At 38.6% G+C, this 72,089-nt stretch overlaps 1 protein-coding gene across 1 annotated transcript; it reads right to left on the bottom strand.

Moving 5' to 3' along the window:
* Positions 1 to 29,192: 29,192 nt before the first annotated feature.
* On the bottom strand, positions 29,193 to 71,371 carry LOC134671714 (zwei Ig domain protein zig-8-like). The gene is made up of 7 exons (XM_063529547.1): positions 71,158 to 71,371; positions 50,472 to 50,656; positions 49,023 to 49,139; positions 46,569 to 46,662; positions 41,771 to 41,898; positions 31,781 to 31,949; positions 29,193 to 30,450 (listed from the first exon to the last, which is right to left on the bottom strand). Exons 1-7 carry the CDS (start codon positions 71,204 to 71,206, stop codon positions 30,350 to 30,352), a joined length of 843 nt encoding a protein of 280 aa, XP_063385617.1. The 5' UTR covers positions 71,207 to 71,371; the 3' UTR covers positions 29,193 to 30,349.
* Between the last annotated feature and the right edge of the window lie 718 nt (positions 71,372 to 72,089).

Here is a 72,089-nt window from a genome sequence, read left to right as displayed (position 1 = left end):
TTAAGTTTATTTTTGTAATTCTAAGTATGTTTTTGTTGTACTTTTCTCTCAGTGTATAAACGGATTAACTGGAACTCTATTTTCAAGTCCTTTTGCTTCTAATATTAGTTGTAAATTGTTGTTCAATACAATTTTCGTGGGTCGGCACTCGAGAGTCATCTAGTATCGAGTAGCGGTACTGTTAATTCCGCTACTCGATGCTAGATGTCGACTATGAAAATTGAAAATACTAATATTTTTGGTACTACCAAAACTGATGTATGGAGTGAGCACTCTTGTCTTACTATATTTCTCTATGGTAAAGATAAAGGATGACTCACGCTAGACCGGGCCGGAGCTTCCGGCGCTTCGTTTTCTATGGAAAGTAGGCGACGGACCTATACCAACCTCCGTGCTGCGCGCGTGCTGGCCGGTAAGAATGCCGCGGCCAGCGCGCGTCTTTTGTTTTTGTAAATATTTTTTCACTGTGAGTTTCTCTTTGCGATTGGTAGCGTCTAATGTTTTGTGTTTTGCACATCGTTTGTATTTAAATGTGTAAATTGCCTTTTGTTTTGTATATATTCTGTGTACTTTATGTGTTGTGTAAATACTGTGTAAAAATAAACTGTACACATTAAACTTATCGCGTATTTTTCGTCATCGGCGGCCCGACATCCTACAGGTACCAAGTGATCACCGATCAGCTCAGCCGTCATAAGTAAAATGACATGTCAGACGCCTCGGCCCGGTCTAGCCCGGTGATATTTCGTACAAACTCGTAGGTTCCGAAAAACTAATTAGTACGAGCCGGGGTTTGAACCCGCGACCTCCGGATTGAAAGTCGCACACTCTTACCGCTAGGCCACCAGCGCTTCAATTAATAATATCAAACCGCCGATGATAAATTAAAAGTATTAAAACTACATTTTAATCTTTAAAGCTTTAGCAGTTCTTTTTGCTCAGGCAATATAATTTAAGCGAGAATTCATTTTCCTCGTCACTAAGCGAGCTGGATTTCCTCAGGATTACGCGTCTTTCTATTCTTCCAATTCACAGAGAGTCCTTTTTAATTTAATTATCTTATACACTATACAGTGTTGCAGTAGGTATGACTTGAGTTGTGTGAGAAGTCCTAAAGGCGCTGCGGTTATCATCGATTTTTACCAAGTTTTAAATCGTATCTCCGACATTTGCTCTATAGATAGATTTATAAGACAAACGGCTATAGGTTTTTCAATATTTTATCTTCATTCTTGTGTACCGGATTGAAAAAAAGGAATACTTATTTTTTTATGATTTTTTAAACATTGTCTATAAAACACTTTTTTTGTATATCGTTGACCGGCCACCTCTGGGCAGCGTAGGCTCTTTCTTACATTGCCACAACAGAAAACTCCCACTCTTTTTTACACAAACTCATTATGCGATGACAAAAAATATAACGAAAAATCTTCGCCTACTTCTAAAACTTTCTAACAATAACGAACAAAAACATCCTTATTTACTGTTCAAGAGTTAGAAAATTCGCCGTTTCCTCCAAATAAAAACGAGATCTTTTGAATTTACCCCGGTGTAATACCCCTTTTTTGTCCGTCTCAAACCGGGCGGTTAATCTGCTTTGAAATTCTCAACTGAGTACAATTCTTCATTGTTGATTGCTTCCGTTCCTTTGTTTTCTTAAAGACGGACGCATTAATCAAAACAGGGGCGAATAATATTCGGACTGTGAAACTAGGATGCTTTAATTGACTTGAGAGTCAGGTTGGTTTCAAGCCAATGGCGAAATTATAATTTTCACAACACCAACTCGGAATGGCTTACTTTGCACTTCAAAAACTGATAGCAAGGTTGCATTTTATTCACATGTGAGGCAAAGTAATCAAATGCAAATTTTGAGTTGTTTTCTTATGTTTGCTGGTAGAATTGACTATTAAATGATGATTTTGGATGATAAATATTTAATAACATTCATTTGTATTTGATTTGATTTGATAGGTATTTTACATTTAATATTTGCTTCGGGTTGGTGTGGTGAAATATAATTTTCACCATATCAGCAGCTTGTAATGGCTCTCTTTAAACTCTGCATTTTATCTCCAAGAGTGGCAAAGTAATTTGATGAAAAATAAGATTCGCTACCTCGTGTTAGGGTAATACTTGTGGTGTGGGTACCAGACATCGATATCATTACATATAAATACTTACATACGTGGAACACATCCATTAATCAGGAACAAATATTTGAGATATACGAGGATATGAACCCAGGACCTCCTGCTTAGGCAGGGCCACTACCAGGGTAGGAGACCGTAAAACAATTCTTATTACAAGCTTTTATTTAGTTTCACCTGACCGTTGTCTGTCTGTCTGTCTGCGTGTAATCAAATCTTGCAAGTTAAGTTTGATCCACTTCCCGATTTCCCATTGAGCTGAAATTTTGCATGCATGTATAAATCGGATGACAATGCAATATTGTGGTACCATCGGGCTGATCTGATGATGGAGACAGGAGGTGGCCATAGGAACTCTGTGATGAAACAACGTAACCTAATTGTGTTTGCGGTTTTTAGAATTGTCTCGAGGAGTATTACGCTACGTCTTACGTAGGCGAACAACGCGCGAACGCGGCGCGGCGCGGCGCGGCGAAAGCGGCCGCCGCCGCGCCGCGCCGCGCCGCGCCGCCTGATATTCGCGTGCAAATCGCGCCGCACCGCGTTCGCAACGAGATCGCTTACGTAGGACACTTCTATGGGCATCAAAGGATTGATTTCGCCGCGCCGCGCCGCGCCGCGTTCGCGCGTTGTTCGCCTACGTAAGACGTAGCGTTAGTTGTCTGTCGTAAGAAAAGTACAGTCAGCGATAAAAGCTTGTACCAAAAATGTAATTTTTGCCATAAACTTATTTTCTTTCTTTACATCTAACACATGACTGTCAAAACTGGGGTAACTGCTCCGAATGCTGCCCATCGCTGGGCACTTCAATTATGGCGGGAAATTGATTAATTACCCTGCGGTGAGCTTATCCTGAAGATTAAATAGCCGCAGATTGTACTTACCTTATAAAATTATAGATTGTTGCAACGATATTATCGAAAAAAATCGGACAAGTGCGAGTCGGGCTCGCCCACCGCGGGTTCTGTACTTTTTAGTATTTGTTGTTAATAGTGGCAATAGAAATTCATCATCTGTGAAAATTAGCTATCACGGTTCATGAGATACAGCCTGGTGACTGACAGATAGATAGACGTACAGACGGACGGAGCCTAAGTAATAGGATCCCGTTTTACCCTTTGGTTACGGAACCCTAAAAATAAACATAACGTAACAAAGCAATCTGTAGGCGAAAGCTTGCGTTTACCTACGCATATTAATTATAAATGCAAAAAGTACTTTTTGTATTTATAATTAATTTTGTACCGAGACTGACTGAAATAGCAAGACACGTTCGAAGATTACCATGGAAATACGACGGAAAATAATTATGCGCCACATCTGTACTTAGAGTTACGCCAAGAAAAGTCTGTAGCGATTTTGATAGCCCACGCAGTGACAATGTTATTTTAAACTTCAAACTACTATGAATTTTTATTTTAATAAAACTAAAGCGTTTATTTACCAATACCAACAAAATGATAATAAAAACAACATTAAAATAAATCAAAAATTTAATATATCTTAAATTAACTTATAGGTAAAAAATGCTCCCCTACTGGAATCAGTTATGTAACGCTGCCATACATTACCCAAAAAATTTTTATTAAGCTATGAGCTTCATCACATCTGATATTTGAGTAATTCTAAGCATTTCTAGCCTGGTGTGGGGGGGAGGGTGGGGTACAAAGACGGCCACCACCCGTCATTTAAAAAAAAAATCTATTCTGATCCTGGTGGGTACTAGGGCAAGTTTGGTATCATTTTCGTATAAATCAAAGACGTAGAATTTATTGCTGATATTTGTTTTTTTCAGTTTCATAGTAATTTTACAAGAAAAACGTAAAAAGGTGAAAAATTTGGATGGAGATTTTTGCTACGCGGAGCCGAAATTAAAAAAGATAGAAAGTTGAAATTTGCACACTAGATTACATTTATAAAGTGTACAAGATATAAGAAGCGATTTTGAGAAATTCAACCCCTTAAGGGGGTTAAAAAGGGGATGAAAGTTTGTATGGGGTTAAAGTTTTATTTTAAGCTAGGAATTTGAAACTTCGTAAAACGATATATTATTAAAATACAAGAAAACTGATTTCAGCGTTTTTGAAAATGCATCCCCTAAGGTGGTGAAAAAAGGGTTGAAAGTTTGTATGGATATCAAAAAATTTTTCGAACGCGGGACTTGAATCTTTGTATTTGGGGATATTATTAAAAGACAGGAAAAGTAATTTCAGCGTTTTGTAAAATTCATCCCCTAACAGGGTTAAAAAGGGGTTGAAAGTTTGAATCCATTACAAATCCGAGTAGACACACATTTCTTATTGCCTCCCAGGCTTGAAATGCTTAGAATTACTCAAGAAACATATGTGATGAAGCTCATAGCTTAATAAAAACTTTTTGGATCAAATTTATAACTGCTGCCACTACCCAGGTCACCTTCACCACTATGAAATTATGACGTATAAGTAAATAACACTTGCACTGTGTGGGCTATCAAAATCGCTGCAGACTTTTCTTGGTCTAACTTTACCTAGTTTCCTAATGCTTGTTCTTTCTGCATTGTCACATCTATGCAGCACAAATGACGGACAATGCCCGTCGCGTTTAATTGTTCGGAATGTTCATCGAATTGATGTATTGCCTTTAATGAATAGCCCCCAGTTTGTTTGAAATTTGTTGCCTAATGAAGGCAGGTATATCGAATTGCTTATATTATGTAAGGTCAGATGGGGCGCCTTGGACCTCTAAGGACTAGTGTATCCACTTGATGGACTCATCGGAAGATCAGCGCTGGAAGTCGCAAGCACATGCTGTGATGAGGGGCCCGATTCGGATTCTGAAATAGACATTTATTAGATATCTATTAGACATCACCAAGATACGATAACGATATGTTTAATATCTAACCTGTCAAATTTGACATTTGCGCGATTCTGGAGATACTCTTGAACGATTTCCACAGGATATGACTTAGAGATCCAATTCAAATCTAATAGATATCTTACTCTAACGTAAAAGTGACGTTGGTTGCCCGAATTGCGCTGCAAAAGAAAACTAGTATCTAGAATGGATCTAGTACGTGTCGTCTCTTGTGAATATCTTGAAGTTCGAATACGGCAGGAGGTCATTTCGTGACACTTTATTCTCACGTAGTTCTTTTTGTTTTTGACGTGATAACGTCTTATAAATCGATGAACACCGCATGCACGAAAAAGTGTCACGTTGTGGACAGATCTCCATGGTAGCGTTACGGCCAAAGTATGCAATTTTTCATCAATGTTTTCTTATGACGTTTTGATGACGTTATCAAGCAAAATTATCGTCTGTAAAGCGAACTTTACAGACAGCCATTTATACAGCCATTTTTCTTTTTATCTAAGTATGTCTATTGTCTGTGTGTAATAAAAACATTCTATTCTATTCTTTATGACTGTGTTTCGTGTCTTAAAGTATTGTTTATTTGATAATGACTGGTGTTAAAGTTAAATAGTAGACACGGTTTGTTCAGTTTATAACAACAGTGGGCATTTCTATTTAAAGTTGTACAAAAAAAAATTGTTTTAGAATGGGAATTTTTATATTATTTCTACTCAGAATCACGAGCTTTTTCCATTTTTACTAAGAAAAAAATGTGTCCCCAAAATTTTTGGTCCATTTGGTTACGGTTTTCAATACAAACTCTATGACCGTAACAAAACGGACAACAAAAAATTTTATGAAATTTTGGGGACACTTTTTTTCTCGTATTAGGATCGAAAGAGCTCGTAATTCTGAGTGGAAATAATATAAACTAAAATGCAAGTTGAGGGTACAACTTTAAATAGAAATGTACTAACAACTAACAGACACACACACACACTTTCAGACACACACAGTAACTAACAGTAGTCAGTGGAAAAGCGTTCCCTGACCGGACACGGAAGTATCGTGGCGTAGATCCTGATATCATCGGGGTGTGCTGTAATGCCTGTAACACGATTCTTAAGGCGCAGAAATCGCATGAATATTGGATTGATAATAAATATGTTTTATAGGACAATTTTACACATACATAGTCATACTGGTAGTACCCGCGTGAAAACCGATTGTACGTATGGTAAATTAGCAAACTTAGAGGTATTACATACTACACACCGTGTTTTTATTGAATTCCGTTTACTTCGGGGTATGGTTATATTTAATTCGTTTTTGTGGCATTAGAAATAAGGTAAACAATCTTGACGTGTCTTTTAATTGGAAAACACTTTTTAAAAATATGTCACGGCAAATATGTAAAAATTATGAATCTAATACGATCTTTATATTCTTCGGTTTTAATTTTTTTTATTAAAAAAGTTATTAAATGTTTCATATAGCGTTGTTGTATCGCGTGCAATACATGTACCTAAATCAACTAAAAAAATTAAAACTGATATATATCAATGACATTTTCAAACATGTAATTTTGTATACAGATGTAGTGTATTGAATAATTTTACGGTTTAGACTCACTTGTATTAAGTCATTCGTGCGACATTTTTCGGAGAGCCTAGGTCTCCTTTCTCAAGCACTAACAGTGCGAGCAGCATTCACGACGGCCGTTCAATGTTAGTATGTCTCACAACAGTTTAAATTCGATTAGATGTACTATAGTGCATAATTATTTTCCTTCGTATTTTCACGGAAACACACGACTGTGTTTTGCTATTTCAGTCAGTCTCGGTACAAAAACTACTGAGCTTGACTGTAGTGGCATGACAAATACGAACGATTCCGAGAAAATACGAAGGACAACAATTATGCACTACATCCGTACGACGCCGAGCTTACTCTCGCTTACTCATAACCGAATGTGTAAGAGCGAGACAAAATCTATCAATCGAATTAGTAAAACTGAAATGTATTTGATGTGTTTAGAATCGCCACGGCCGCCACCGGTATCTAGACATCTACTGTCGTATTCGAACTTCAAGATATTCACAAGAGACGACACGTACTAGATCCATTCTAGATACGTTATAGTTTAGATATCAACTAGTTCTCTTTTGCAGTGCAATTCGGGCAACCAATGTCACTTTAACGTTAGAGTAAGATATCTATTAGATGTGAATTAGATCTCTAAGTCATATCCCGTGGAAATCGTTCAAGAGTATCTCCAGAATCGCGCAAATGTCAAATTTGACAAGTGAGATCTTAAATATATCGTTATCGTATCTTGGTGATGTCTAATAGATGTCTATTTCATAATCCGAATTGGGCCCCTAGACTCATTCATTTATTCCAGCGCTTAACCTAAATACGAGACGTTTAAAGCCTGGCGTATATCAGACTATCTGAATAGCCAACGCGTTTTGCATTTCTTCTTGTTAACGATAACTGGCGGGAAATTAATTGTATTTTAAGTTCAAACTTCGATAAAATATCTCGAGTTATCAACCTCTTCTTGCCGTGTCTACTACCAATACCAATGCCAATAACTATGCCAATGGATTTCAGAACCCCTAAATTCGATAGCGCGACGAGCGTTAAGGCGACAGTCCATTTCCAACGACAGCTGCAATACTGTTCATTTTACTATGGAAATTGATAATGACAGCGACGCGTTCAGTACCGGTAGTGCAGCTGCGGTTAGAAATGGAATGTTCCCTTAGAGCCGCCATACACGGACTGCTCGAGCAGTAACCCAGTGATCAACATACACGGACTGCTTTTGCAGCTTGACCGCATGATGAAATTTCACCGCGCAGCCAACCGCCCGAAGCAGTTGCATCTGCTTGAGCGGTTCGTGTATTGCGAATGAATTATAGAGAAATATGTGTTTTTTTCCGACATAATAAAGTTTTTTTTATATATTATAGAGAAATGTGTTTTTTTCTGACGTAATAAAGTTGTTTTTTAATAATACAGTGATGGTGGCAAACAGGAATACGGCCCGCCCGATGGTAAGCGGTAACCGTAGCCCATGAATGCCTGTGACGTCAGCAACAGTGATGTTTTATAATTGTCGCACCTGTCACGTTGGTGAAACAGGGGCGTGGCCCTTAGCGTTTGCGTTATGTCTATTTTTGTATAGGATTTTGAACAGCGCGCCAAGCGGGACGTTTTAAAATTGTCTCTGAATGATTAATTTACTCGTAACTTTTGTTTACATAGTAAATAAATAAATATTATAGGACATTCTTACACAGATTGACTAAGTCCCACAATAAGCTCAGAAGGCTTGTGTTGCGGGTACTCAGACAACGATATATATAATATATAAATATGTACTTAAATACATAGAAAACAACCATGACTCAGGAACAAATATCTGTGTCATCACACAAATAAATGCCCTTACTGGGATTCGAACCCAGGACTATCGGCTTCACAGGCCGGGTCACTACCCACTAGGCCAGACCGGTCGTCAAATAGTAAGTTCCATAGAATGACACTTTACGTACTCTCACACATCTCTGGAACCGCATCCCAACCCTCTTGCAATACAGCCCGTCAAATAATGACATCAAATTGAGATTCAAAAAGTTCGAATGCAACTATTATGGTAACATTCCATTTCTAACCGCAGCTGCACTACCGGTAATGAACGCGTCGCTGTCATTGGCAATTTCCATAGTAAAGTGAACAGTAGTGCAGCTGTCGTTGGAAATGGAATGTCACCTTTAGCCTGCCAATTTTCCAATCAGTGGCTGAATGTACATATTAGGACCATTGAAATTAAGCCTCTCGATTGGATGCGCTTGCATTTCCTGAATGTAATAACATTTCAACGATCACGGCAAATAACTGTCGATCTGTGTAAAATTGTCCTATAATATTTATTTATTTTTTTCGCAAAATCCAGTTTACTTTAAGTAATTCATATAAACTGAACGACAGTACTGTAAATATGGGTCACACACAGCATTAAATTCACGTCTTGTGGTTAAAATATCCACAAAGTTAAAGGCTAATCCAATTTTTGTGGTTAAAATCTTAACCCAATAAAAGTAATAAAGTATTTACTTACAAGCTGTTAACTTCTCCCCAGAAATTCCAAATTTTATTTTAAATTCTGTATGATCCATAAAGTGACAACCAAAATTGATTTATTGCAAAAAATGAACAGAAATTAACATTTTTCTGATACTGCCGTACGGTAAGATTGCCGTGTGATAAGATTTTACATGATAATATTTTTGTTTGCCCTTGTAACTCTTGGAAGTGGAGAGAAAAACCCTAAGAACTATGAAACTAAATTAAATAATTCAATCAATCTATTCGTTAAATAAAATAATAAATAAATATAATTATAATAATAAATATTCGCAGGGCAGCTTGTGGCGAGCTGTTGGGGAGTAACGACCCCACGGACCCGAGTGCTCCCGAGAGTCGGTCAGGGTCTCCGTCTCCGGCGTGTCTTCATCGGTCGGAGTGGACCCCAAGGGGACCCGCAGGACTCTCAGCTCTGGCTTGCCTTAATTGGCCGTCCAGAGAGGAGTCGTTAGAGCTATATGCTCCAGGGGTGGAAGTGAAAGATGCATAAGACGCGAGTTGGCACAGTGGCTGGTAACAGCCACTGGGTAGAAAGCGGCGCACACCTCTCGACACCCCTGAGCCGCTCACACCGATGTTGCTCCTGGTCGTCTTCGCGACGGCAGTTTCAGGGGCCCATCTAGTCAGCGGCAAGTCACCACCTGCCTCGATAACGTGTTTTAGCATTGTTATGGCAGGTGTCCGGACTTCTCTACAATAGCCTAGTCTCATTGTCCATCCAAACTTCAATCCATAGACCGGTATACTATTCACTTTTTCGACAATAGTCCCAATGCCTGCTGCGACCGGTTCATGGGTGTTTATTGTTGCGCCTGTGAACGGGTTCCAGCAGGCGTTCTACATGACATTAAAGCTCTCCAAGGGGCCTCTACGTGTTGGATCTATATCCCCACGCAAGCCTATCAAAAGACCGGGATTTGTAGGCCCGTGAATTCCAAAATGGAGAAACAAATAATAAATATTCAATCAATTTGTACATAAAACCTTGTTAATTAATACAGCCACGTGTAAGTATTACGTATCTTTAACCTATACAATTAGATTACAATTAATTAATACAACAAGCACGCTTCTACTCAGTAAATAAACCGAAACGAAAAACGTTTCAATATGAGAGCAAATACAAAAGAAAGAAAAAGCTACCACAATTTATAAAATGTCCATTTTGGGCCCGCTCCTAAATAAGCATTGAACAAAGAAAACAATTAAATGGAAGCACCCTTATTGTGATTTATAATTAACTGGGAGTGTATCAGGATTGTACTACGCGTAACAATAGACCGTCTGTCTGTATGTCGCTAAGAATACATTTACTATTAATACACACGGCTGGAGGGAAGGACGAACTAAACTTACGATGAAAGGCGACGATTGTGTTTCGATACAAACGTACCTACATAAGATGTACATGTCGGCGGCCGATCGTAAGGTCAGGCAGATCGTAATGTTCCTATACTTCCTATGTAATGTTTTGACGATAGTCACATTAAAACAAATATATAGGTAGGATAGGTTCGTTAGGTTGCTTCATATGCCCGAAGGGCAAACTGCCCAGAAATAGGAGCCCCGGTAGCGGGGCTCCGTCGACTCAGAGAACGGGTCTAAGATTTTCACGTTTCACGATATGCCTAGGAATTTCTCGATATGCCTGATCTTACGATCGGCCGCCGACATACATAGTGTCCTTTGTCATGGTATTTTCTCGGAAACTTTTGTATTTGTCATACTACTTCAGTCAACCTAAAGTACTTTTTGTACTAAAATTGACTGAAAAAGCATAACACGTTCGTGCATTTCTGTGAAAATTTGATGACAATGCAATATTATGGTACCATCGAGCTGATCTGATGACGGAGACAGGAGGTGGCCATAGGGAAAACAACGCAACCTAATTGTGTGTCAGTTGGATTTGTCTCGACTCGATGAGTATACTAGTTGCCTGTTGAAAGAAAAATACACTCAGCGACTGAAAGTAGTGTAGTGCCTGCTTGGTACAAAAATGTTCTCAATGCCTACCCCGAACAACGAAGTACACAAATTTCGAGCATTTTTCTACTTTAGTCCTTTATTTTTCACATGTTTATGCAAGTAGCTGACGGTCTTTCCACTGCGATATAACCGGTTGACGATTTTTTTTATTCACAATAGCATCTATATTATCTTCTGACAAAGTATCAAACGGGAGGCGATGACAATTTATTTTTTATTTTTTTACATGTTTCGGTGGCTGCCATTCCTCAACCCACCAACGGAGCGGCAGCTGACGTCCATGAGGGATCATCATACGTTAGCCGTAACGAGTTATCGCCCGGGAAGCGATTGGTCATGGAAATCTGTTCGTGGCTCGCGGTCTAATATGTGAATTTCGATTTTCGCGGTTATAGCCCTGAATTCACCGACCGCATTTTCAATGTGTCCCGCATATAAATAGGCATCACATGGCGCCGTCCGTATACCATTCCGTCTCAAATATTCTGTTCTAATACATTACTACTAATTAAGAAATGCCCGGGATACTCGTAAAGTCTAAATAAAGTGGGATCTGCGTTAAACCGAATTATGTGAGCTGTTAAACTGAGATTAAAGGTTTATTACGGGTTAGTTAAGTTTAAAGTGGATGGTTTAATATGGTATTTAACGAGTCTTTCAAACTATGGCCCGATTCGGATTTTGAAATAGATATCTAATATCTTTTAGACATCACCAAGATACGATAACGATATGTTTAAGATCTAACTTGTCAAATTTGACATTTGCGCGATTACTGCGGAGATACTCTTGAACGATTTCCACAGGATATGACTTAGAGATCCAATTCACATCTAATAGATATCTTACTCTATCTAACGTAAAAGTGACATTGGTTGCCCGAATTGCGCTGCAAAAGAGAACTAATTGATATCTAAACTATAACGTATCTAGACTGTCGTCTCTTGTGAATATCTTGAAGTTCGAATACGGCAGTGTGTTATGTTTATGTTACTGATTTATGTATGTATGTAAACACTTTATTGTACAATATCTGGGAGACCGAGCTGTGCTCGGAAAACAAATATGCGCGTTTGCCCAGAGATAAGACCTAGCTAGATCGATTTATCGCCCCCGAAAACCCCCATATATATCAAATTTCATCGAAATCGTAAAGCCGACCACTGACTAACAGGCCGCCGGACGATATCGGCCTGTCAGTTAGAACAAAAATTTGACAGTTCCGAACAACTGACCGGCCGATATCGTCCGGCGGACTGTTAGTCAGTGGTCAGCTTTAGAGCCGTTTCCGAGAGGTGTAGTGATTTAACTCTTTATTTCCATCACTTTTTTATGTTAGTCTTATACAAGAACCTAAAACAAACAGCGGAGTTAAATTGGATTCGTGTAACAAGTTCTTAACACAAAAAACTCAACGCGGTTTCTAAGAGATTTATTATGTTTCTTGGAACTAAACTCCCTTTTTATTAAATTTGTCGAGATTTTTGTAAGGAAAAGTGACTCGGGTACGACCTACATTTAAGTACTAAAAGTACACTTTCTTTTGATTATAATCAACCTTATTCTTTCGGACATTTTATTTTTATGTGGTCGGCATTTTTAATAATCTAACTTTTTTTTTCATATCTAGTGAATCTCTAATTCATTTCCCGACTCGCGCCGGCCGTCGCTTTCGTGAAAATGAGTACCTACGTCAATTTTTGTATTAGTTGCCAAGCGGACCCATAAGCCGTGGCAAAATGCCGGGATAACGCGAGGAAGACACATTTTATGTGTACAATTTATCCAGCTTCAGATCCTTTGTATCGAAATATAGGTTAATTAAAACCCTTACACGCCCTGTATCCTAGATTGATCCTCACAAACTTCAAAATTTGCCTCATAACTCAAATTAGTTCGAAGGAACTAAACAAATAAACTAACACAAAACACTTGACCGGGCAAGTTTCGGCGTGTTTGGGAGTTGGTCAATATCGAAGTCGATTGGGTCCCGAGAGGATACATAGCTATGTAGGTATATTGTAATACATACCTATGTAGCTATATTGAAGGTACTTGTTGATTACACGAGTATTGAATATTTTAGTAGGTAGTTCACCACGTGCCACCAGTGCTACTTAGGCCCACTTCCATCATTCCACTAACCTGGTGTTAACCGGTTAAATCTGGAGTTGCCATGGTTACCAGTACAATTTGACACTAAGTTGACTGTTTAACCGCTTAACCCCGGGTTAGTGGGATGGTGCAAGTGGGCCTTAGTCGTCAAAGGATCGAAAACCGCGTGCGATGTATTGCAAAGATCTGTGGAGCCCATAATTGATAAATTTAAGTGGAACGTCACATATTATTACTATTTCGTATCTAGTGAATCTCTAATCCATTTCCCGAATGTAGCTGCTACACACGGCACGGCACAATATAGCTGCTGCGGCTATATTGTAGGTACCTACTTGTTGCTTACATGAGTATTGAATATTTTAGGGTATTAAATGATTAGTCCTTAATCGGGTCGTGTAATAGTAAAGTGTCATTCTATGGAACTTGCTAACTATGTAAACAAACCGCCATACTGAAATCATGATTTAGTGACAGTTTCAATATAGCGGTTTGTTTACATAGTTAGCAAGTTCTATAGACTGATACTTTAATAAGTATTGCTATCAGCTTTTGAAGTGCAAAGTAAGCCTTTCCGAGCTGGTGTGGTGAAAAAATATTATGGATACAGAAGCGGTCGCCCCTTTCCTCTTTAAATATTAAGTACTACCTACAATTTATCTTAATTCAAATTACAAAATTAATAATGAATTCCACAATAACATAGTTATTAACAGTTATTAAATTAATAAATCCGATACTTCACATTAATTAATTTTAAGCTACCAAACATTATAAATTTTAAACGGAGATTTGTTGAAAATTAAACGCCTAAAAAGCCATTTCCACAAATCAGTGGTTTTCGATAGTAAATCCAGCGTCAGAACATTTAAATCGAATTGAAATGTAACTCCCTATATAAAAGTAAGTCGTAATCATTTCGAGCGGCCCCATTTAAATTGAACATAGATAATCCGAAATGTCACGGAATAATGGTAGGAAGGGTCGTTAATCTTGGCAATAGTATCTTCATGGCGTTTCTTTTATAGCCCATCTAAATGGCTTCTGAATCTCATGTTACTCGAATTTCATTTAGTTTCGACGGCGTTTTCCTTAACGGGCTTCTAATCTAGCACGGAGTGAGGACTAATGGTTTACCTATAGTTTTAAACATTTTTTCGCCTAGGGTAAAAAACAAAGTATCACTAGACCTATATTGGTTTCATTCAGGGTCAGGATCAGGATCATATTGTAATCAAAACATCACACGTCATCAGAAAGAGCTCAAGCTCGCATTAGTGATGGCCTGATTAATACAGTTTTCTCTGTTCTAAAAACATTCAGTTTGCCCCACTTATAGAAATTAAATATCTAGTTTCATTGTTCTTGAAATTGTGGATTGTTTTCGAGACAATCGACGCGATTCGGGAAATGCATTAGATATTAACTAGATACGATATAGTAAAGATATGTGACGTCCTACGGAAAAGGTACCTTATGGTGGTTGACGCTTACGCTATTATTAAAGCCGCTCCAATATTATTGCGACGCTATGCGACGTAAGCGCCGGCCGCCATAAGGTACCTTTTTCCATGCAACATCACATATCCTAACTATTTCATATCTAATGAATCTCTAATTCATTTCCCGAATCGCGGCGCCATCAGCCGCCATAAGGTGCCTTTTGCAGTGGAACGACACATATCTTTACTATTTCATATCTAGTCAGTCTCTAATTCATTTCCCGAATCAAGCCGTAGCACTTTATGAATATGGAATATGGAATTTATTGCGTGAGAATACGGTAAACAATTGAATGAGTCTTTCAATGGCTGATATACAGAGGGAAAGTCCGGCATAGTAGGGGAGACCGAGGTGAGTTGTGACAGAGGAGTGTTGTGACATCGTCGATTTTTTGGAATAGTAATAGACGTTTGTTAGTTCAAGTTACGAGCTAACTAACGCACACTGTTGCGACCTAGTTTCTAGTTAATAGATTCCAAAAAATCGACGACGTCACAACTCTCCTCTGTCACAACTCATCTCGGTCTCCCCTACTATTGTCGGAAGAGTTGAATAAACTGTATTGTTAAATTGTTTATCTTTTTAATTTCTTTTTATAACGAGATTGACAGTGATACTGATATCGCTCGTGCGGTTACATTCCAATTGCCAAAGCATTAATAGCACATTAATGCTTTGGCAATTGGAATGTAACCTTAAGAGGCCAGCAAGAACGGCCGAGGTACTTAAAATATCTGAACATGCACTCCAACGCCCTGACAATTATAGAGGTGTGTTTAGATATTTGTGAGTATCTTGGCTGCTCCGATATATCTAATGGCGACTGTATATGGGAACCTTTAGGAACATTGGGGGCTTTTTAGGGTTCCGTACCCAAAGGGTAAAACGGGACCCTATTACTAAGACTTCGCTGTCCGTCCGTCCGTCCGTCCGTCCGTCCGTCCGTCCGTCCGTCCGTCCGTCTGTCACCAGGCTGTATCTCACGAACCGTGATAGCTAGACAGTTGAAATTTTCACAGATTATGTATTTCTGTTGCCGCTATAACAACAAATACTAAAAACAGAATAAAATGAAGATTTAAATGGGGCTCCCATACAACAAACGTGATTTTTGACCAAAGTTAAGCAACGTCGGGCGGGGTCAGTACTTGGATGGGTGACCGTCTTTTGTTGCTTTTTTTTGTTTTTTTTTTTGCATTGTGGTGCGGAACCCTTCGTGCGCGAGTCCGACTCGCACTTGCCCGGTTTTTTCTGTATGCCAGTGTTATCCTTTAAATAAAACAAAGTATATATTTTGACGTTCAATACGTATATTTATATCTTAAACAACTTACAGCTATTATTTACACAACCATATCAATCAGACTAAATATTTAAAACAAAATGTATTTTATATTATTAATTAAACAACATGATCTAAGAATAGAATAGAATAGAAACATATTTATTGTATATCTTTTTGTTACAAATTATGTCCGCTTAGCGGGTGTGGGTAAAATTACATATGTCTTAAAGATCTAGTAATTTAATCTATGTGTATATTTTACATATTAGGTTATGGAGGAATTCAGAATTCATTCATAACAAAGGAGCCCTAGGAGGAATATTACGCTTGCTGACGCGGTTACCCCTCCCTAGCTTATCTATATATGGCACTTCCCCGATTCTTGTGCTGAGCAACATTGGGTTGAATTGACCGTATCTTGTGTACGTTGGACCTGGAGTATCTAACCCTTGAATGCACAGTTTATCCAGTCTCCGTATCATATCATGGTGTAGGTCATGTACTCTTATGTGCCATGGGTCTTCATCAAGCATTTCCCATAGGGTAGATGTTGGAAGTGATCTAGGGAAGTTGCCAGCCGACTTTAATGCCATTCTGTACTGACGCTCAATTGATTGAAGGTTCGTCTTGCTAATTCTAGGAAGTAGTTGTACTATACCGTAATCGATAATAGGTAGTAGGCATGCTTGAATCACGGTTAATTTTGTTTCTATATTTACTTTAGAATACCATCCAATTATTGGAGAAAGCATTCCCCTCACACTTTTAGCTCTAGCAATTACCTTCTTAACATGTTCGTTCATACTAAGTCTCTTATCCAGTATCACGCCCAAATATCTTACGCTTTCCTTATATTCTAGTACTGACCCTTTAAGCTTCACAGTCGGTTTGTAGCCTTTTCTCGAAGTGCTTCTGGATTGTTTCCTTGTAAACATTATACACTCGGTTTTATCCACATTGCACTGTAGACCCCATCGTTCATAGTAGTCTATAATTTCTTCAGCCGCCCATGTAGCCTTGTCTTGATCTAAGCTTCATTTAGTTTTGTAATATTGATTAACTATCGAACAGCGTTTCATTTTGCTGAAAAATGTTGACAAGGTTAGCTCATATGTCAACCAGTGCTGAGGGCCTACCGTGAACCACGTTCGACATTTTGCCTCTCTGTCGCACTTGTACATGTACGTAAGTGTAACAGGGCGGTAACACGCCGAACGTAATTCGCGGTAGGCCCTCAGCACTCTAACGATAACGCGCGACACAAGCCATTTTACATTTGGCAACTTGCCGTTAACATGGGTTTAGCTTGCCATGATTTATGTGTGCCTTAACCATTTGTATAACAGATCTACATCTTTGTAGATCTTTGTAGATGTAAATATTCATCTATATAATGTATTTACTAGAAAAGATAGTAAATGTGAAAGACAGTAAATCAGATGTGAAATATTTCTCATACATGTAAATGTTTAATGTACAGATAACAAAGTTATTCTGCCCTCATAAGACTAAATGGCGGCATCTCAAAAACAAAATGATCTTGAAAATATAATTATCTAATAAAGATACAAAGATAGATGTATGCATTAAATTTTCCTTTGAGATACTGCTATTTAGTTTAGCAGTGGAGTATTAGCTTGGAACATTTGCATATACAGTTACAGTTATACAGTTAACCCTTATCTTGGCATCGTAACACCCGTGATACATGGAACTTAAAAAAATCTAGCAGGTTCACTTTATTACCTAACACAATAATTCTGCCATCAATATGTCGAGCTACCCTCCTTACTTATAGAAAAAAATAATTGACACGAGTGTCATTGTAAATTAATTAGTAATAATCAACATGGCGCCGCGGAAACAATAGATTTCGGTTCGTACTGGAAGTATTGCATTTATTTCTTATGTTAGTATATATTTTTCCATTATCTACATTTTGATATCTTTACTGTCTCTTAGTGCATACATATTTACAATGCCTTCAAATTTAAAAACATTTAATACACAGAACCTTACATGAAACTGTTATGTATTATATTTGATACACTGCCAAGAACTCAGAAATGCACATATCTAAAGGATCGTATTACATTTAATACATTGCCAAGTTATCGTCAAAATATTTTTACATAATTTTTATTTTTTTTTATTTTTGTGGTGTTACAAAACATGCTTCAATTATTTAATATTAGTTGTCGTATTATTTAGTTATTAAACTTTGATTTTTTTAAGTACTAGATGTTATTTAACTATATATTCGTACGGCGTAGCATTATTGCTACGCCGTAGCCCGTAGCACGGAAAAATATGTGTATGGCAAAAAATGGCTCCAAAGTAAAAAAAAAATTTTTTTTTTTACTTTTAATTATTTGTTTACTTTTCATATTTTTCTCAAGTTTTTGCTGACGACTTTTTTGAAACTTTACGGGATCTCATTTTCCGCCCATGTGATCAGGTATTCGTAGATATAATTTATTTTTACAGGTTTAATAGTCATCTGATGCTTTAGATTGCATTTAATTAGCAGTAAATGCTAATTTCTGTTGCATTACATGTTTTATTTTTATTAAAATCTTCATTTTTCTTCTAAAAAGTAGGTAACTATTTTGTCGAGTTATTGGCATTGTATCAAATATGATACATATGATTTTCCGAAACTGGAAAATCTTGGAATTTTCTTCTTATTTTTTAATAGTCTAGTATGCTCAATAGGTGACAAAAAACTAAAAAAATGTTTATATTTAAGATATTTTGAGCCTTGCCAAGATAAGGGTTAAAAAAAATCTGACTTCCATAACAAAACTTCAGTGATACAATGACATATCAAATAATATATTTTAAACAAGTCGACGATACCCCGTCGTAAAAATACGTGCGTACATCGTTTTAACCTCTAGCGCCCATACGTCAAACCTTGCCAAGCAAAATGAAATTTTATTGTGTCAACACAAAGTTCAAATTAGAATGGAACAGGACAGCTTTTTATAGGTCTCTGGGCGGCTAGAGGTTAACCCTTATCTTGGCATCGTAACACCCGTGATACATGGAACATAAAAAAATCTAGCAGGTTCACTTTATTACTTAACAAAATAATTCTGCTATAGATATGTCGATCTACCCTCCTTTATTATAGCAAAAAATAATACATACAAGTGTCATTGTAAATTAATTAATAATTATCAACATGGCGCCACGGAAACAACAGATCTTGTTTCGTGCTGTAAGTTTTGCACTTATTTCTTAGATTAGTATATATTTTTGCATAATCTACATTTTAATACACTTACTATCTGTTAGTGTATTAGGATTCACATAGTGGTCCCATTTAAAAACATTTAACACATAAATTATTTACATAAAACTATTACGTATCATATTTGATACATTGCCAAGAACTCATAAAAGTACATGTGTATTATATTTAATACATTGCCAAGTTGTCGTCAAAATAGCTGTAGATGATTTATTTTATTTTTAATTTTTTTATATTTGTGAGGGGTTGAAATATATGTTTCCAATATTCCATATTAGTCATCATAGTAATTAGTTAGTGAGCTTTGTTTTTTTTTAAGTAATGGATGTTATTTAACAGTATATTAGGACGCCGTAGCCTTTTTGCTACGCCGTAGCACGTAGCACGGAAAAATATATGAATTGCAAAAAATGGCCCCAAAGTAAAAAAACATATTTTTTTTTACTTTCACTCTATTTGTTTACTTTTCATATTTTACTTAACTTTTTGCTGACGACTTTTTTGCAACTTTACGGGATCAAATTTTCCGCCCATGTGATCAGGTATTCGTAGATATAATTCATTTTTACAGGTGCAATAGTCATCTGATGCTATAGATTGCGTTTAATTAGCAATAAATGTTAATTTTTGTTGCATTACATGTTTTATTCTTACTATAATCGACATTTTTCTTTTAAAAAGTAGGTAACTATTTTGTCGAGGGATTGGCATTGTATCAAATATGATACATATGATTTTCCGAAACTGGAAAATCCTGGATTTTTTTCCTTATTTTTTAATAGTCTAGTATGCTCAAAAGGTGTCGAAAAACTAAAAAAATGTTTATATTTAAGATATTTTGAGTCTTGCCAAGATAAGGGTTAATCAGATTTTGCTGATTGTGCAAAATGCTTGCTACAAAACACAAGCTCGTATGCACTTACTAAAAGCTGGTAAAATTACCTTTTTCACACAATGAAACGCTTTGTTTAACTCGATCTACTTATTATTCTATTCACTAAATACAATAGAAATATTTAAATTCATTAAAGGCTTTAAAATAAGGGATCGGTAACGGATTTCAAAAAACGATGTACAGTCGCCATCAGATATATCGGAGCGGCCAAGGTGTTCACAATATCAAACACGCACGCACTCTAACGCCTGACAATAGAGGCGTGCTCAGATATTTGTGAGCACCTTGGCCGCTCAGATATATCTGATGGCGACTGTTCCGTTTTTACAGGTGTATACCATAGTCTAATAACACATGGTCTTCTCTTCCCAGAGTGACACAAGCCTACGTCAAAACAACATGGCCGCTATATATAGCTCTATCGCATATTATCATATAGCGCTGTCTCATGATGACGTAGGCTTGTGTCAGTCACGTGACCTAGAAAAGACGGGAAGAGAGTACCAGGCGGAGTATATTATTATACCATGGGTGTACAATGTGCATACCCGTGATAACTCGGAGTGAACGAATTCCTTCGAAGTATCAATCGATCAATCATTTATTGTATAGATAAGGATTGAAAAATTCGAAGTGATGCTACTAAGAATTATATAAAACAATAAGTCGAATGGAGTAAGAAACAATTTATTTTGCCTGGGCAAGATAAACAGTTTAAAAATCTCTACAGGTACAAGTATTCATCTTCCCCCGGTGTTCCTCTTTACCCCACCTCACCTTTTAAATTTCTATGGATTCGTCACAAATAAGGACTCTGAGTTATTAACGCTAAATGATTATTTAGTTTAGAAATATTTACAATGTCTTTAACAAAACACATAATGTATGTGCATTTAGTATCTTATCATTATCATGTTTTACAAGTTATTTTGGCTAAATAGAAAATAACATTTTGAAGTCATGAAGTATAAAAAGCAGATAATATACAGAAACATTACAATATTTAGAAACAGCGATGTTTTTTTTTTCTTAAGTACTCAAATTGTAGAATACGTATACATATAAAGTCAGCAGCAGAAGTTGCTAAGCGGGCGAAGTGTTCAAAATTACCTTGACACGCTCTTATTCTCTTACCAATAAAGTCGCGTCAAGATCATTTTGAACACCTCGCCCGGTTACCGACTTCTGCTGCTGACTGTATGTAGGTAAAACTAGGGCCTACGTAAATTTTTGGGATTCGTTGTAAAAAGGACCCCAGGGTCCCATGAGCCTTGACAAAATGCCGGGATAACGCGAGGAAGAAGAAGACTCAAATTGTAGAATAGGGCGCGCACCCGAGCTGCATACATCGGACTTGTTAGTAGCTCGGTACTACTTGCAGGGCTAACGTGTCTTATTTGAAATGTTTAAATTTTTGGGCAGTTATGTAAATCTGTGACAACCCTACCATGTTCTTGTGAGATGTCGGCATACGCAAACATCGAAGCGTCGGTCCACGTTACTTTTTACACTGTGGCAAGACTATAGGGGGTGCAATGGATATCAATTTAAAGTGTCATTCTGTGGAACTTGCTAACTATGTAAACAAACCGCCATAATTATTGATTGTCAAAAAATGATGAATTTACTAGTAACTTTTGTTTGCATAGTTAGCAAGTTCCATAGGCATAGGAGCGCTGGTGGCCTAGCGGTAAGAGCGTGCGACTTGCAATCTGGAGGTCGCGGGTTCAAACCCCGGCTCGTACCAATGAGTTTTTCGGAACTTATGTACGAAATATCATTTGAAATTTGCCAGTCGCTTTTCGGTGAAAGAAAACATCGTGAGGAAACCGGACTAATCCCAATAAGGCCTAGTTTACCCTCTGGGTTGGAAGGTCAGAAGGCAGTCGCTTTCGTAAAACTAGTGCCTACGTCAAATCATGGGATTAGTTGTCAAGCGGACCCCAGGCTTCCATGAGCCGTGGCAGAATGCCGGGATAACGCGAGGAAGAAGAAGAAGTTAGCAAGTTCCAGAATTGACGTGACCACGAGCGCTCTGTCAAGAGCGATACGACAGAGAAGAAGAATGTTCCAGAATTACACTTTAGTACATGAATACTCTACTAATTTCAAAGCAAGCAAAGGCGCGGGAATTATCTAGGTTATTAATAAATAATGTGATGATTATCTTTATCTTTCCGTTGGAAGGCAACAACTGAGAACGCCTTAAAATGATAATGGAAAAGTTATTAAACGAGGCAACTGAGACCAATCGAGCCCGCGAATGAAAGCGAGAGATTGTTTTGCATAGCGTTTCGAAAATTAAAATTTTAAGTACCGTTTCATTTCAGTTTTAAGTTTTTACGCTAAACTTGGATGGAGCTCGGATTTTTGCTAACGAACTGCTTTGGTGTTGAGAAAATGAAGGTAATACTGGTACTCATTGCCTGTGTCTAAATCGTTAGATTTTTGTGCAATGAAGTGATTTTTTTGGGTTCCGTACCCAAAGGGTAAAACGGGACCCTATTACTAAGACTTCGCTGTCCGTCCGTCCGTCCGTCTGTCTGTCACCAGGCTGTATCTCACGCACCGTGATAGCTAGACAGTTGAAATTTTCACAGATGATGTATTTCTGTTGCCGCTATAACAAAAAATACTAAAAACAATAAAATAAAGATTTAAGTGGGGCTCCCATACAACAAACGTGATTTTTGACCAAAGTTCAGCAACGTCGGGCGTGGTCAGTACTTGGATGAGTGACCGTTTTCTTTTTGCATTTTTTTCCAATTTTTTTTTTGCTTTATGGTACGGAACCCTTCGTGCGCGAGTGCGACTCGCACTTGCCCGGTTTTTTGTAGTTGTGTCAATAAAACATTTTTTACCGAGATAGAGGTAGTTGAAATTTTCACAGATGAGGTATTTCTATTCCCGCTTTAACAACAAGTACTAAAAAGTACGGAACCCTCGGTGGGCGAGCCTGACTCGCACTTGTCCGGTTTTTAGTCTAAGGACTTTTAGGCAATGAGCCTATGTCTAATTCACCTAGGATTAGATGTAGTTCACTGTTCGATTTTTTGTGCAATGAATTGTTTTTTTTTTGTGATTTTTTTTGTAGTTGTGTCAATAAAACATATTTTTTTATAATCTGGGTTTAATTTTAAATAAATATTCAAGTAATTGTTCTATATTTAATTGTATTACCTATGCAATGCGTTGAAAATATCATGTCTGCTAAGAATACGTTTTGTTATTAATATTTTACTATTTTTAGGGTTCCGTAGAGAAGGGTAAAAACGGGACCATATTACTAAGACTCCGCTGTCCGTCTGTCCGTCTATCTGTCACCAGGTTGAATCCCACGAACCGAGATAGAGGTAGTTGAAATTTTCACAGATGAGGTATTTCTATAGCCGCTTTAACAAGTACTAAAAAGTACGGAACCCTCGGTGGGCGAGCCTGACTCGCACTTGTCCGGTTTTTAGGCTAACTACTTCTTCTGTTAGGCATATTTTACGATATCACGTTTTCACATCAATGGTGGTTGTTAACGTTTAAATGTGCGTCAAATTACTAATTATATTATTATATTACAAATTTAATTAAAGAGAAGTTGACTTCAAAGGGAAAGTGGATGAGTGTTATTAGATTCATTAATCTCAGAATTATTAAATGTATACAGAATACAGATCTTTATTATTTAAATATAATTAGTAGGTGTAGGTACCTATTTATACGCTCCTAACTGACGAATTGAATTATACAAATGAAGATATTTCCTTTGTATACTAGTTCATAATATTAAATAACGAAGTCTGCATAATTTCATAATTATACTTACAAGCCTTTTAGTCTACTATAGTAATAGTGAATTTCAAAAGGGTGAGTTGACACTTTTCGTGGTTTTAATATTCTTACCCCCATATTTATAAACGTTTACTAAAGTTGACAAGCTGATAATAATCGTTTGTCCCTTTCCATCATACCTATACGTCAGTAAGGGACAAACGATTATTATCGGCTTGTCAACTTTAGTAAACGTTTATGAATAAGGGGGTTAGCTAGTAATTTTATCACGCATTTCGAAGTACTTTTATCTCCTTGTTGTTGGTACTTATTCCATAATACTGATTTAAACTTTCACGATTATTTAACATTATGAAACTACACAACGGGACTTAATCGCGTATTTAAGTTTTAAGATTTACCTCCGACGTTCCGAGGACGGCGTTGTCCCCGTGGTCTCGCAGAAGACTGGCTTAAGTCCGCGATTAAGTCCCGTTGTGTAGTTTCATAATATTCCATAATAAATAATAATATGCATTGGCTCCTCTACAGTCTCTACACGATAGGCCAACGCCGGCCACTCCAAGAGACGCAGCCATGCGGTAGAATGAGATAGCAATATCACTTGCTCCCTCTAACGCAGAAATGCGTCCCTTGGAATGGCCGGCGTTGGCCCATCGTGTAGAGGAGCCATATGACTTATATGCTTCATAAATTATTGTTTTTTTTTACGACTTTATCGGACTAGTATACAATCTTGATATTGTTAGTAAAAATCAAACAATTTTATCCTCAATGTATAAAAATTACTTTATGATTACAATCATCATCATTAGGCCTTGTGCATCTTTACAGATGATTTAAGCAGCATCTATGACTTACCTGTTATCTAGCGACAGCGTCGCTCGTGGCTATATAACCCGAATAACCCGATCCTTGAACGGCACAGTCGCCCACAATGTTACAATAATAAAAAAAAAGACAGAACAGAATACAAATTGGAATGACCTTGAACTTGAACGAACGAAACGAATGAACGACCGAATGATTGAACAACAATAAAGACCGTTCTTAGGTCGTTTTGAGCGGAACATGACTAATACAGGGGGAATTGGGAACTTTGTAACAAACAGTAAATATAGATTGATTGATGAGATTGAGACATTTAAAGACGGTATTTATTCAGTTCCTTTTTCGTATCATTTAATTCGAGCAAACTTTGACTTAGTGAGCGTTTCTTTTATTTTTTGTCATTTTTATATAATTATTGTGACCTTTTTTGCCACTTTTGTGTTATTTCTAGTATTTCTACTCAGAATCACGAGCTCTTTTCATCCTCATGGGATAAAAAATGTCCCACAGTTTTTTTCCTATTGTGTTACCATTTCCCTACTTACTACTTTGCTTATTACTTTGTATGGCGGTAACAAAAAGGAAAGTTTGAAAAATGTATGGACATTATAGGACACATTTTTTCTCCTATAAGGATGAAAAGGGCTCGCGATTCTGAGTAGAAATAACGCAAAAATGGCAAAAAAAGGTCAATTAGTAATCGTGAAGCGATTTTAAAAATAGATAATAGAGTCGGAGATGATAAGATAAGGACTAGAGTTAGACCAAGAAAAGTCTGCAGAGATTTTGACGCACACGCACGTTTAAAATAACACGTGCAGTTTAAACGGCAAACTTCGAAATGACGTATAATTAACACTTGCACTGCGTGTGCTGTCAAAATCTCTGCAGACTTTTATTGGTCTGACTCTGTAAAGATATTTACTTCTTCTGTATATTATCTGCTACGTCTATACAAGGTGGCTAAAAATTTGAGCCTTTTTACACAAACACGTTTCATGTTTTGACGTTGGTTTTTATCTTAGTTGGATTATTGATATCAATAATATAGTAAACAATTTCAACTTTTTATATTTACATATACTATTATTCCTAGTTATACCGTAAACAGTAGCTTAGTCTATTTATTACATGAGATGTAAGATTCTAAATGTTTTAAACATAGTCATATTCCTACTTTTATTAAATTTACAGAAAAGAAAGTTTACAGAGGTAAAGCATTTTAACACAATTGTATACAAGATGCCTTTGAAATCGGGGCTTAAAATACTTATTATTAATAAAGCTAACTGTCTAGAATCATTGTGTATATACACTATTAACAATCTATTAATAATATTTATTACTATATTTCGTTTATCGCACTTAACACAAGTGAAAAGTGTAAGGTTTTTGTCTGTTCTACAGTAGAAAGATTAGTAGGTGCGAAATCTATGGAAAGAACACACCGTAAATGCACCAAATCGAAGCCATCCTGTATACTAGTTTCGTTTTTAAAAACGAAACTAAACATAATCTTTTGTATTATAATATTACATCCTTAACTCACATTAAATTATTATCAAAGCTCAGAAATCTCGATAAGTTGGACAAAAACGGTCTTAAAATTACAACTATACAGAATATCCTTGGCTTGGACCAAAAACTACAATCATTGTGGAATGAGACATATTTGCTAAATACTTTACCGATATTTGACTTTAAAATTTTATACCTTTCAACCTCTTTTAAGTACACGGTTTTTATATTACAAGGGCTGGTCCCCTCATGGGCCACCAAATGTCGACGCTAAAGGCGGGCAATCCTAGATTCCCGTGTGGGCGACCTAAAATACTTACTCTATTTGGTGCTCGTCTCGTACCAACACTGCTCCGGCGTTGCCTAGCGCTGTTCCTGAAGAAGCTAGGCCTTCCAATAGCAAATACGTTATCGCAGCTAGTCAAAAATCTACAACCGTATTCAAAATTGGTCCATCCGTTATGAAGCCCAGAGAGAGAGGAACACAAATAGAGAATGATAGATGCTTCGGACGCGTATTCTAAGGGCCTACCGTGAATCACGTTCGACGTGTTGCCTCCCAGTCACACTTACGTACGAATTTACAAGTGCGACAGAGAGGCAACACGTCGTCGTCGAACATGGTTCGCAGTAGGTCCTATGATGTACGATTCCCAGGTTATGGCGCCATCGCTCGAAAATCTTGCACCATACCTTTGGTCTACAGTCAAGTAGATGGCGTTAATATTTAACAAGTTAACACATATCCGTGAAAGAAGGATCAAAGTCCAATGGCATTCTAACAGTTATAACCTTCTGTCGAAATGGCAGTAAATTTACAGTTGCTACATAGTTTACTTTGACAATCCTCTATGTTACACTCTATTCTCTTTGCTCAAACCATTAAAGGTTAAAATTATCCCCAGATAATGTCTTAGTTAAAACAATTTGTAAGCTGAGCCAGAGCCGAAGCAGAGACTCAACTTCGCTTCGTTATCGTTAGTACTGAAGTCTCCATTAGAAGCTGTAGCGTAACTTCGCCCGCCATTTTGTAGTTGAAAATTACATTGATTGTGTTACGGCAAACAGTTACGTTGCTCAGTGCTGACTACTGCTGCGTTTCGATTTACTAAATTATTTTACACCATGCCAGGCGTGGCTCACTCCGCGATTTCGTCGCTTTGCTACAGGTAGCTAAAAGTACACCCGTTCGACCCCAATTTTGGGGTTTGCCATAAGCCGCGCGTGGCGATGTCGCCACCTAGCGGCCATATCTGTGCTGATCGTGATAGACGCGTTTTGTTAGAGAGTGAGTCTTCTGTACCTAGTACTATTATTTATTCTGTGACCATGCGTGAATATAACACCAGAAGTAAAAGAAACGTAGAAAGCAGTTATTTGTAGACACAATTTATATTATCAAACCCGTATAAAATTATAAATAGTAGGTAGTTTGATTGAGACGTTACATGCTAGTGTTTCATATAAATTTCGTAGAAGAAAAATCTTTTCGATAGTTGGAAAAAATAAACTGTTTTTACTAGAAGTCAATCAAATACCCTATATTTCCCTAGAATTGGACCAATAAAAGTCTGCAGCGGATTTGATAGCCCACGCAGTGCAAGTATCATTACGTCATAATTTCATAGAAGTTTGACGTTTAAAATAACATTTTCACTGCGTGGGCTATCAAATCCAATGCAGACTATTCTTGGTCTGACTGTATTAAGGGCCCCCCCACATCTGGCGTCTTTCGAGCGTCGGCGTCTGTCGGCGTCGGTCCAGCGCTATGGAAAATGACGTCGCTGCGCAGTTGCGTCGACGCTGCGTCGACGTTGCGTCGACGTCGGCCATAGAATTGTAGACGCCGACGCTCGAAAGACGCCAGACATGGGGGGCCCTAAATTGTTATTACAGAATATCGTTTTAAAATGAGTTTCTGAACGCAACCATTTAATTGACCGAATAGTTTTATTCGTGTATCCATTCACGGACTCACTCTCTTCTTTCTCAACAACAACGGTTAACATTACTTTACTTTACTAGAATTGCCCTTGCACAAACTCTTCTTCTCCCTATTCTGGATTACGCTGACGTTGCTTATCTCGATCTCACTGAGGAGCAACTTAATAAGCTTGAGCGTATCCAAAACATCTGCATACGGTTTATATTTGGGCTCCGCAAATATGACCATGTCTCCCACTTCCGGTCGCAGCTCAAATGGCTCCCTATTCGCCTACGTCGTAACTCCCACGTTTTGTCACTTCTGTATTCCATTCTTTTTAACCCCGCAACTCCCCGCTATCTTAAAAACCGTTTCAGCTATCTCCGTTCGGTTAGGTCCTCCCAGAATTTGCTTCTTTCTGTCCCGTCATCCTCGTCTAAATTCTATACAAATTCTTTCACTTTTCAATCTGTACGACTATGGAATTCTCTGCCTGCAGACTTAAGGTGCGCCCAGTCTCCTTATTCTTTCAAGAGACTCGTTAAAGTTCACTTTTTATCTGCTCCGTAATACTTTTACCTGCTTCCTTTTCCCTATAGCTGGCATTTTTACGTATATATATGTATATATATGTGTATATGTATATAATTTTATGTATGTATGATATGTGTATTTATGTAAATCTTATTTTATTTTATTTTTATTTGTATGTCTTTTATACTGTTTTGTATTGTGTTTTTTTCTGTGCTAAAATTCTTATATTGAATTTGAAACACCTACTGACATGACATAAATTTATTAATTTCCGCTACCTAAAGGTTGTCTGGAAGAGATCGCTTTTTAGCGATAAGACCGCCTGTTGTTTAACCTCTTCTTCCTGTATTATTTGTATTGTTTTCTGTAATGAGGTGTGCAATAAAGAGTATTTGTATTGTATTGTATTGTACTTTGTAAAAATTTAAACCTTTTAATGAAAATACACAGTTTTCGTTACACAGAAATCCTGTTAATGTCACCGCCTCAATCGAAATTCAAACACAAATAAAATTCTCGGAACACCGCTGTGGTCGCAAAAATTGCGAAATTCATGTACCAAAAAATATTTGTTTCAATTTGAACTTTAATATCTGTAAATAGAGTTGAATATTATAACTGTCATAATATGATGGCACAGAAGCTTAAGCTTCAAGCGACCGGTGTTCAGAAAAGTGTTGGTAGTTTTGTTTTATTTATTTTTCAATTAGAGCCGATTTTCAATTTGCTGTCGCTTGTTTTACTTTAGTAATTCGCCAGTAACTGGCCACTGTAATGTTAGTAATTGGCCACCCTAAACTAAAAATGGATTCTATTCACCTATAAACAGAATTCATTTTAGTAAAGGCGGCTAGTCATTGAAGGCTGGCCAGTTATTGAAACCTTATACTAAAATGAATACTGTTTATACACTGAGAGAAAAATCATCACCAGGAATTAAGAAACAGTCCTGTACTGGGGGAAAAAATGAAGTTTTAGTAATAATTATAGACGTTTCACTATTTCTGTAAAGTTTATTTATTTCTACAAACAGCTCAGAAATCCCAAATATAATTTCAACAAACAGATAATAGAAATTGCAAAAGTCAATTTGTTCCTATTAGTTAACTCTCCTTGTCCCCGGATTAAGTTTATTTTTGTAATTCTAAGTGTATTTTTGTTGTACTTTTCTCTCAGTGTAGGTAAATATAATTCATTTAATTTAGGGTGGCCAATTACTAACAGTGGCCAGTTACTGGCGAATTACCCTATTGGAATGTACTTATTGGCTGTTTTAAAATACTCATTTTTTTCTGGGCGAAATACTCGTAAATACGGAGCACCAATTCCGAACATTTTTTTCCGTTGAGTTACAATTGTTACAAAACGTGGTGTAATAGTGTAGTGAGCTTAAATTGAAACCGAACTGCATACGTTTGGACTACCATCCCCTACACTGTTAACTCTACATCGGTGGACCTTGTGCCTTTCGTAATAAGTTCCACCAATGTACGTTAGGGGTGTTGGCGTTTGTATATAGGTGGTTTAAACAAGTCAAATATCAGTAAAAGCATTCAGGCCATTATACGTCCAGCTAGCAGCCCATAAGGGTGACGATGAGGCTGAGAAGCGCAGCCGACAGCGGGTACTGCAGGCGTAGCTGGCCGCCGTGTTGCATTGCTGCTGGGTGTTCTCCTGGGGACAAATACGTCACTTAAATTACCAGTAACGATTATTGACCAGACACACACACCACAGGACCGGGATCAGTGGCGAGCAGTCGTGTTGGAGGCCAAGACACACTTTGGGTCTCTGCGCCAGAGGAGTAAGTAAGTAAGTATTATTAAGTTGAGTGAGCGAAGCACGAGTTTAAGATTTTTTTTTTTCTCTTTAAAGCATTTATTACAACAATCATAAGTAATACATAGGCAAAGGGTTAGGTAAGACATATGTAGGTAGGGCAGAAAAGGGGTTTCAGTCGATGTGTGGAAGGGTGGCACCGTCGTCGAACCCAAGCCACCTGGCGGTGGACTTAAACCGGTGGCGTGTGCCTCGGATGCATATCAGTAAAGAAGAGTTTAAGAATTATTTTATAATATATATATTTCTTAACTAGCTTTTGCCCGCGGCTTCATCTGCGTGGAATTAGTGACAGCAGCTAATGTAGGTATAGCGCTTGGTTAATGCTAAGAGCAATCATTCAATTCGCGCATTGGTTACTTCAATTATTAGGCAATTCATTAACTCTTTCAATTCCACCCCCCTTTGTAATCTCTTCAGGGATGATTTTCGACATAAAAACTATTTTATGTCCTTCCCCGGGACTCAAACTACCTCTATACCAAATTTCAACTAAATCGGTTCACCGGCTTAAGCGTGAAGAGGTAACAGACAGACAGACACACTTTCGCCTTTATAATATAAAATTATAATATAATAAGTATATAGATTTCTATATTTCAGTGTCGAAAGTGACGTTTTTGTTTGAAGGAGCTTCACTTTTGACACTGACATATCTAATCCATATCGTATCTAGACGTAATATTTGACGTATCTTAAAGTTCGGATCGGGCAGTATGCAAAATCGGAGACAATTTGTGCAAATTGTTGTAAGCTCCGTTCGTTTTATATCTTCATTTGGAAGTCTCCAATTTCCTACAATGTAGTTGCGTCTAAATGGGACTTTTTATGGGCGATGGAGATTATTACGTCGCTACAATGATGTAGGCAAAACGCAACACGCTTGGTAACTTTGTCTAATTTTAGCCAAGCCTCTGCCAGACGGAAGGGGATTTTAGTAGCTTGTGTTTGAGGTGATGTTAGAAAACTTAGCTTTTGAAGAAACCCCTGAGATGCCTTAAAGGGGCCCACTGATTGGATGGTATCGGCCTGTCCGTTGTTCGGAACTGTCAAAATTTTGTTCTAACTGACAGGCCGATACCGTCCGGCGGACTGTAAATCAGTGGGCCCCTTTACGATTATGACAACAACACCCATAGCTGAGCCGTGGTCCACTTACACTTACCACTAAGAACGTGCACTTGCACGGATTTCGGATTGGCGTTGGCCGGCGCGCACGTGTAACGCCCAGTGTCGGGCACTCTTGCCCTCTGCACTAAAAGGTGAGATGTGGTCGTCTCCCCCTTTTCGGTGATGACGGACACCCCGCCGCGGGGTGAGTCGTAGTTGATTTCCTGAGAAAGAAAAGTTTTTTAGGCATTGGTTTAAAAACTATACCACAGAATAAATAATTCAGAGTTCAAATTATATATTCAGTTATGAGACGGCACTAAACACTGCATTTCAGGGGATATTCACACTAGTAAAATTAGTCTCATTTATCCAACTATCGAAACGATTTTTCTTCTACGGAATTTATATGAAACACTAGCATGTAACGTCTCAATCAAATTACCCACTCTTTATGATTTTATACGGGTTTTATAATGGAAATTGTGTCTAAAAATAACTGCTTTCTACGTTTCTTTTACTTCTGGTGTTATATTCACGCATGGTCACAGAATAAATATTAGTACCTACTAAGTACAGAAGACTCACTCTCTAACAAAACGCGTCTGTTACGATCAGCACAGATATGGCCGCTAGGTGGCGACAGCGCCACGCGTGGCTTATGGCAAACCCCAAAATTGGGGCCGAAAGGATGCACTTTTTGCTACCTGTAGCAAAGCGACGAAATCGCGGAGTGAGATACGCCTGACTATACTACAGTTAAGTTGTTCGCAGAAATCCCGAAGCGTCTGGTTGACGTAACTGTTGACCGAAGAGCTGGCGGCTACCTCGCACAACGTATCAGCATTGCGATACAGCGAGGAAATGCCGCCAGCATACAATTCCTCAGGGGCCTATTTTAGATTTAGGTAAGCTGCGTATTAATTTCGTTTAGTAGTATGTAAAATACTTTATAAAAAGTATTTAAATACAAAATACAAATACTTCCTTGATAATACTATTTCAAATGCAAAATACAAAATAGTTTTTGAATTTGTATTTAAATTTAAAATACGAAATAGGTATTTTCAAAATACTTTTTCAAAATACAAATACTTTGCGATAAAAGGTACTCTGAGTAGTGAATACTTACCTAGTCTGAATTAAAAAGTATTACTCGGAATTTCCGAGTTGAAAAGACTCTTTATTTTTTGAAATCAATCCTCCATCTAAAAGCAAATTTCTAGTTGTTTGCTCATATTAACCGGTAGGATGTAGGTATGGATGATGGTTTTTGACGGCCAACTTTTAAAGCATTAATTTGTAATGTTTTACAGCTAGTATAATGCCTCTCATTAGTGTGATGAAAACGTCTCGTTTGTGTTTCACCAGAGCAAAAAAGTTTGTTCGCCTCTCGTGCCTTGAAACCCTCGCAACACTCAAGATTCCACTTTTTTAACCACTCGCTACGCTTGTGGTCATGTGCGACGTTACTAAACAGATTCAACAGTTCCATGTTAAAAGAATGAAGAGTTGCCAGGATTGTAACATCAGAAGAGATTGTAACTCCTACCTACATTACCTACCTACTATAAAGTATTTTGTATTTTGAAAATAGAAAATAGGTCTCAAAAACTATTTCAAATAAAATACAAAATAGTTTTCTTCAAAAGGTATTTAAATACAAATTACAAAATAGGTATTTTGCATTTTAAATACAAGTATTTCAAATAAGTCACATCTCTGGATGTAGGGTATCTACAAGAATGGTTCGTTTAGGGTAACATTCCATTTCTAACCGCAGCTGCATTACTAGTACTGAACGCGTCGCTGTCAATGTCAATTTCCATAGTAAAATTGACAGAAATGCAGCTGTCGTTGGAAATGGACTGTCACCTTTAAAGGTACATATAAGATGAATGTGTACTTATTTATTTAATGCATTTTCATCCTCTATTACTGTAAGGTGACTAAAATATACTATAGACAAAATACATTATAATGTATGTATTTCTATAAAAGTACAAAAAAATGCCCTTCCCTACGAGACTTTATATACCTACTGCCGTATTCGAACTTCAAAATATTCACAAGAGACGACACGTACGTAGATACGTTATAGTTTAGATATCAACTAGTTCTCTTTTGCAGCGCAATTCAGGCAACCAATGTCACTTTTACGTTAGATAGAGTAAGATATCTATTAGATGTGAATTGGATCTCTAAGTCATATCCTGTGGAAATCGTTCAAAAGTATCTCCAGAATCGCGCAAATGTCAAATTTGACAGGTTAGATCTTAAACATATCGTTATCGTATCTTGGTGATGTCTAAAAGATATCTAATAGCTGTCTATTTCAAAATCCGAATCGGGCCCCTAGTCTCGTTTCGAAGAAAGGTATTTTACGACTCTCGACTACATAATGTTTCTCAAGTCACTGAACACATATTTTCCGAGCGTATAAATACGTATTCAAACGGATATAAAACTAAGTTTTGTGAGAGACTATGTGTTTTACGAGAAAATAGTACAAGAAATAAGGCCACTGGTATAGATACATTTTTAGGCGAAAGATTTTTACTAAGCATTTTTCTTTTATTTTTTATTCTTAGTTTGTTATTAATTATATTTAAGATTTTTACTTGACTATTAATAATCCAGTAACTTTGTCGAATTTTGTAACCTGGCTCTTTTGCGTCAAATCCGGTAGTTCTGATTTTTTGCAGGCATGTTTATGATGTTGGCCCAATGAATAATCCAAGTTTGTGACCTCGAGCGCCGAACGCAACTTTGTCAAAAATCGAATAAACCGCAATTTTTTTTAGATTTGGGCGATTATAACCCTAAAGGACTAGTTTTTTATAGTAACTTTTTAGGGCGTTTTTAAAGTAGACTAAATTTGCTACAATAAGACACTATAATTGTCTCTGTACATTTAATATTTTCCGAGATAAAGTCTTTCAAAATTTTATAATTTTACATCAGTTCTTAGGTATAATATAAGGATTAGGTAGGTAATTTATATGGAATTCATCACCGCCACGTTCTACAAAATATTTATTTTCCAAAAAAAAAAATATTTTTAGCAAAATAGGCACTCATACATTTTTTTATGGAAAATAAATAGTTTTTTTTATGGAAAATAAAATTGCGGTTTATTCGATTTTTGACAAAGTTGCGTTCGGCGCTCGAGGTCACAAACTTGGATTATTCATTGAGCCAACATCATAAACATGCCTGCAAAAAATCAGAACTACCGGATTTGACGCAAACGCAAAATGTATAATTTGACTGTATTATAAAGCCTTATAATTATTTGGGGGATCTCACGGCTCTAACAATCTCGATGAAATTTGCTTTAAGGGGGTTTTCGGAGGCGAAAAATAGATCTATCTAGGTCTTATCTCTGAGAAAACGCGCATTTTAGAGTTTTTATATGTTTTTCCGAGCAAAGATCGGTCTCCCGGATATTGTCAAATAAAGGTAAATAAATAGCTCTGGTTATAAATTTAGCAGAATTTGTAGTTTATTATTGTTTTCTTACAGTCTTATTATGTCTTACCGACGAACGTTTTAGGAGGAAAATTATTTAAAAAGCGTATTTTTGGGTAAAGATACCAATGCAGGCAAAGTTAGCTAGTTTGACGGTACAGTCAGCAACAGAAGTTACTAAGCCGGCGAGGTGTTCAAAATTACCTTGACACGCTCTTATTCTCTTAACAATAAAGTCGCGTCAATTCCATTTTGAACACCTGGCCCGCTTTGCAACTTCTGCTGCTGACTGTACATCATTTGAAGAATATGTGTTTTTAATTTTAAATATGACTACAATAGTTCAGTTTGTCAGTCTGTCTCTAAGTAACGGAACCATTAGCGACAAAGATTTGTTGTGTGTGACCGTAGTTAATTATGTAAGACATGGAAGATATTTCTATTAGTTGAAATTATCCCACAGTCGAAATGGTCCCTATGCACCGTAAGGGGCATTATCTATGAAAAGGGACCTTATTGTCGATGGCGCATACGCCGCGCAGCGTCGCGCGGCATTGTATTTATATCGGAGCATCGTTAATAATGACGTAAGCGCCATCGACAATAAGGTCCCTTTTCATAGATAACGTCACATATAACGCTTAGTTGCTTATTTCTAATTTTAAAAACCTTTCTAACCACAACGCGAAAAACACGAAATATACGATAATCGCAAGCTACGTAAAACTTACCCTCTTAAATATAAATTTTCTTTTCATTCTTCAAAATAGATACGTCCGTTACGTCAAGCTGTCATCCGCACTCAATGCTTTGACAAAACCAATTCCAAGATGGCGTCTTTTAAACTAGGGCATTAGTTCAATTTATAACAAAAGGCGGAGAGCGGGTACAATTTTATTTTCTGGCAAACTGGTCGCAGCTCATTTTGGCATCGTTTCAAATCACCGGGTTTCCTTGTAAATAAAACTTTAGAAGTTTCTCGAACGACCAGGCCACGCCAATTCTTTGATTGCGTGCGATATTAGGTACATTCGGCAGTTGCAACGGAGAAATGAGTCGCTTAACTTCAAAGTCGGGTAAATCCATCTGCCAGGTTATGCGATTTTGGTATTAAGAACAGGTAATAGGGCAGATATTTGCTGAGAGATTCGAATGGATATACCTGAGTTTGAAGTTAAGTGACAGAAATGTAACTTTGTATAACGTCATAACGTGTTATTGGGTCATTTGAGGTAAGTCTTCCAATAAATATCCTATTAAGTTAAGAAAATGATGATTATTCAAAACGATGGTAAGAGAACTGAATTGCTAAGCTTTATTGTATGAAACAAAATAAGTAATTTTAAGAAAAATGACAAGTCCAATAAGGTTAATTTTCAAACTGTTAAAACAATTGGTGATGGAGTTGATATTAGCAAATATTACTCATAAACATGCGATGTCACGGTAAAGTTTTTTAGTTATTTGCAATTTATTTAAAAGAAATGAATTCAGATTACGATTTCCCAACATTAATTCTAGTTCTTTAACTATTTCCTAAACGTTTATTTCAACTACGGTCAACATCCCTGTCGAATCCTTTTTGTGGCACAACTACGACTTTTGTTTGTAGTCATTTGAACATTTGGCCTGTTTTGCTCCAATTACGTATGTGTTATTCGTAAATAAACTTTTAACGTCGTTCAACGAAACGACCGTACCCATTTGTGGGTAGCTTTCAATTTTAAATTCACTATTTGCTTTGGAATATAGCCGAGGGAATTTGAATGTTAGAACAGTGTTATTACACTGACATACCTCGACCAGCATATGCGTGGTCTTCGATAATACATGGTTATTACAGATATCGAGGTCAAAAGAACGCTGGTTGGTCAAAGGATTTAGTTGATCAGTAAGTTAAAGGAATGTACCGTCGGTACTCAAAAGTTACCTCAACAACATTTGGTATTGAATACCTGACTCAGTTTCGTAATGTAGACGAAGTTTATATTTTATAAACTAGCGAACCGCCCCGGCTTCGCACGGGTTACACAAAACCTTAACAAATTATATACTTAAACCTTCCTCAAAAATCACTCATTAATAGGTGACACCCGCATGAAAATCCGTTCAGTAGTTTTTGAGTTTATCGCGAACATACACACAAATAGCCAGACGTGGCGGACTTTGTTTTATAAGGTGTAGTGATTTATTTTATCATATTTTAGTGGCAATATAACCCGAACTGGTAAATTTTTGCAGTGACCCACAAGTTTTATCGTATCGTCGATCTAATGGCATAGAAATGTTTTTATGTCGCACTTACAGTTTCACCAAAAGACCTGTGCGGGCCATTGAGTACTTTGTGGCGTCGTTTAGTGCCAACGAATATAATAAAAAAAAACCGGGCAAGTGCGAGTCGGACTCGCGCACGAAGGGTTCCGTACCATAATGCAAAAAAAACACAAAAAAAAGCAAAAAAAAAAAACGGTCACCCATCCAAGTACTGACCACTCCCGACGTTGCTTAACTTTGGTCAAAAATCACGTTTGTGGTATGGGAGCCCCATTTAAATCTTTATTTTATTCTGTTTTTAGTATTTGTTGTTATAGCGGCAACAGAAATACATCATCTGTGAAAATTTCAACTGTCTAGCTATCACGGTTCGTGAGATACAGCCTGGTGACAGACGGACGGACAGCGAAGTCTTAGTAATAGGGTCCCGTTTTACCCTTTGGGTACGGAACCCTAAATAGGTAACAATATCTTGATGGACCTATGTGGCTTGTCATGGACCATCCTTGACAAGTGTGTAGTGGGGCCTTAACAATCCATTTACGGATAATTGTAACTCTTCCGCACTCGACCAAACTAAACCAATCAATGGAAACCGCTTAACCACACATTATCGGGTAACACTTCAACTGGTGCGCCGCAAAACGTTTCGGATGGTTAGAGATGTTCAAAAACTGCTTTGAATCGTTAGGTTTCGGGAATTTCGCGTTAAAACGGACGCAGTTGATTTTTGAATTGGCTACGTATTGGCTATGCGATATTGAGCGCTACGGTATTTTTTTCAAGTGTGAGTTTAACAGTAACTTTTGTGATTAGATCGATAAATGATAAAGATAAAAGACAACAGATAATTGGCTACATGTATGACTGCGGCGGCTAACGTCACAGATTCACGTTCGCGGCCGCATCACTGCCGCGATAATGATGTTCATTCCGTGACTGATTTGGCAAGGAAATTGACAGATTCAGTGGCACCAACGACAACGCAACAGTATGCAGCGTCAGTTGACATCAGAGCGTCACCTTTAACGTGACAGTCCACTTCCAACGACAGCAGCACTACCATTCATTATACTATGGGAATTGACAATAACACCGACGCGTTCGCACTAGTAGTGCAGCTGCGGTCAGAAATGTAATGTTACCCTTAATGTTCGCTTTGAAAAAATATTATACTAGAGAAACTAGAGAAACGTTTTAGTAGAGAAAGATTTTACTAGAGAAACATTAAATCTTTCTCAAAAATTATTCTCCTTGAGAGCATGTTTGCGTGTGACAAGATTGATTGATGTGTCTAGTTCGTTCGTTCGATTAACCTAAACGTCCTCTAGATACCTAAAATGATGGAAGTATGACATCCTCGTAAAAGATACAAGTGCTTACATGATGGATTACAATATTTACAATGTTTGCCTACTTAGCCCAACCACAGAATAAATAATAGTATTACGTACAGAAGATTCACTCTCTAACAAAAGGCGTCTGATACAATTACAGATATGACCACTAGGTGGCGATAGCGTCACGCGCGGCTTATGGTTAGCCACCAAAATTGGTGTAGGACGGATGTACTTGCAGCTACCTGTTGCAAAGCGACGAAATCGCGGAGTGAGCCACGCTTGCCCCGACCAGCGGTAATAGTTGGCCTTAATTTGTAATTTTTATGGCGAATCGGTGCAAATCATATTTAGTCGAGTGTAGTTTATACTATGTGTAAATTCAATACAGGTAATAAATTAAATCAGATATATAATGTATCCGCGTAATCATTAATTAAGAGGATTTTTAAAGTTACACCGTAGTTAATTTTTGAAAATTTACCGAGCAGCAATGTACTTCAAACATTTCGAGACATAACATGACAGTGAACATTTCTCTATGAATAATACGAATAACTAGGTACACAATCTCAAAAAAGTTACGTACATAAGGACATGTGTTCTTGTTTCCTACATATGTGTCGCTTAACATCAAACTCGGGTAAATCCATTCGACCCTCTCAGCAAATATCTACTCTATTACCTTTTCATAATACAAAAATCGCATAATCTGATATATGGATTTACCCGAGTTTGAAGTTAAGCGACTCATATGTACATATGTGACTTCAAGAGGGAAACCGATATTTGTTAAAGGAAGGTTAAAGGAAGTTAGATGCTTACTATTTGAAGCCGCAGCAAGTTCGCCTTTGCCAAGTTTCTGAAGGCAGTGGCGTAAATTTTAGTTTCTATGACAAGTTACTAATGGGATTTCTGTTCTATATTTCAGCTAACATAAGCAAGATAGACATTAGATTGATTACGTGCCCGATTCGAATTTTAATTACGTCAATTATGACGTCTAGATACGATATGAAATAGATATGTCAGTACAATGAAGTATTTGAACAAATTAAATTATTTCCAGGAAATATTTTAATTTGTTTTTATCAAGTAGAAACACTACTATATAAATTATAAACTGAAATAAATGTCATATACTAAGAAAAAGTGACCAAGGCCTCCAGTGCCCCAGGCTGGAATCGAACCAGCGTCCTCTGCTATCGCGGCAGGTGCCTGAACCACTCGGCCACCGGGGTCACAGAGACGTTAGTCAAATTTTCCAAGTATATGCACTTTTTTACTGAAGGCTTGTGGCGCCCCCTAGCCATCTCTAAGGTAGAACAGTATGGTTCGAACCCTTCTAGCTGGATCATTCCCATGATGATACCGAGCTAGCGAGAGAGATGGCGCTGCCCATCAATACAATGAAGTATTTGAACAAATTAAATTATTTCCAGGAAATATTTTAATTTGTTTTTATCAAGTAGAAACACTACTATATAAATTATAAACTGAAATAAATGTCATATACTAAGAAAAAGTGACCAAGGCCTCCAGTGCCCCAGGCTGGAATCGAACCAGCAGCAGATAGCAGAGCACGCTGGTTCGATTCCAGCCTGGGGCACTGGAGGCCTTGGTCACTTTTTCTTAGTATATGACATTTATTTCAGTTTAGATATGTCAGTATCAAGAGTGATTTTTTTGTTTGAAGAACACTGGCATATCTAATCCATTATCGTATGTAGACGTAATATTTGACGTAAGTATATTAAAGTTCGAACCGTGCCATAAACGTTGAATGTTTGTAATGATGTTCAGAAAGTTATGACAAACTACGGACCTATTACTTAACTTGCGGACGTATTACAAAAATGCTTATAAGATATGACAGCGATACGATACCGATCTATCAGTGTCAAAAGTGACATTTCTTCAAACGTCACTTTTGACACTCACAGATGGGTATCGTATCGCTGTGATATATTATAAGCATTGTTTGAATACTGCTGTGTCAAAAGTGTAGTCACAGTGACGATCAATATGGAAGTCGCTAAAGACCTCAATACTTATTATCATGCCGCAATCAGAAAGGGATTAGAAATAACAGATTTCCATACACTTACGTCAAAATCAATATGGATTGACAGCTATCTCAATACCTTTCTAATCGCGATTCAGTAATACTATTGTCACTGTCACAAAGTACAACATTGGTAAGAAATTAAATTCTTTGACTGTACCACAGAATAAATAATAGTAATAGGTAGAAGGTTCACTTTCTAACAAAACGCGTCTATTACACTGAGAGAAAAATCATCACCAGGAATTAAAAAACAGTTCTGTACTGGGGGAAAAAATGAAGTTTTAGTAATAATAATTATGGACGTTTCGCTATTTCTGTAAAGTTTATTTATTTCTACAAACAGCTCAGATCCCAAATATAATTTCAACAAACAGATAATAGAAATTGCAAGAACTAATAGAAATTGCAAAAGACAATTTTTTCCTATTAGTTGACTCTCCTTGTCCCCGGATTAAGTTTATTTTTGTAATTCTAAGTGTGTTTTTGTTGAACTTTTCTCTCAGTGTACGACAGATAATGACCACAAGGTGGCGCAAGCGCGAGCATGCGTCCGTTCCGTAGCGGTGCGCGGTTACTACTACTGTTAGACACCAAAATTGATATGGGCCGCATGTACTTGTAGCGACGCGACGAAATTGCGGAGTGAGCCACGCCTGACTGTACATTACTCTATCTGTATCCTCCTACTTAAATCCCAGCCATACAAATGAAAAATCCAAAATTTGCCATTGAAATCTAAACCTTTATCGTAGGAAATAGAGTTGATTTTGCGTTGTTGGATAATTTTACTAAACGAAGCAATAGTGACTCTGTTTCAATTGAATAGGATTTAAATTTCATCGAACCTAAAAGGTTCTATATGTAGGACCTTCGGCCTTAGGACGGTATAGTTTACCTCCTCATTGTGTGTCCATCTAATAGCCGGAGGCGGCTCAGGGGAGTGCTGCACTACACACGTCAGGTTGATGGTGCTTCCCATATTGATGAACAGGTCTGGACCTCCCAGGATCGTCGTCAGCGGTTCTGTTGGGACAAAATGACACATTTAGTTGGCTTCGTTTTTTAACATTGTCCTAGAGAAACCTGCTAACGCGCATCCATACAAGGACAACCAAAAATTTTTGAGATTTAATAAAGTTTGGATTTTGGGATCGTGATCCCGAATGTCAAAATGGTCAAAAGTTTAAGAGGGCATACTACAAGGTTTCCCATGGGACCGATATGGAAATCGTCAAAAAACTCGGTTATTTATGCCGATTTTGAAGCAGGTGTCTTTGTAATTGGATGAGGACTTACTAAGTGGATCAAAATATGATTTTGAAAAATTTGGTTTTGATAAGGACAGCCACGATGGGATTGTATTCTATGGATTTTTCGTTGCTGGTTGTCTATGGATACTAATCAATCCATGAGGTACCTATGAGTTTTACAGTCCATTTTTTATTTTCTTCATTATAATATTCGATGTTTTGATATTTTAATAATAAAGTTGATATTAAGTGGCAAGGCTATATGTATAAAGTCCAGTGACACTTCTTAACCCTAGTCAGCCTTCAAACCAGTGTTACCCTTGAACTATCCTAGATGTCGCTTTTTGTTGAGATCATCTTGTGGGGGCGAGTCACCGCCTACCGGAAATAAAAAGGGTCTCTACGTGTTGGCTTCGGCTACGCGCACGCCTGCCAAATGTCCGGAACACCATTGTTGAACACCATAAAGTTAAAACACACTTAATGTCACGCATCATACATGTATGCAAATTTTATTATTTCACAATGCATACGAAGTGCATTCAATGTGCATTTTGTTATGCATATCGCAACTGCTACATCATAAATGCATAGAATCAACATTGATGCCAGTGTACGTGTTTAGATTTTGGAAGATAAGTAGGTATTTGACCTACATTTCTAGCCTTCTCTAGCCAAAATATTTGAATACCATCTTCGTGTTGCATTTGTACCTTACAGTGGGCCCGATTCAGATTTTAAAATAGACATCTATTAGATATCTTTTAGACATCACCAAGATACGATAACGATATGTTTAAGATCTAACCTGTCAAATTTGACATTTGCGCGATTCTGGAGATACTCTTGAACGATTTCCACAGGATATGACTTAAAGATCCATTTCACATCTAATAGATATCTTACTCTATCTAACGTAAAAGTGACATTGCTTGCCCGAATTGCGCTGCAAAAGAGAACTAGTTGATATCTAAACTATAACGTATCTAGAATGGATCTAGTACGTGTCGTCTCTTGTGAATATCTTGAAGTTCGAATAAGGCAGAGTAACAATGGTATGTGTACTATATGTGGCATCTCAGTCCCTTGCGACCTCAACCTCTCTGAGTATAACCCATTAAGATTTTCATCATTTAGGTCACATTCCTCCATCGTCAATACAAAATTCCACACAATTTTTTTGAATACATCGCCTCCTGTACCCCTAGTGAAAACATTCGATATCGTGACGTGACGTACGCGTTTGCGTTGAGTCTCATTTTGTATGGGATTTAGTTTCCAAAACGTCCCGCTCGGCGCGCTGTTCAAAATCGGATACAAAATGTGACTTAACACACGCGAAGTCTCGTCACGGTATCGAATGAAAACACTATTAGGGGTTCTGATATTTCAATAACTTTGGAACAACTAGTAAGAGTAACCATCAGGCTTCAACTGAGTTGCAGTTTTCTTCGACTTCACTTTTCTTTGAACTAAAACTGGGGCAGTTTTATACAGTCAGCAGCAGAAGTTGCTAAGCGGGCGAGGTGTTCAAAATTACCTTGACACGCTCAGACAAAACAGGAGCTGAGTTTTAAATATTTTAGGTAAATATACCCGTCTCGCTAACGAAAGCGGCTCCTAAAACTAGTGCGATAAGGACAAGGCGAAAAATCTTGCGTAAAAATCTCAAATATCGAGGTTTCGTACTCGAATGTTTCCTCCCCCAAACCTTGACCAATCGTAACCAAATTTGGAAACCTAAATGATCATGAAATTATCTGTGTCGGACCGTTTTGCTTTTTTGGCTAATTGATATCAGTTTTGAATACTACGCCTCTCATTGCGGCATAGTCAATGAGGCCATTTTGGCCACTTTTGATGGGCTCTAGCGCCTTAAAAAACAAAAATATCAAAAAAGGCAAAACGGTCCGACACAGATATTGACAATATTAATCTGTGTTGAAATAATCATTGCTCTAGCATCAAAACCCACGGTGGAAACAGTCGAGTAGGTTTGTATGGAGAAATGACCACTCCTGTTGGCTCTTAACAATACAGTCGCGTCAAGATCGGTTTGAACACCTCGCCCGCTTAGCAACTTCTGCTGCTGACTGTACTAAGTTAACTGTAGTACAATCAAATGCAAATCGTCTGATGGTAAGTGGTTACCATCGCCCATGGATACCCGAGGGGTTTAAAGTGCGTTGCCGGCCTTTAGATTGGAGTACACAGTTTTCTTGGAGATTTGCAGGTAGTTTCAGATTGTAATTTATTTTTCTAAAATGTCAAACATAGAGGAAAATGGGGACTACGTTTGTGTAGAGCCGTCCTCCACTATCCTCTTAACGACTTCTACGAGTTCTACGCGGACGAAGCCACGGGCGTAGGCTATATTTAATTATATAATACTCTACAGAACGCAATTTCATGAATTAGATACATGATTCAAGCCCTTAGGGACCGGAATTGGCTATTCAGCCATCACATGCCAAAAGTCCTATGAATATCCCATTAAACCGCAATTTAAGCCCTTATTGGACTAAAAACGAAGCTATAAAGCTAACTATTTGCAGAAAAGCCATTAAACTTTTCGACACGCAAGCAATAATAGCCGCTTGTCCAACTTTGATAAGATATAAATTGGATTAACACCGAATATTCCGTTATTTGATGGTTGAAAATTTATTGCCTATTGTAGAAACTTCGTGGTTCAGGGAATCAATGTATATTCTATGGGCCCGATTCGGATTTTGAAATAGAAATCTATTAGATATCTTTTAGACATCACCAAGATACGGTAACGATATGTTTAAGATCTAACCTGTCGAATTTGACATTTGCGCGATTCTGGAGATACTCTTGAACGATTTCCACAGGATATGACTTAGAGATCCAATTCACATCTAATATATATCTTACTCTATCTAACGTAAAAGTGACATTGGTTGCCCGAATTGCGCTGCAAAAGAGAACTAGTTGATATCTAAACTATAACGTATCTAGTACGTGTCGTCTCTTGTGAATATCTTGAAGTTCGAATACGGCGGTGTGAGCTTCAGATATCACAAACGTAACGAGTTGTTTTTGAATGGAGCTCTGTGTTCTTCTGTTTTGGTTAACAAATTCCATTCCTATCAAATTATATTCAAAAACATATGGTCTAAGAGCTAGGCTACGGAAATACTTTTGAAATTTATAGATCAACGAAATCCCTGTAGTTAGTGTGGCATATTATCATTGTTAATTAATCCGGGCGCCTGGCAACTGTTCAGCGGTGGGTGTGAGACGCGTCCAATAAATTGAAGGTGTACAATTTATAGAGCTCTGCAGAGTTTGGTGTGATATAATAGCTAATTATGTATTTAATTTGAATATAAGAATGACATTGCCAGGCGTTTAATTTGGGGAAAAGTAGTGCCAATTGACGTCCAAGATGCGCAATAAAGTGCCAAGTCATTTACTGGAATTTCGTTGCTCTATAAATTTCAAACCTATTTCCGTAGCTCTCTCCATCTAAGAGTTTTGAGGAATTAATTCCCGGCAAGGTGGAAATCGTTTTAATATCTTTAGTTGGTCCTAAATGCGTGTTATCCGAGTTTGCTCCATTCCAGGAGGTGTGCATAAATTTTGGGAGCCTTGGGAGATACATTCTTCCTTGCCAAACTACTCGATGTCCAAGGAACCCACCGTAAATTACTTACAATGACAACACCAGCAAGGTAAAAGGGAGTTTTCAGATTAACATGATATCAAGAATAAATAAATTCATAATGGCGGACATTTTGTACAAACATTGAGTAACTTTCCAGCTCAGAGGGTAAATTAGGCCTCATTGGGATTAGTCCGGTTTACGATGTTTTCCTTCACCGAAAAGCGACTGGTGAATATCAATCAATATGAGTATTTCAGAACTTATGTACGATACACCAGTATCGTACATAAGTTCTGAAATAACTACTCATAGGTTCAATCCAACAATCCGTGGTTCGATCCACCTGCTGGGTCATACACATTTTTAGCAAACTCGTTCGCGTCTTTCCTGTTGACATCGCAAATTTAAAGGAACCTATAAACCTAATTTTTACGCGGCACCTTTAAGGTGGCCACTGACGAGCCTTCCAACAGTCCAAATAGTGTGGCTGCAATCCAAAATCGGTCCTTGAATGTCAAAAACGTACAATGTTTAATATTAGGATGCCGTCCATTTGGATGAATCCATTGTAACGGCATCCATTTGGAAGGCTCGTCAGTGGTCTGCTTTATAGACGGGATACATTTTGTCAGTACCTACTTGAGACTGGAATAAGATAAACGGGATATCTTTATACCAAAGTCGTTAACTTTGATTATATTATCCACAAAAGTGACCTTTTTCTAAAATGTGTTTGTCCCTGTTACGCTGCCAACTTTTATAGCCTATAAAATTTAAATTACAAAGTTTTATTAATGAAATAAACTTACCAACGACGGATAGATACATCCGGTGACCAATGGGCGGGGTGGTGCCGACTTGGCACTCGTAGATTCCCGAATCCCGCCGTTGTGGAAACCTTATCTAAAAGAAAAAAAAATGGTTTAGAAACTAGGTTATGAGAGAGACCGGTTAATGATAAGGACTAGATAAAATGTGGGACCATTTGCAGAGATAGTTGATTTGATTTTGATTTTTGAGTAGATTTGTTGTATGTATTTAATTTGATATCGTTACGTGTCTAAGGGCCACTTGCACGATTCCACAAAACCGGGCTTAACCGGTTAAATCCGGAGTTACCATGGTTACCAGTGCAATTTGACACAGGATTAACGGTTTAACCGATTAACCTCGGATTAGTGGAACTCGGAAAAGTGGCGCTAAGTTCGCCAACATTGACATGTCATAAATCGATGTCTGTCTAAATATGCAAGAGCGAAAGAGGGATTAGATTTTCCGATGTTGGCGGTAGGCTCTTGGATAAGTCGATAAGTAAGTAGGTAGCGCGCAGCAGCGCTGTTTACAACAATGACAAAGTAGGTACGTTTTATGAGATCAATTGTGTTTATTACATGATGGTCTCTGTTATTTATTTGGAAGCAACTTGGTAAGTAGGTATACCAAGTAAAAGTATTGGCTAACTGGAATTAACTGGATTGTGTGTATTTTATATAGAAACTTTTATCAACTGAAATGAATGTCATAAGAATGACCTATCCAAGGTACCTATCTACATGCCAAGGTTGGAATCAAACCAGCGTCTTTAGATTTAGCAACTTGACAAAATGACATCTTATTATGCCACAATGTAAGTGTTTATCTTATACAGGGTGATTCTTGAGACGTGAGCAGGACTGATCTTGCACACTCAGTAACTGATAATTGATCGATTACCGTCGTATTTAGGTGAAACAACCACACTTTTTCCTATTTTTTAACTTTTTGGCGAGGGCAAATTTAATTCTCTACAATCATGGTCACCCTACAAAACCTAATTAATAAACATAAAACCTCTTTAACCGTAATGACAGCATTATGAAATAAACTGTCAAACTTGAGTGAGATACGAATTTTCAAAAGTAACCAGACCGATGACATTCAATTTGATACAGAATATCGGTAGTTTAGTATTCTAATTGTAGGGTGACCATGCATGTCGTAAAATAAATTATTAACTTTTTTTTCCAGCTCGACTAAAAAATTAACGTTAACCTCACTAATACTGATACAAAACAGTTGCTTATAATTTACGAAATGCGCAGTGTTAGTCCTGCTCACGTCTCCTGAATCACCCTGTATATGAATAAGAATAAAATTATTGGGAATAACTAAGTATAGGTACAGAAGCATGCACAAAAGGTCTCCGGTGAGCCCCAAACTAGGCTGAATCTGTATCTGTCTTGGGACTCACCAAAAAGAATTAAGTACGTAGTAAGTAATATTTGGGACATTGGTGAAACTAACCCTAACTTGCTCTAACTTAACAATTGTAAGTGTTGTGTTTGTGAGGGTGTGTATGTGAGTGTGTGTGTAAGTGTGTAAGGTATAGGAGAGCAATATGTATAAACTATTCTATTCATTGGTTTAGGTATTCGTCTTCGCTCGCGCATTCAAAGGAATCACACAGTCTAGTTATTTGGGGCGCTTCGTGTCCAACTTTAAGATAGATCGTTCGTGTGAGACGTTCTGGAACATCGAGCCGGGAAGGAATGGAGGTTTTAACATGTCGAAGGTAGTTTAAATGTTTGCTTTTTAGCGGCCCACAGATTACCAGTTGGCCAGACGATATCAGCCTGTCAGTTGTTCACAGCTGTCTTTTGCGTTTAAAGGGACCCACTGATTAACAGTCCGTCGGACGGTATTGACCTGTCAGTTAGAACAAAATTTTGACAATTCCGAAGAACTGACAGGCCGATACCTTCCGGCGGACTGTTAATCAGTGGGCTCCTTAACTGACAGGCTGATATCTTCCGGCGAACTGGTAATGAGTGAGCTTCTTAAAGCAAAGATTCAATCAGGTCAATTCAAACGTACACCGACATTAAAATCATTTGATCGTATTTTCTCGCTAGCTCACAGCTACTAGAAAATTTCAACTGTCTAGCTATTACGGTTCATGAGATACAGCCTGGTGACAGACATACAGACGGATAGACAGACGGACAGCGGAGTCTTAATAATAGGGTCCCAATTTTACCCTTTGGGTAAAAGAATGAAGGACTTTAAAACGCTACCCATGAGCTCCATCATCCGGCACATGGATATGGTGGGAAAAGCTCTTGAGTAGTTGACGGATCTTTTCTAGGGGATAATTTGCACAAAAGATCCCCAGGGGTCGAAGTATATCCACAAGGGTCCCCGAAAACAATAAGATAAGATAAGATGCCCTTTGGGTACGGAACCTAAAAAAAGTAACGTTTTCGTTTTTAAAGCATGCGACTCACTTTCAATATCCAGTCTTCTGTGTGAGGATTGTGGACGCTGATGAACCTCTGGTCCGAGGTGTACGTCATCCGACCGGAGGTCAGGAGGTGGATGTCGCGGTGTCGGATCCATGAGACCTGCACAAAAAATATTTATTTCTTTATATGAGCCTAGAGTATCGTAAGAGCTCATATCAATGAATTCTTCGGAACTTATGTACGAAATATCATTTGATATTTAGTAGTCACTTTTCGGTGAAGGAAAACATCGTGAGGAAACCGGACTAATCCCAATAAGGCGTAATTTACCCTCTGGGTTGGAAGGTCAGATGGCAGTCGCTTTCGTAAAAACTAGTGCCTACGCCAATTCAGGGGATTAGTTGTCAAGCGGACCCCAGGCTCCCATGAGCCGTGGAAAAATGCCGGGACAACGCGAGAAAGATGATGATGAGCTTAGAGTGTCCCACTGCTGGGCAAAGGGCTCCCTTCCCCACTTCCACGTATCTCGGTCTTCACCCATCTCCCACCAGTTCCTATCAAAGGCGTCAAGGTCAACTCGCCATCGCCGTCGTGGCTTGCGAGACCCACGAAAATACCATGTATGTACAATATTAAGAGAGGTATGGGCACTCACTCGTGTTGCGAATGACTAAATTCAAACATACAATGTCACATCAACATAACATCTAAATAAATGATGTTAAGCGCCCGTGCGCACTCCTGCCTTGATATCGCAGTTGGCCTCAATGTTTCGTCTTAAATTGCTCTGAAATGGCCCTTCACCGTTTACAGAAACGTATGTGTTTGCGTCATGTCATTTGTATAGGAATTTTAGTTTCCAAAATGTACGTTGTCTGTTCAGTCTCCCATACAAAAATAGACATAACACAAACGCGAACGCTGGTCACGCAGTCGGATCACACTAAGTAGGGGGCAAAACAAAAACTTACCGTTCTGTTGCCAAGATCGTGCACTCTGCAGTTAAGCTGCGCAGTCTTTCCAACCAACGCCGTGACGTTCTTAGAATACGCCACCTCAAAATATATGTTGAACATTGTCTTTAGTAAAACAAAAACTTACCGTTCTGTTGCCAAGATCGTGCACTCTGCAGTTAAGCTGCGCAGTCTTCCCAACCAGCGCCGTGACGTTCTTAGAGGACGCCACCTCAAAATATATGTTGAACATTGTCTTTAGTAAAACAAAAGCTTACCGTTCTGTTGCCAAGATCGTGCACTCTGCAGTTAAGCTGCGCAGTCTTCCCAACCAGCGCCGTGACGTTCTTAGAGGACGCCACCTCAAAATATATGTTGAACATTGTCTTTAGTGAAACAAAAGCTTACCGTTCTGTTGCCAAGATCGTGCACTCTGCAGTTAAGCTGCGCAGTCTTCCCAACCAGCGCCGTGACGTTCTTAGAGGACGCCACCTCAAAATATATGTTGAACATTGTCTTTAGTGAAACAAAACCTTACCGTTCTGTTGCCAAGATCGTGCACTCTGCAGTTAAGCTGCGCAGTCTTCCCAACCAACGCCGTGACGTTCTTAGAGTACGCCACATCAAAGTGTGGCCCTCGTTGTGCCAGACCCAGATCCACGTCAGTGTAGTCCAGCTCTTGCACGCCGTCCGTGTTCACGCCGTTTATATTGTCCGTACATCCTGGGGAAAAGTACAATGTGTAAGATTAAATCAGTAAAACACCAACAAATGCAGCAAACACATATATTTACTATCAGTTACAATCATAAACCTTTTTATCAATCAATTGTATGTTCCCTCTTCCCAATCTCCAAGCGATCCCCTTTTGTTTTTCTATTCCACATCTTTTTTTCATTTAACTTTTTTAATTTTTTAACGTTCCCGCCAATGGGCAACGACCCGCCAATTTTCGAACCTATTCAGCCAACGCTGATTGTCGAGCGTAGACTGTAACTTTAAACGCCAGGAAGTTAAGTAAAAATAAGTACAAAAGTAAAAATTGCAAACTTATACGTAAAGATTAAACTAAAACATGCATGATTCATAGCTATTTTTTTTTTTTTTTTAATCTTTATTTAGAAAAAGAAAGGCCTTCGTCGCTGTGCGATGATGCCGGCCTCATAAGAATTACATAATTATGATTAATGTCTACAATTTAACAATTTGTTTATTAAGTGGTACAATTTAATAGTCTGCTTAGATGTAGGTTTAGACAGCAATATATTACATACGCCAACGTCCGTTAGGTTAAGTTTGGCTTGCGTTTCAAATGCCCTGCGGTCGGCTCCGATCCGAGCACACTCCACCAATGCGTGGTAGGTATCTTCTCTTACCCCACAGCTTGAACAGTTTGGAGAATCCACTACTCTCATAAGGTGCCCGAACACATTAAGCGGTATGTGCCCGGAGCGCAGTCGCATGCTCGTAACAACAAGTTGTCTGTTTAGCTGAGCGTCATAGAACCAGGGTATCTTCGGTGGTTCACTAACTAGAGTTTTATACCATATGCCTTTCTCTTTCGACCTCCTATCGAAGTGATCCTTCCAAATTTCAAAACATTTTATTTTGACTTCTCTTAGCAAGTCGGTAAAGAAAGGCATACAGTTTACAGAAATACCTTCGTCCACTCCAATTTTAGCAAATATATCCGCAACTTCGTTACCCACGACATTAATATGTGATGGAACCCATTGGAATTGTATATTCTTGCCACTATTTAAAAGCTTTAAATATATATCCAGAATGGTGTAAGCTACGGGGAGACCTCTGTCGCCAGAGGTACATCGAGCTAAATGTTGTAGCGCGCTCTTCGAGTCACTGAGCACTACAAAATTTGTCCCATTACACGACTGTATGTATGACAACGATTCAGTAATTGCGTATAGCTCTGCCGCCATTATAGAAATCCTATTGTTTAATTTGAAAGCTGCTGTGGTATTAGTTTGAGGATCGTAAAATGCCGCTCCGACCGCGTTTCCCATCTTTGACCCATCAGTGTAAATCTGAGTGAACTCATTGTACTTTTTCCTAATGGTTTTTATAGTTTCCCGTAGTAGGTCCACCGAGCTATAACCCTTTTTAGGTCCCTGGACATTATCTATTGTGAGGCATATTCGTGATTTTATATCTATGTTTGTTACCCACGTAGAAAGTGAAAACATTTCCAGCATGCGAGAACACTGAATTGCTTCATTAGACAGCTCATTATGTACTAAGACCAATAGCGGCTTCTTTTTGGTATTCCAATACGGACTACGGTGACATATAGACGCAAGGTTAGCTATAATGGAAATACTCTCACTATTTTCGATCGATTTTGCCTTTAACCAAAATTTTGATGCGAGGTACTTTCTTCTTACTGACAACGGTGGAAGACATAATTCTGATTCCATAACGTGTATTGGGCTGGTTTTTATAAAACCTCCAACCACTCTCATAGCCTGGTTTTGGACCCTATCTAGCTTATCCAAATTGGTTTTAGAACTGTTATCAAAAAGAAAGCATGCAAATTCCAACCGGCTTCGGATAATTGAAATATATAGTCTCCTTAAGTGTATAGGATGAACCCCCCATGAAGAACCTGCCAAAACGTGGAACACATTTAAAAATTTTCTTAATTTCTGGCACATGTCGTTAACCTGTTTATTCCACCTTAAAGATTGGTCTAACCATAGTCCTAAGTATTTAACTGTCGAAACATTTTCTAGCCTAACATCTCCTATGTTTACATCAACTTGACGTCGGGTCCTGCCTCTTGAGAAAATACAAACTTTGCTTTTGCTTGGTGATACCTGTAAGCTAACCTCTTCCAACAGTTGTGACATTTGATCTACAGCCCTTTGAAGTGTAATTGTCATAAATCTTAAGTTTTGTCCTGATACGTATAACACAAAGTCGTCAGCATATTGCGATATGTATACATTATTTATCCTCCTACAAATGTCCGTAGTGACTACATTAAATAGAATCGGAGACACTGGATCTCCCTGTGCTAATCCTAACATCGTCCACCTTGTGATTAGACTATTACCGGTAGATTCAGTGACAGATACATGTCTTTCCTTCAGAAATTCCCATAAGTATTTACATATAGAGGACCCCACGCCCTATGCATCTAGTTTTTCTACCACTGCTCTAATGTTAACATTATTATATGCGTTATCTATATCCACAAAGCAACCTATGGTTTGTTGTTTATTAGTATACCCTATCTGAATATGTGTAACAAGACGAACCAAATTATCAAGACACGACTGGGTTCTGCGAAAGCCTACTGTATTTCTAGAAAACAAATTCTTACTCTCGAAATACCATTCTAGCCGCCTAGTTATAATGGTATGTAAAGTTTTGCAAATGCAAGAAATTAGAGATATGGGTCTTAATGATGCGATGTCATTGAGATCTCGCCCTGGTTTCGGTATTGCGATTACTTTAATGTCACGCCACTGGGTAGGTACTTTTCCTTCACTCAAAAACATATTGAACATATCAACTAAAATTTGTTTATCTGGCAGGTTATATAACATCGAATAAGAAATGTCGTCGATTCCAGGTGCCGTGTCTTTCTTTTTAATGGTATTATTAAGTTCTTGAATCGAAATAGGTGCTTCAAGTTGTGGGTTTATTGATGTAAAGACTGGGTCCTGTGGTAACACATAGTCAGGCGTTAAACGGGTAAGAAATTGCTCTGATTTTTCGAAATCTAAGGCATTTCTTACTGTTTTGTATCCTTTCAACCATTTCATTTTATTCCATAAATGACTACTAGATACTGTGCTGTCAATACTATTACAAAAAAATTTAAACGATTCTGCTGCCGCTTTCCTAATTAGGCGCTGTGCCTCAGCAGTTTTTTGTTTATAAGTACTTAAATTAACCGGAGTGGGATTTCTTCTAAGTTGAGATAACGCCTGCCTACGCACCGCAACTGACCTAGACAACTCTGGAGTCCAGTATGGCTTAATGTTAAACGTGCGAGTAGGGTCAGCACAAAGTTTAATCAGAGGAATTGATTCATTAGCTGCCGAATTAATGTACTGCAAAAACGTGTCATACACTAGCTGAGGATCCCCATCAAGATTTTTATTTTTAAAGAGCTCAATCAATGTTTCCCTATATTTAGTCCAATCAGCCTTTTTAAAATTTCTTTTTTGTGTGTTTATGTTATTAAGTTCGATTTTGGTAGACATGAAAATCATTAAGTGATCACTACCTAAACTCTCGTTGAAAACCGTCCAAGAAAATCGGAGTGCAATGTCTGATGATGCAAATGTAATGTCAGGTGAGCTTGACAACCATCTGTCCAAAACCATTTTACCCCAAGTAGCTACACCATTATTAAGCGACACGTAATTATAATCAGACGCGGCATCGTATATTTGTAAGCCCCTACCATTAATCTTGCACGACCAGTTAGGATGGTGGCCATTAAAATCACCACATATTAATGTTTTACTATTCCACTTCGAAAATATCATTTTCCAATCATCTGTTGTAGTGGAAACTCTAGGCGGGCAATACACGGCGATAATGTTTTGCAAATACGAACAATTAAATATCTTAACACACATAATTTGTATGCAACCATTACGAAAACTAAAGTTATTAACTTGCGCTCGAATCGATCGATGAGTTATTATAGCTATTCCTCCGTATGAGTCATCGCGGTCTTGTCTGTAGATATTATAAGATCCAATTTTTAAGTTGCTATTTGGTTCGAGCCAAGTTTCCGATATGATACATATATGGATTTTTTCTCGTAGTAATAAATTTTCAAGGGCTAACACTTTTGGTCTTAAACTTTGCGCATTCCACTGCAGAATGTTCAACTTCATATTTTTATTTTTACGACTAAATTCCATGACGGGTTAACATTTCCACAATACTTTTCAAAATAGGCCACTCAGACATAAAATCTACTACTACGAGAACTAACCATTCAATACAGGACTTAATTATATTTTTAATTTTTTCATGCATACTAATGTCTTTTAAAAATAATATTTCTTTTAAACGACTTAATAACTCACTAAAATGTACTTTGCGCGAGTTGTGTACTTGATCGTTTTCCGTGTTATCAGCTGATTTCTCTGGAATGCGGTCCGCCGGGCGCTCGTACTGTTGTCGCTCATTTTTGCTGATGCTGCTACTTGCGTCTCTAGGGACCGCCCGGTTGCCGGGCGGTGACTTAGGACGTTTAAGCGTTTGGGCAAACGAAGATAAGATAGGTACGTATTTATGGGGACTTGTTTCTTCCAGATCTAAATCAATAAAACTGTTGTGCGTATTTAATCGAAATGTGTGCTCTTGAATGGTATTATCGCTACGGATCTCTTTATGAGCATGTTGTTCTGGTTCAACATAAATGTTGCAAGCAACCCGATATGTGCAGTTGAACTCCGCCATTAATTCCCTTATCTTTTTCTCTTTTAAGTAAACTGGGCACGATCTATTTAGAGCCATGTGATTCCCCTTGCAGTTAACGCATTGGAATATCTCAATCTCGCAGTTTTCATGTTGACCGCTGCATTTGGGGCATATAACATTTCGAGATGAACATCTGGCTTTAGTATGTCCGAATTTCCAGCATTTCGAGCATTGCGTAGCAGGAAAGATGAAAGGTTCGACCTTGACGCGTAAGTTATCTATATTTACGTATGCTGGCAGTTGCGATCCGGAAAATATTACTTTAGCCACCTCGCTGGGTACCCATTTATTACCTTCTCCTCTCTTCTGTAACCGTTTTGCCGATACAATCTTGACATTACTAGGGCTGGAGATATCCCTAAGTATATCGCTGTCGGTTAGCTCCAGGTCAACCCCCCTTATAATACCGTAAGACATTTCCACTTCGGTAACTCGTTGAACTTTCCATTCCTTCTTTTTAAACTCCTCACAGTCAATTACCTTTTTTGCATAGGTCTCGTCGGGCACCTCGAGTTTTAGTTTGTACTGATTTATATATTTAATTTTTTTAATCTTGAATAAACCTGCAATTGTAAGTAATTTTGCAATGGCAAATTGTTTAGGTAGTTTTTCGCTACTCGAAATGAATACTTCTATTGCCTCCTTCTTAGGTTTTTTAAGGTTTTCAACTTTTTGCCATGATTCTTGCTCATCATCCTGTCTTTCCCGTTTTTGAGCCCTCTCATTCAAGTTATCTTCTTTCTGCTCCTGAACTTCTGTTACTTTTTCTACGACTTCATTCTCTTCTGCTGATGTTGATTTTTGTGATAATACTTCTGTTTCTGTCACATCCATGTCTGAGCCTAAGTCCGACTCCGGTAGTTCCGTAGACATGTTGTTTACGGAATTACCAGCCTACAGCTTGCATGACAACAGATACCGCACGTCGTAAACAATAAATGCAATAACAATATTAGATCGCCGCGTGCACTCAACACGAATGTCGTGACGAGACTGTCATAGCTATTTACGACACTGATATGTGTTCTCAATTTTCAAGTCGTTTAGACAATATTAATAAATGAGTTTTATATTTTAAATAAATTGCATATTGTAACAACAAAATTTTAATTCTTCATTTTTCAATACTGTTTTGTATGTGACCCATATTCGTTTGATACCCTTAACGCCATCTGGCGAGCACAGTCGATAACAACATGGTCCGGGTTGCTATATTAAAAATTAATTTAGGCTTCTTCCTACATTTTTGGTTTTCTTTTAATCGAAAGGGGTTTGTAAATTAAAATTGTCTTCAAATATTGTTTTTTCTTTCTATTTAATATTAGTCCAAGTAAATTAAAGAAGAAAGGTAATGTTTTCTTTTCAAAGTCACCTAGGATCGCACGAATCCAGTTCGGGCTGTGGCAACTCTGCCATTTGACTTGTCATTATTCTTCCTGTCAAAATGAAGATCGTGGACCGTTTTCTTTTGCGGTGTTTCGCCGTATGAAAGCCGTTTAATGGCTATAATACATCCCATCGGGAGACATCTCCTTTTTAAGTGAGTATTTTGGTGATTTTTGCGACGGGTTTTGTGCATAAGATTCCATTTAATAGCGTGGTGAATTTTATTTCACAGTCCCGGATTTTTATTCTATATGGAAGTCGTGTGAGACGATGGTGTGTTGGTGGAGGCCTCATCGAGTCGACATGCTGGTCAATCCCGGCCACGTATGCCGCTTCTCCTCGATGGGTAAGTTAATTACTTGTTTTTGAATTCGTAATCCTTACGCCCATGCGGGGGTCCGCTCTTTAAATCATGAACCGATTTTTCTCCTTTGTTTAGGTTCCAGCTTGTCTAAAGTCTGTGAACCCTGTCTTACTACCTGTAACTCGTTACAGGGCCTACCACTTAGTCTACAGTTTGGCTGTAAGGCAGCCCCCAGCCAGCTTGGTGTACCGGCGGTCGGGGCCTGTTCGCTATTACTACAACTACCATGGATGCAGAGGCACTGCGACATGAGTCTCTATTAGTGTGTCGGCAGTGGTACCTTCCTTCTAATGTCACTACTTAAAAGGTCAGAGACAACCAATTTTTTATATTCTCCAAGGCGCCCAACTTACTTTAAATAATTTTCCTTAATTTTTATATCACCTACCCAGAGTGCCCAACCATAAGAAATGTAGCCGCCAAACCCACATTTGCTCTCATATTTTTAGTTAAGTCTGTAGTAAGCTAGCCGAGGCTATTTAATATATTATAATGTCATAAGTTAACATTTGACACTTCTAAACTTAGATATTTGTCGTTTAGTCAAATAAATGTATTATAAGTAATGTACTAGTTTCCTTTATTCCATTTTAATTAGCCCCCTAAAATAATAATGGTAACAATATGCATGGAAAAACATTTATACATACTACGTGAAGACAGAGGTAACAACAGGCGGTCTTATCGCTGAAGAAAAAAACCGCCCAAGGCCCAGTTTGGGTTGGAAAGTCAGATGGCAGTCGCTTTCGTAATAAATAGGCCTGCGTCAATTCTTGGGATTAGTTGTCAAGCGGACGCCATCATGCTCCCATGAGCCGTGGTGAAATGCCGGGATAACACGAGGAAGAAGAAGAAGGAATATTAGATTATTTCAGTACAAAATTATATTACGTGTTAGAGATCTCGGCAGTTTGTGATGGACTTTTTAGGTATGTACTAACACCTTTCTTACTCACATTCATGAAATGTATAAGAAGTATGAATAGATATACCGTAAAATGGGGTGGGTAGGGTCAAAACTGAAATTCAATCCTCAATAATATTTTATTTTTACATATGAAAACTGAATGGTGTATATAATAAGTGTTCCGGACGTATTTTAGTTTTTATTTCATTTTGGGAAGTTCCATTTCATAACTTTGACGATAAAGAGGAAAACCCACCTCACCCCGTAGTGCCTCGTATTTGGGGTGAGAGGGGTTTTCATACAAAGGTGATTTTGAAAGATTGTTGGATCGATTTTTTTTATTATGCGTATTACTATAGCTCAATTTTAAATTGAAATACATTATTTTTGTAGCAGTAGCCTTAAAATCCCTTCTCACCCCCCTCTCAAACATTCTCTCCCCAATAATAACCCACCTCTCACCGCGAAACCTACTCACCCCGTTTTACGGTACCAATTTCGGATATCAGCTACCAAAAATTAAAAAAAAAAAAACAATATCATAATCCCAAACCAACTCATTATTTTCCACGGCCTTCATAGAGCTTATTAAAAAAAACCCAAGTTTTCAAACAATGCTCCGTTCCATTTAAACTTCAGTTCACCCATTTAAGCTTTTTACATTTACCAAACATTAATATAAAGACCAGTTAATTTCCTAGCGCACTTTACATGCAAAACAGCTCCGCGTAATGAAAAAACCGGTCTCGTAAATACTCCCGAGTTTAATATTAAAACAATACATATCTCGCTGAACGGATACTTTCAGTTTTGCCAATTCGGATTTTGAAAAAATGCTAGACTAATGTCTAGATTATGCCAACGTTTTTTGAAATACCTCTATGCTAAAAAAATGCTAAAATATAACTTGAAATTAGACACTTAAAACACATACATTTTTCAAATTTGCCGACTTCTTCTACTGACAAGATCTGCTTGACCAACTTTATATAGTCCGTCGATGTCCATCCGTCCACTAAAGTCAAAATTCATATGAAAATATGAACCACATAAGGCGATGGCGCATATTGTTGCTGCCAAGTTGGTGCAAACTTGGCTTAGACTAAATTATGCTAAAAAAATGAGAGAGGCTGTATCAGGGACACAGCCGCTATGGCTGACGTGAAACGTGGTGTAGACCGCCAATGCGAAGGCCGAAGGCCGAGCTCCGCGTAGAGCCGAAGGCCCGAAGCGTCCAGGATTTAAGTGCTATAACACAGAATAATAGTACAAGTGTCTAAATGCGAAGGCCGAAGGCCGAGCTCCGCGTAGGGCCGGAGGCCCGAAGCGTCCAGAATGTTAGTGCTTTAACACAGAACAATAGTACAAGTGTCTAAATGCGAAGGCCGAAGGCCGAGCTCCGCGTAGGGCCGAAGGCCCGAAGCGTCCAGGATTTGAATGCTATAACACAGAACAATAGTAAAAGTGTCTAAATGCGAAGGCCGAAGGCCGAGCTCCGCGTAGGGCCGAAGGCCCGAAGCGTCCAAGATGTCAGTGCTTAAACACATAACAATATTACAAGTGTCTAAATGCGAAGGCCGAAGGCCGAGCTCCGCGTAGGGCCGAAGGCCCGAAGCGTCTAGAATGCTAGTGCTTTAACACAGAACAATAGTACAAGTGTCTAAATGCGAAGGCCGAAGGCCGAGCTCCGCGTAGGGCCGAAGGCCCGAAGCGTCCAGGATTTAAGTGCTATAACACAGAACAATAGTAAAAGTGTCTAAATGCGAAGGCCGAAGGCCGAGCTCCGCGTTGGGCCGAAGGCCCGAAGCGTCCAAGATGTCAGTGCTTAAACACATAACAATATTACAAGTGTCTAAATGCGAAGGCCGAAGGCCGAGCTCCGCGTAGGGCCGAAGGCCCGAAGCATCTAGAATGTTAGTGCTTTAACACAGAACAATAGTACAAGTGTCTAAATGCGAAGGCCGAAGGCCGAGCTCCGCGTAGGGCCGAAGGCCCGAAGCGTCCAGGATTTAAGTGCTATAACACAGAAAAATAGTAAAAGTGTCTAAATGCGAAGGCCGAAGGCCGAGCTCCGCGTAGGGCCGAAGGCCCGAAGCGTCCAGAATGTTAGTGCTTTAACACAGAACAATAGTACAAGTGTCTAAATGCGAAGGCCGAAGGCCGAAGGCCGAGCTCCGCGTAGGGCCGAAGGCCCGAAGCGTCCAGGATTTAAGTGCTATAGCACAGAACAATAGTAAAAGTGTCTAAATGCGAAGGCCGAAGGCCGAGCTCCGCGTAGGGCCGAAGGCCCGAAGCGTCCAAGATGTCAGTGCTTAAACACATAACAATATTACAAGTGTCTAAATGCGAAGGCCGAAGGCCGAGCTCCGCGTAGGGCCGAAGGCCCGAAGCGTCCAGAATGTTAGTGTTTTAACACAGAACAATAGTACAAGTGTCTAAATGCGAAGGCCGCAGGCCGAGCTCCGCGTAGGGCCGAAGGCCCGAAGCGTCCAGGATTTAAGTGCTATAACACAGAACAATAGTAAAAGTGTTTAAATGCGAAGGCCGAAGGCCGAGCTCCGCGTAGGGCCGAAGGCCCGAAGCGTCCAAGATGTCAGTGCTTTAGCACAGAAAAATAGTAAAAGTGTCAAAATGCGAAGGCCGAAGGCCCGAAGCGTCCAGAATGTTAGTGCTTTAACACAGAACAATAGTACAAGTGTCTAAATGCGAAGGCCGAAGGCCGAGCTCCGCGTAGGGCCGAAGGCCCGAAGCGTCCAGGATTTAAGTACTATAACACAAAACAATAGTACAAGTGTCTAAATGCGAAGGCCGAAGGCCCGAAGCGTCCAGGATTTAAGTGCTATAACACAGAACAATAGTACAAGTGTCTAAATGCGAAGGCCGAAGGCCGAGCTCCGCGTAGGGCCGAAGGCCCGAAGCGTCCAAGATGTCAGTGCTTAAACACATAACAATATTACAAGTGTCTAAATGCGAAGGCCGAAGGCCGAGCTCCGCGTAGGGCCGAAGGCCCGAAGCGTCCAGAATGTTAGTGTTTTAACACAGAACAATAGTACAAGTGTCTAAATGCGAAGGCCGCAGGCCGAGCTCCGCGTAGGGCCGAAGGCCCGAAGCGTCCAGGATTTAAGTACTATAACACAAAACAATAGTACAAGTGTCTAAATGCGAAGGCCGAAGGCCCGAAGCGTCCAGGATTTAAGTGCTTTAACACAGAACAATAGTACAAGTGTCTAAATGCGAAGGCCGAAGGCCGAGCTCCGCGTAGGGCCGAAGGCCCGAAGCGTCCAAGATGTCAGTGCTTTAGCACAGAAAAATAGTAAAAGTTTCTAAATGCGAAGGCCGAAGGCCGAGCTCCGCGTAGGGCCGAAGGCTCGAAGCGTCCAGAATGTTAGTGCTTTAACACAGAAAAAGTGTCTAAATGCGAAGGCCGAAGGCCGAGCTCCGCGTAGGGCCGAAGGCCCGAAGCGTCCAGCATTTAAGTACTATAACACAAAACAATAATACAAGTGTCGAAATGTGAAGGCCGAAGGCCGAGCTCCGCGTAGGGCCGAAGGCCCGAAGCGTCCAGGACATCAGTGTTTTAGCACAGAACAATAATACAAGTGTCTAAATGCGAAGGCCGAAGGCCGAGCTCCGCGTAGGGCCGAAGGCCCGAAGCGTCCAGGATTTAAGTGCTATAACACAGAACAATAGTACAAGTGTCTAAATGCGAAGGCCGAAGGCCGAGCTCCGCGTAGGGCCGAAGGCCCGAAGCGTCCAAGATGTCAGTGCTTTAACACATTACAATAATACAAGTGTCTAAATGCGAAGGCCGAGCTCCGCGTAGGACCGAAGGCCCGAAGCGTGCAGGACATCAGTGCTTTAGCACAGAAAAATAGTACAAGTGTCTAAATGCGAAGGCCGAAGGCCGAAGGCCGAGCTCCGCGTAGGGCCGAAGGCCCGAAGCGTCCAGGATTTAAATGCTATAACACAGAACAATATTACAAGTGTCTAAATGCGAAGGCCGAAGCGTCCAGGATGTCAGTGGTTAAACACAGAACTGACAGACTGGACGCTTCGGGCCTTCGGCCCTACGCGGAACTCGGCCTTCGGCCTTCGCATTTAGACACTTGTAATATCATCCTGGACGCTTCTTGCCTTCGAGAGCGCAGCCTTCGACCTTCGCATTTAGTTAGACTCTTGTACTATTGCTTTGTGTTTGAATACCGAAGTCGCACATATTTGAGTTATATCTAAATTTTATCTGTAAAGATTATTTGGGGTCATAATGATTCACTGTATCTAGATGAACTTGAATACAGCATTTGATGGGTAATTTTAAAATAATTCATTACAGCGTCACACCTATTTAAATAATTAAATGATCAATTCATTTTGGAGTAATGAATGTAACCATTATATAGGTACAATTTTTTTTTTGTAAATAACACACCAAAATTATACGGGTAATACACGTTTTATAGCAAACTCGTTCGTGTCTTTCCTGTAGCCATCGCATTTAAGGGAATCTAAAAGCAATTTTTTGCGCAGCACCTTTACAGGCAGAATATTTCATTCAATACTTGAGACTCAAATGAGAAAAACAGGATATATATGAACCACAGTCGTTACCTTTTATAGTACCTATTGTCCACAGAAGTGACCTTTTCTAAATTATGTTTTACCCATTACATCAGAAAGTACCTAACTAAGATTACTATATAGGTACTTACTAGCATTAGGAACTCGGGATTGTCAAGCAGCCGTCATACGTTATACGTGTTCTATCAAAGTAACTCGCGCCGCCGCGCCGCCATAGATGCTAATGCATTATTTGAGGAGATGAGCATGTATTACTATGGTGAATGTGGTATTAAAAGAACCGTAATTGCTTTATCTTACTATTTCAGGTATATTTTGTCAGTTTTGCGCCCTTTTTTTCGCACACGGTGGCCTCAAACAAGAGCAGTGATAAAAATTCTGTAAAAACTGTCACATTTTTATTTTTTAACAGCTTATTATAATTCCACGTACTTTATTTTACTCATATTTCATTAAAATAAAGTAAGATCTATCAAATGACATGAATTTTACCGAAATCGGTTAATGGGCTGATGAGTCATTACTAAATGAACACTGAAAATAGGGGTCATTTTTGCTCCGAATACGTCGTGTCTAGCGCAGAATCAGCGCCATCTATGTCAGCGGCACGTGCTGTTCCGAGTAATGGCTACTTTCTTCTACACATCTGTATCAAAACTATGTTTATAGGTATTATAGTTTCGGAGATATAAGCCGCCGCGCCATAACACTTTTTCGTTACATCGGTTTTTGATCCGAGCCCCTCTACGGGTTTTTAAAGACGTTTACCTACGTTTCACGTCAAAATATGCCAGATGCTAAATGGAAAATTTTGGTGCCAAAGCGAGTGAAAATATGCCAGATCTGGCATCATTTATGCCAAGTTGGCAACACTGGATACTTTTGTATAGGCGGTGTATTACCCACAACCTCGGTTTCATAAAGCGCTTCCGAAGAGGTCACACAAAGATATACAGTGAGTACCTATAGTTAGTAGATAGAAGCTTCGAGCAACACGGAAGGGAGTCGGCATACGCATTATTTCCCCACTGCCGAGGTAGAAGATCGACTGTGCATGCACACAACTAGAGGGGTGCGTGTTGTGACCTGTGACTCATTCGAACACAATAAAGAAATCGAGGTGTGCAAGATTTGTCTTTGACGTGTGTCATTTTCTATGTATTTGTGCGAAGAGCGACTGTGTGCACGTTTCCCCGATTTGAACGGTAAGATATCGCTTGGGCAGTCACACAAAAAAAATCCGTGGTGTCGGAACTCGGAAGCCGGTGTTGCTCGAAGGAAAGGACACGTCGAAAGTACATTCAGTATCAAAAGTGGCCTATCTGTACCCCCCCAATCAATTCAATTTGAACGTACACTGACATTAGAATAATTTAAATCATGTTACAGATGTGCATAATTGTTTTCCTTCGTATTTTCTCGGAAACCTTTGTATTTGACATGCTGAAGTAGCATGCAAGGTACCTCAGTGCTTTATACCGAGACTGACTGAAATAGCAAGACACGTTCATACGTTTCCGTGAAAATACGAAGGAATATTATTATGCACTACATCTGTAGTAGCTTCGATTTATCTAAAGGAGACTGTACAACGCACAACGTGAATTGAAATTCACTGTTTGGTTTTCAAACGGGCGACTGAAATATGGAACATAGACGCCTAGCTATGTAGCTATCTCTGCAGAATATAATAGCTTGATAAATCGTTATAGTTCCGCGACTTCGCAGTGAAAGCCTATTGTTTGGAGTTTGAGGTACAGCTATCTATGCTGCCGTGTAGCAAGAGGGCCATGTTTTAAAGAGGCCAAGTGAGATTTTTAATTTTTTGGATTCTTTAAAGAAAAACAATTTACAACTTTTTGGAACTAATGCAATATTTTTGTGTTAAGTTTCAATTTATAGTCAGTACGTAACGTAGTAGTGTAGTGTAACTACACATTAACCCTAAACTTGGCAGTGTGCATTCTTATGCACGTTACACTTTTTAAAAATCTACGCAAAAAGTTAACGGCGTCATTATTTATTTTTTGACGCATATTTTTCGACTTGATACTATACTTAATTGGTAATAAATTGTTTTATGTCGCTAGCTTCCCTGATTTTCAGTGTAGCACGCAAAATGTCAGGCCGCGAAGCTGCGTCTACGAATCGTATGGGAAAAGTGGTACTTTTTAGGGTTTCTCTTTTAGATTTGGGTCTATTTATGATTGATACATAAAAAGTGAATATATATTCTATACAATAACGAATATTTATTAGTCATTGCATTGTTGTCATAGATACCATGAACTCGTTTTATTGTATGTATCTACAAATGCACACCGCCAGCTTCTCTACTAACAACATGCTTTTTTAATTGTAAATTGAAATGTCATGTCACTTTGTCACACTATTGGGACAAAGCAAAAAAAAACATAGAGAACATTTTGTATGGGAGGTCCCTGAATTTTTTTGAATAGTTTTTAGTTTACCGTTCTATCGCAATATATGATTTATGTATCCATGCCAAATTGCAGCTTTCTAGGCACCATTGATCACGGAGCAAAGCCTCGGACAGACAGACAGACAGACATGGCGAAACTATAAGGATTTCTAGGTGACTACGAAACCTTAAAAAGAGGACTAAGCTCTTCGATTTGGATACCAACGTGAAACAACTTAGTTTGCTGTATAACTTAAAAAAAAAAGGTTTAGAAACTCTGATTTCGTTATCTTCTAGAGCCTAATGTTCTTTGAAACCAGGCGTGGCTCACTCCGCGATTTCGTCGCTTTGCTACAGGTAGCTAAAAGTACATCCGTCCCACACCAATTTTGGTGGCTAGCCATAAGCCGCGCGTGGCGCTGTCGCCATCTAGCGGTCATATCTATCCTGATCGTAAAAGACGCGTTTTGTTAGAGAGTGAGTCTTCTGTACCTAGTATTATTATTTAATCTGTGCTGAAGACCGCCTAATACCTCCGTCGCGTATACATAGTTGTGTACAGCACTTGAAGTATTTGAAGAGCGCATGAAACTTGTGAATAGTGTGTAACACTTGGAGGGTGTCTCGTGTCAGCCGCAGACATACAGGGTGTAATTAAACAGCTCAACACAATTTATTATTAATTTTATTTTTTAACAAGCAGAAACGTCTGCGAACGATGCTATTAAGCTTAGAATAAATTTAAAAGTGGAAAAATTACTGTCTTGGGTGACAGTGTGTTATTATTGCGAGCCTATTGTGTCCCACTGCTTCCCCTCTCTTCTTCCACTCCTCCCGATTTTGAGCTACATCTGACCAGTCTCTCAATAATTTTTAAGAAAAAAAAACCGACTTCCATGGGGGCCGATGAAAGATTATTGTAGATGGTACACTATGTAGAAAAGGAGGTAAAACCACCCACTTTTTTACTAGCATTTCGCTTCTGTATAATGGCTCCTCTACAGGATGGGCCAACGCCGGCCACTCCAAGGGACGCAGCCATGCACTATCACTTGCTCCCTCTAACGCATAAATGCGTCCCTTGGAGTGGCCGGCGTTGGCCCATCGTGAAGAGGAGCCATGAGGGTCGTAGTTCTAGCCTAACCTAACCCACTCCTCAGATAGCAGTTCGGTTCTGTGCGGATCGCAGTTCGAACCTAATCAAACCCACTTTTCAAGTAGCATTTCTTTTCTGTTAGGCTCGCAGTTCTAACCTAACCTAATCCTTGTTCGGTTCTGTGAGGATCGCAGTTCAAACCTAACATAACCCACTTAATGGCGCATGCCGTGCGGTGTACGGGGGTTTAAGCGGGAGGGGCTAGTAAGATTGGCATCATCGTACTTTATACCTACATTAATTTTATGGTAGGTAATCATAGTTGTTTATTTAGTTAAGGTATCATAGTGGTTTTCTGGGTCAAGGTCCGGGTCCGAGTCCGGGTCAGAGTCCGGGTCCGTGTCCGGGTCAGAGAAATTCGTAATCACCAAACGTGTACCATGCGTCATTGAAGAGTTCTGTTCTGGTCATCATCAGCAGTTCCACTTCATCAAATGCGACAGTTTTTAATGTAAATGCTTGATTTTATGATGAAAATACAAAAAAATCTATACGTATGCCTTTAATATTTGAGGAGTTCCCTCGATTCCTTATGGATCCCATCATCAGAACTCGAGCTTGACAAAAATGTGGCTTAAAAACTTAACTTGCTTAACGAACATAACGAAAAGGAAAAATCGCCAAACGTGAACTATGCGTCGTTTAAGAGTTCTGTTCTGATCATCATCAGCAGTTCCACTTCATCAAATGCAACAGTTTTTAATGAAAATGCTTGATTTTCTGATGTAAATACAAAAATCTCTATAAGCATGCCTTTAAGATTTGAGGAGTTCCCTTGATTCCTCGTGGATCCCATCATCAGAACTCGAGCTTGACAAAAATGTGGCTTAAAAACTTAACTTGCTTAACAAACATAACGACGAGGACAAATTGCCAACCGTGAACTATGCGTCGTTGAAGAGTTCTGTTCTGATCATCATCAGCAGTTCCACTTCATCAAATGCAACAGTTTGTAATGAAAATGCTTGATTTTCTGATGTAAATACAAAAATCTCTATACGCATGCCTTTAAGATTTGAGGAGTTCCCTTGATTCCTCATGGATCCCATCATCAGAACTCGAGCTTGACAAAAATGTGGCTTAAAAACTTAACTTGCTTAACAAACATAACGACGAGGACAAATTGCCAACCGTGAACTATGCGTCGTTGAAGAGTTCTGTTCTGATCATCATCAGCAGTTCCACTTCATCAAATGCAACAGTTTTTAATGAAAATGCTTGATTTTCTGATGTAAATACAAAAATCTCTATACGCATGCCTTTAAGATTTGAGGAGTTCCCTTGATTCCTCATGGATCCCATCATCAGAACTCGAGCTTGACAAAAATGTGGCTTAAAAATGTAACTTGCTTAACAAACATAACGAAGAGGACAAATCGCCAACCGTGAACTATGCGTCGTTGAAGAGTTCCGTTCTGATCATCATCAGCAGTTCCACTTCATCAAATGTCACTTTTTTGGATGTATATGCTTGATTCGTTGATAAAAAACCAAAAATCACGATGTGTATGCCTTTAAGATTTGAGGAGTTCCCTCGATTCCTCATGGATCCCATCATCAGAACTGGATTTTGACAAAAACGGGACCAATCTGTATGCATATACATTCAATCAAAAAAAGAATTTTCAAAATCGGTCCAGTAATGACGGAGTTATGGAGTAACAAACATAAAAAAAAATAAAAAAAATAAAAAAAAACATACAACCGAATTGATAACCTCCTTCTTTGAGATTTGGAAGTCGGTTAAAAAGGAGTCCAAGTTATCCCGCCATCGCCGACGAGGTCTGCCGGATCCTCGGTTCGACTCACTGTGTAAGTGATACAAAACACTTGTTTCTGCTACAGTGACGTCACTCTTGAGAAAGAATGGTGGTCAGCGTTTTCGATCACGTGACATACAGATATTAAAAAGACGATTTTAATTTTGAAATTAAAAATAAATCTATGTCAGAAGCATTGCAGTCGCAAATGTCATAATCGATGTTACTGCCCAAATTTTTGACATTTGCGGCAGCAATGCAGAGTAGTGATGTTACGCTGCAATACTGTTGCAGTAATGACGAGCGACCTCATTTGTCATGTCTATTTTTGTATGGAATTTTGAACAGCGCGCCAAGCGGGACGTTTTGAAAACTCAAAATCTCAAACAAAATGACATTTAACGTCACGTCACGACACGTTATCGAATGAAATGCACACTAATGGAACCTATAGAATATGCCGCTCCTTGAGAAACATACGGCTCGATTCTGAAAATGTATTAGATCTCTACTAGACCTCAACAAGTTACGATATGGATAATTTAAAGATATTTGTAAGATAGATATGTCAAATTTGACGTTTCCGCGATTCTGGAGGCCCTCTTGAACGATTTCGACAAGTTATGACTTAGATATCCAAGTCACATCTAGTCGATATCTAATGTAAATCTAGTTGATCTCTATATCGTTTCTAGATCTTGTGATTATCTCGTTTCCCGAATACGCGTGATAGTGTCAATATACAAAATTAAGAACCATTCGAATAGTGACGTTGTTCCATTTTCGTAAAGCTGAATTTCCAGGCACATATTCTTTTGTATAGTGACACTATGTTTCTCAATGAGCGATGTATTGAATTCTAGGATAAAAAAAACCGGGCAAGTGCGAGTCGGACTCGCGCACGAAGGGTTCCGTACCATAATGCAAAAAAAAAAACAAAAAAAAAACGGTCACCCATCCAAGTACTGACCACTCCCGACGTTGCTTAACTTTGGTCAAAAATCACGTTTGTTGTATGGGAGCCCCATTTAAATCTTTATTTTATTCTGTTTTCAGTATTTGTTGTTATAGCGGCAACAGAAATACATCATCTGTGAAAATTTCAACTGTCTAGCTATCACGGTTCGTGAGATACAGCCTGGTGACAGACGGACGGACGGACGGACGGACGGACAGCGAAGTCTTAGTAACAGGGTCCCGTTTTACCCTTTGGGTACGGAACCCTAAAAAGCAGACAAAATATTCTACTTTGTAGTGCCAAAGAAAATATAATTTTCGCCTTAGTTCCTCTTCGCAAACTAAAGTATGTCAACAACACTTCCCCTAACAGTTCGCGAAGTCTCAACTCGGGAGTTGTGGCGCCCCATATAAAATATTTCCTCTTAGATATTGCTCGCAGCTTCGCGCCACCATGTATATAACGGTCGAAAGAGTCATTTGAAAATCATTTTGACTTAGCAATTCATAGCTCGAGCATTTAATAGGGTATTTGACTATATTTATAATAAATTATTTTACACAATGTAAGAAATAAAGCACCAGACGATTAATAGAGAAACGTAGACAGCAGTTATTTTTAGACACAATTTCTATTTTAAAACCCGTATATAAATTGTTAAGGGCCACTTGCACCATCCCACTAACCCGGGATTAACCGGTTAAAGCTGGAGTTGCCATGGTTACCAGTACAATTTGACACTAAGTTAACGGTTTAACCGCTTAACCCCGGGTTAATGGGATGGAGCAAGTGGGCCTAATTGTGACGTCGCATGCTAGTGTTTCTTATTACTAGTAGTCAAATAGGTACCCTATTGAAGCGATTTTCTTTAAGGCTCCTCCTCACGTTGGGCCAACGCCAACGCCAACGAGGGACGCAGCCATGCGGTAGAATGAGATAGCAATATCACTTGCTCCCTCTAACGCATAAATGCGTCCCTCGTTGGCGTTGGCGTTGGCCCAACGTGAAGAGGAGCCTTTAGGGGTCGTTACACAAAGGGTAAAAAAACGGGACCCTATTCCCAAAACTCCACTGTCCGTCTGCCTGTCACTAGGCTGTATCTCATGAACCGATAGCTAGACAGTTGAAATTTTCACAACAATATACTAAATAGTAAGCAACCTTCGGTGGGAGAGACTGACTTGCACCTGCCCGGTTTTGTTTTTCTGTGTGAGTATTTTAAGAGAAATGTAATAGGTATATTAAAAATGACTTTTGAATGTATGAATCTCTGAATGTGATTATGTTTTTAAATTTATAATGACGGATATACCAAACTCCTGATATATCTCTCCTAACCTCTTACATTTACAAAAACAATAAACCGAAGGGGTATTATTATAAAAATATTTATATACATAGTGAATTAATGTAAAATTAGAATAAAAATATATCCATAATGTCAATATCTTAACAGGGAAATGGGGACTAGGTTTGTATGGACAACCTATCCCCTTTCGTAACAGTCGTGTAAATTCTCTGTAAGTAGTATCTTAATTGGTCGAGTGGACTCGCGCGAGCACTAAACGCATTCGGGTCGAGTGCTCATGGTCTGTTAAGTCGCGACTGCAGAGTGTCGTACACGGCTGACGTTTAAAATGCTGTGTATGTGTGTGTTATAAGAATAACATTTCAGCTTTAATTTTATTTAGATAAAATATTTTTTTTTAATATGAAATGTTTGTGAAAAATGTGATGAGTATTGAACTATTATAATGAATTGCGTATTTAAAAGTGCAGTTACTAGTACATATGTTTGTGTAAGTATGTTTGGGTAAAATCTTGCAATCTAAATTAGACCCACTTCCCATTGTTCGATTAAGCTTAAAATTCACATTATACATATACATGGTCAAGCATATCTTGTCAGTAGAAAAGGCGCGAAATTCAAATTTTCTATGAGACGATATCCCTTCACGCCTACATTTTTCAAATTTGCCGCCTTTTTCTACTGACAAGATCTGCTTGACCAACTATAATATGTAAATTCGTTGACTGCAATATTATGGTACTATCGAACTGATCTGATGATGGGCACAGAAGGTTGCCAACGTACAAACATTGCAAGTTAAATAAAAGCTTGTAAAATCACGACCGAAAGTTAATATATAATAATTATTTTCTCATTATTACCATCGCGTTTCGTCCCTCACCTTCAACATGTAAACGAACCACGCATATTTACCTGTACACCCCACTAGAGCCAGCACCAGGGCTCCAAACAGCAGCGCCATCTCTAGTTCGCGTGCCGTCGCATAATCTCACTCTCAAGCTCCACCATCTGCAAACAAAAACCAACCTTAATATCCACACATTAGAACTTAAAACACAACCTGTACAGACGTGTAAATGTGCGACAAACGATAATGTATTTTATTACGTGGCGATAGAGTCCAGTTTAAATTGTCCCCGATTTGCATAAGAGGTTCATATTGTGTTACAATATAACGCTTGTTTCGGTATATGTAAGGTTGTTAACTCTCGTATTATGAAGCGTACGCTTTGTTCGAAATTCAATTTTAAATCCAGGCCGCAAAGTTGGTTTTCGCTTGTAATTGAGTTTGGGACGTATTGAGCAGGGTTTTGCTTGAGTTACAGGCTGATGTTTTGGTATGATAATATTTGTATAGAATATGTAAGTTTGGGTAGTGAAGGTCAAGGGTATAGACAAACTCTTGTTTGTTAACGAATAGGTTTGGTTTCGATGTTGTAAAAGAGCGGAGAAATTATTCTTTTTAATGTACCCAGTTGTCAACTCAACTACACCTCATATGTCAAAAGTCCAGCCGTTTGAAATGTAGGGCGTGCCAAAAAATGGACATACATAGTAAATACCTACATATATTTGCTAGAAAAACATTACTCTCCTTCTGACGCAGACGACGCAGTCGGATAAAAAAATACTAAAATGTTTTCAGTTTTCTATACCCATCCCACCAACTGCGCCAACTAGCTTATCAATAATTCTTTCAGTATCTTAACAGAAAATATAAACATTTACTTTCCGAAGTAATTTATATCGATCAAAGGTCAACTCGCCAACCGGTATACAGTGTGGAAGTCTTATAGGGGCGAATCTCTTAACGGTGGTTAGTATAGGACAAAGTAAAGGTAATT

This window comes from Cydia fagiglandana, chromosome 16 (assembly GCF_963556715.1).
Source record: "Cydia fagiglandana chromosome 16, ilCydFagi1.1, whole genome shotgun sequence".
Classification (NCBI taxonomy): domain Eukaryota; kingdom Metazoa; phylum Arthropoda; class Insecta; order Lepidoptera; family Tortricidae; genus Cydia; species Cydia fagiglandana.
The sequence above is the reverse complement of the archived record's forward strand: the minus strand, read 5'-3'. Positions and strand labels throughout refer to the sequence as shown.

What these genes read in the sequence shown, in the direction of transcription:
- LOC134671714 (XM_063529547.1), bottom strand. Translation starts at nt 71,206, where the DNA reads ATGGCGCTGCTGTTTGGAGCCCTGGTGCTGGCTCTAGTGGGGTGTACA. An exon ending in ACGATCTTGGCAACAGAACG is followed by an intron (nt 49,140 to 50,471) that starts GTAAGGTTTTGT and finishes TTTTTTGTGCAG; the next exon opens with GTCTCATGGATCCGACACCG. An exon ending in GATGTATCTATCCGTCGTTG is followed by an intron (nt 41,899 to 46,568) that starts GTAAGTTTATTT and finishes TTGTCCCAACAG; the next exon opens with AACCGCTGACGACGATCCTG.